Source organism: Prorops nasuta, unplaced genomic scaffold (genome assembly GCF_024137725.1).
Source record: "Prorops nasuta isolate Cenicafe-Biocafe unplaced genomic scaffold, Cenicafe_Pnas_1.2 PNAS00087, whole genome shotgun sequence".
Classification (NCBI taxonomy): domain Eukaryota; kingdom Metazoa; phylum Arthropoda; class Insecta; order Hymenoptera; family Bethylidae; genus Prorops; species Prorops nasuta.
In genome coordinates, this window is record NW_027116884.1 from 2045 (window position 1) to 74133 (window position 72089).

The window sequence follows — 72089 nt, forward strand, 5'->3', positions numbered from 1 at the left end:
AATAAGGAGAATCTGGTAAATTGCATATACTCGAGTGTAGCGGTTGATCGTCTTACTTTTGTCAAAAGTATATCATCTCGGGATAAAATGGTATAGTAAGAATTTTCTTCTTTCTCTGTCTAATAGCATAAGAGTGAGAGAGAAAGACATATGATACCCCATGTGCCCATTGATTCTGCTCGAGCACGTTTTTGGTATAGTGATAGGAATTTTGGTATACTGATAGAAGCGGTAATAATATAGTAATCAAACGACAGATCAATAAAAAGAAGAGGGCATATTCCAATGAGTGAAGTGTCAAAATGTGCAACTTAACCTCTGTAATTTGTATTAATTTATTAAAATAACTTGTAAGTGATGAACTTTTAATAAAATCATATTAAGTGTTATAAATTTGTATAAAAAATATGTATTTTAGTTTTAACCTATTATTGTGTAACATATGGTGTATAAAAATAACTGAAAATATATATTTTAAATTAAATTTATGTTGTTGATATTTTGTCAAGAATAACACATCATTAACTTTTATATTAATAATAAGGAGCTATATTCTTGAGTCGTAAAGTCCATTGGAGCTTGCAAGTCAACTATGGATCCCAAGCTTACAGCAATAAGATTCTACGAATAAAGAAGATGCAATTCATTATTAAAATAGATAATCGTTAACTCAGATTTTTTTGCAGAAACCTAATATCAATAGTGACAAGCTTTCGTATCTATTTCCAATTGATGATGCTGGAAGAGAACCTCTGAGAGCTCCTGACAGCTCAACTGCCACAGGTCCAAGAAACAGCTATTTACGTAAATCTGTCCAGTGTCATGCAATACATTATCCAGAAGCCATTCTGCTATTATCCAGCTAATGTTTCTACGCAATATAATTAATTTCTTATTAATTTTCAAATATACTAAATATGTAAAGAAGAAAAAGCCAATATATTAAAATCCATTTACTTACACTACATCTCATTACGTAACCATGAGTGAATATTGTTGAATGGTGACAGAACAGTTTATAGTTGCAGAATCAGAATACATTCCTGTTGTGGGTAATGTTGCTGGGTCCTTTTGTTCTTTCGCAGTATCCAAAAGCAGCAAATTTGCAATGATTTTACAATTATAGCCTATATTCGAAGAAAACTTTAATACTTAAACTTAAATTGAAGAATATTCAAATGATTAATAGTAACTCCTTACGGATTAAGATATCTTGCATTATTTTCAATTTCTGCTACCAGTGCGTATAGGCAAATTCAGTGGTAAATTGTTATTCTCATCACTTAGAGCTTGTTAATCCTGTAAGTTACGTAGCACTTTAAAGTGGGCAAACAAATCCTTACGCTGCATTATATTAGTCTTCTCTTCCTTCGCTAACTTTTGAAAATTCATATATTACTGTTATCCACGAGTATATTTACCCAGTGGCTGAAAAATATTAGAAAGAGTATGAAAATTCATTCTTAAAAGTAAGCATAAATTATTTCCATATTCATAAAGTTATACATACCTATTCTATTATTTAGCTGGATGTTAGCTGCCACGAAGACATCCATATGCAATGTGCCTGCCCTCCTTCCTTTTTAATCCAGTGTATTATCCTAATAGTTTGCTGCAGGACAGTCTTAAGTCAGAAATAGATTGAAGTGTGATAATTCGGTTCTACTTTCTCTTTACCCTGGCCTACCATGAGGAGATACTCTTTTTTATCTTGATTTTTCATAACGTAAATGATAAATAATTATTCCTGAAATAAAAACGTGCACACACACATATATATATATATATATATATATTATTGTCTTTTCAGATTATATACTGTATTTTTTATCTTATATAATTTATTTTTTTTTCTTTTTTTCAGTACTCCGAAAATTGATTTACGTTAAATAATATTGGTGGCCCTGAAAAGGGCCGATTTTTGGATCCGACACGTGGCAGAGCACATTCCTTTTTTATACCATGCAATCCGATCCATCTAAAAAAATACCCATTCGAAACCAACAACAGTAAAGCTCATTCAATAATCCGTCCAGTAGCCATTCCGCTCGATCACTTGATTAAGTCGATTAGGTATCGAGTTAGTCAAGTTAGCTAAGAACTCTGGGTCAGACCTAAGGCCTTCCCAGATATTCTTCGCTTGATCGAGAATCGCTGCCCTCGTCCTCGCGCCTGGCTCTATCCATCGTCTGGACATCAATGCCCAGACGTTCTCAATTAAATTGAGATCCGGTGATCGAGCGGGCCAATCCACCACTTCCAACTCCGGGTGTCGCGCAAACCACGCTCGCGTTTCGCGTGAGGTATGGATCGCTGAATTGTCCTGCACAAATCGGATCACCGGTACTTCATCCGCGGGATATACATTACGCACGCTTGGGAGAAAAATTTCTTCCAAGATGCGAATGTATTCCCGGGAATTCATACGTGGAGAAATCTCCACAAGATCACCGATATGTTCACCGGAAATCCAGCCCCATACGCCACACGATACGCGTCCAGACCGATGAGTCTGGAAGACGTGGTTTGGCTGCAACCGGGTATCGTTCGGGCGCCACACGTGCAAGGCCTGAGCCTGAGAGGGCAACGATATGAAAACCTTTTCATCGGTCCATATCGTAGCCTTCCAATTTGCACGGCTCCGCGAAAGATTCGCGAGGGCATAGCCAACTCTCTGCTCACGGTGAGCAGGAGTTAATGGGATTTTACGCGCTGGACGACGGCAGTGAATACCTGCAGAGTGTAAACGCCGCAGGCCGGTGGTCACTGAAGCTGGATAATCTATCTCCTCCACTATGTCGCTGACACTAGCGAAGGGATCTTCTTCGATCCTGCTCAGCAGCTGCTGGTCATCGATCTCCGAAGTCCTTTTCTGCCCTCTGTTCTCCGCTCTCCGGTCACGCAGTGCGTGGTCTCCGCCTTCGCGGTACCGACGTATCCAGCGCCTGACGGTGGTCTCGTGTGCCCCGCAGAGTACAGCGATCTCACTCGCGCTTTTCCCGCACTCAAAATAGCCAATGGCTCTTCCTCTGGTAGCCTCACTATGCTGTGACATCGTCGACGTATCCAATAGATATGATTGTTATAACAAATTAACGTTATTATAGATAAAAGTGAATAATGCCTCGATTATTGAATTAGAAGTATCGATAATAACGTTAATTTGTTATAACATTCATATCTAATGGATACGTCGACGATGTCACAGCATAGTGAGGCTACCAGAGGAAGAGCCATTGGCTATTTTGAGTGCGGGAAAAGCGCGAGTGAGATCGCTGTACTCTGCGGGGCACACGAGACCACCGTCAGGCGCTGGATACGTCGGTACCGCGAAGGCGGAGACCACGCACTGCGTGACCGGAGAGCGGAGAACAGAGGGCAGAAAAGGACTTCGGAGATCGATGACCAGCAGCTGCTGAGCAGGATCGAAGAAGATCCCTTCGCTAGTGTCAGCGACATAGTGGAGGAGATAGATTATCCAGCTTCAGTGACCACCGGCCTGCGGCGTTTACACTCTGCAGGTATTCACTGCCGTCGTCCAGCGCGTAAAATCCCATTAACTCCTGCTCACCGTGAGCAGAGAGTTGGCTATGCCCTCGCGAATCTTTCGCGGAGCCGTGCAAATTGGAAGGCTACGATATGGACCGATGAAAAGGTTTTCATATCGTTGCCCTCTCAGGCTCAGGCCTTGCACGTGTGGCGCCCGAACGATACCCGGTTGCAGCCAAACCACGTCTTCCAGACTCATCGGTCTGGACGCGTATCGTGTGGCGTATGGGGCTGGATTTCCGGTGAACATATCGGTGATCTTGTGGAGATTTCTCCACGTATGAATTCCCGGGAATACATTCGCATCTTGGAAGAAATTTTTCTCCCAAGCGTGCGTAATGTATATCCCGCGGATGAAGTACCGGTGATCCGATTTGTGCAGGACAATTCAGCGATCCATACCTCACGCGAAACGCGAGCGTGGTTTGCGCGACACCCGGAGTTGGAAGTGGTGGATTGGCCCGCTCGATCACCGGATCTCAATTTAATTGAGAACGTCTGGGCATTGATGTCCAGACGATGGATAGAGCCAGGCGCGAGGACGAGGGCAGCGATTCTCGATCAAGCGAAGAATATCTGGGAAGGCCTTAGGTCTGACCCAGAGTTCTTAGCTAACTTGACTAACTCGATACCTAATCGACTTAATCAAGTGATCGAGCGGAATGGCTACTGGACGGATTATTGAATGAGCTTTACTGTTGTTGGTTTCGAATGGGTATTTTTTTAGATGGATCGGATTGCATGGTATAAAAAAGGAATGTGCTCTGCCACGTGTCGGATCCAAAAATCGGCCCTTTTCAGGGCCACCAATATTATTTAACGTAAATCAATTTTCGGAGTACTGAAAAAAAGAAAAAAAAAATAAATTATATAAGATAAAAAATACAGTATATAATCTGAAAAGACAATAATATATATATATATATATATGTGTGTGTGCACGTTTTTATTTCAGGAATAATTATTTATCATTTACGTTATGAAAAATCAAGATAAAAAAGAGTATCTCCTCATGGTAGGCCAGGGTAAAGAGAAAGTAGAACCGAATTATCACACTTCAATCTATTTCTGACTTAAGACTGTCCTGCAGCAAACTATTAGGATAATACACTGGATTAAAAAGGAAGGAGGGCAGGCACATTGCATATGGATGTCTTCGTGGCAGCTAACATGCAGCTAAATAATAGAATAGGTATGTATAACTTTATGAATATGGAAATAATTTATGCTTACTTTTAAGAATGAATTTTCATACTCTTTCTAATATTTTTCAGCCACTGGGTAAATATACTCGTGGATAACAATAATATATGAATTTTCAAAAGTTAGCGAAGGAAGAGAAGACTAATATAATGCAGCGTAAGGATTTGTTTGCCCACTTTAAAGTGCTACGTAACTTACAGGATTAACAAGCTCTAAGTGATGAGAATAACAATTTACCACTGAATTTGCCTATACGCACTGGTAGCAGAAATTGAAAATAATGCAAGATATCTTAATCCGTAAGGAGTTACTATTAATCATTTGAATATTCTTCAATTTAAGTTTAAGTATTAAAGTTTTCTTTGAATATAGGCTATAATTGTAAAATCATTGCAAATTTGCTGCTTTTGGATACTGCGAAAGAACAAAAGGACCCAGCAACATTACCCACAACAGGAATGTATTCTGATTCTGCAACTATAAACTGTTCTGTCACCATTCAACAATATTCACTCATGGTTACGTAATGAGATGTAGTGTAAGTAAATGGATTTTAATATATTGGCTTTTTCTTCTTTACATATTTAGTATATTTGAAAATTAATAAGAAATTAATTATATTGCGTAGAAACATTAGCTGGATAATAGCAGAATGGCTTCTGGATAATGTATTGCATGACACTGGACAGATTTACGTAAATAGCTGTTTCTTGGACCTGTGGCAGTTGAGCTGTCAGGAGCTCTCAGAGGTTCTCTTCCAGCATCATCAATTGGAAATAGATACGAAAGCTTGTCACTATTGATATTAGGTTTCTGCAAAAAAATCTGAGTTAACGATTATCTATTTTAATAATGAATTGCATCTTCTTTATTCGTAGAATCTTATTGCTGTAAGCTTGGGATCCATAGTTGACTTGCAAGCTCCAATGGACTTTACGACTCAAGAATATAGCTCCTTATTATTAATATAAAAGTTAATGATGTGTTATTCTTGACAAAATATCAACAACATAAATTTAATTTAAAATATATATTTTCAGTTATTTTTATACACCATATGTTACACAATAATAGGTTAAAACTAAAATACATATTTTTTATACAAATTTATAACACTTAATATGATTTTATTAAAAGTTCATCACTTACAAGTTATTTTAATAAATTAATACAAATTACAGAGGTTAAGTTGCACATTTTGACACTTCACTCATTGGAATATGCCCTCTTCTTTTTATTGATCTGTCGTTTGATTACTATATTATTACCGCTTCTATCAGTATACCAAAATTCCTATCACTATACCAAAAACGTGCTCGAGCAGAATCAATGGGCACATGGGGTATCATATGTCTTTCTCTCTCACTCTTATGCTATTAGACAGAGAAAGAAGAAAATTCTTACTATACCATTTTATCCCGAGATGATATACTTTTGACAAAAGTAAGACGATCAACCGCTACACTCGAGTATATGCAATTTACCAGATTCTCCTTATTCTCCCCACCACGACTCCTATACGTCATCGTGACGTCATCTGACGTCACCGTGACGTTTTACGCTTTGGTGAGAACTAGAGACCTGAAGCTGTCCAGCTAGTTACAAATCTAGTAGGCCATTCTTCACGAGCAGATTCGATGAATGTCAGTGTACGTTTAGTTACCACAGTGACAAGCTGAAGAAAATTGTAACTGTGAATCTTGAAAGAAAGATTGATTATGTAGAGAAAACAAATGTCTCTACGATGAGAAGACCTGATGAATCCATTTTACCTCTTTCAACTTCCTTCGACAATGAAAACAATAATATTAATAATATAGGTAAAATCTAAATATATTTGTCAATTTTTGGTTTCGATTAATTATTATTACGTAATATACATATTAATAATTCTATAAAAGTTACAAAAAGGTTCATTTTTGTGGTCTATACTTTCACAATCATAATGATATATGTCCATAGAATTTTTCAGTTGTATTAGTGCTCAATAATTTTTTTTTTCTACAATTTTAGTCTACTATTCTCCTTTTTATTTAAGTGTAAGAATAGAATAACATTTTAAATATAAAGAAAATTGTTGTTTATATAGCAGTTGGGTAAAGAAGTATATATTTTATGTATACAATATTATGAGTATAAGTGAAAATGTAGACAATAAAGACAGATCTATAGAGTGTTTTCTTTCTATGTCAGTTTCATGGATTTCACTTCAACGTCTTTAAAGGGTTTTTAAATAAAATATTAAAATTTTTCCTGTATGAAAATTTAAAATATCTAACGCTATGGGATTATATTGAACTAAATAGCAAATATAATATGGACAATTTTTTTGTTTAGGTGGTATTTCTTACGATACTGATAAAATTGTGTTCGACTCTAATAATAACTGTAATTTAGAAGAATTTGCACATACATCTGTATTAATTCAAACTACGAATGAGGATACAACAGGCCACAAAACACTTGAAAAGGAAATAATACAAACTGAACACAGTATACCTCAAGTAGAAACAGAAACAAATCAGGAATCATTGTCTCAATTGTGTGAGGATGTATTAATAAACATTAGTTTGTTAGACAAATCTATTAATTTTGATGATGGGGATTGTCACTTTTCATCCTTATTATTGTCAGATAACGGTACTTATATATTATTTTGTATCATTTTTAACAATATGCTGGATACGAATTTACAAGATCGTACTGATGATATTTTTTAAATATTTGATCCTAATAGTTAAATTTTAGGTAGTATTAATTGTAATATCTTATTTAATTTCGTGTAGTAGTGGAAATAGATAATTATGGATAGTTTTTTCTGTAAATTGGCAAATATTTGATAGAAAAACAACTAGCTAATGTAACAATACCGACAGCCTATAGGTTAATTATCCTTTCCATTCATCTGTTAAGTAATGGATCCTACTTTCTTTCCATATGCGTTATATTTTTCTATAAAAGTCAATTATATTCCTTTTGTGTATCTTTGTCTATTTCCTCAATAATCCACCGCGATAGCATAAATAATATTTATAATAATGCATAACTTCCAGTATAACATAGGTTGTAAATTCATATCCTGTAAGTTGATTTATTTCTGAAGTGTATATTTAAAATATTTGAAAATATTATTTAATGATATTATTTTTTTTAAATAGAAAGGTCACTACTTCAGGCAATTGATTTAGATACTTTTAATTTGGCACCCGATAATAAAATAAGAAGCAATAGTATAAATACTCAAATAATAGATGACAGGTATATTGCATTTATATTTTAAGATTTCATTAAGAAATATGAATAAAATTGTATTTCAATGAAAACCACTTTAATGTTCAAAATACTGTGTATACTGTATATACATTATAAGAGTTGTTAAGTACTAATAAATTTTAAGTGTAGGATGAAACGGCGAAGATTTTAATATTGTTATATGATATCAGAATACACTGTTTGTGTTAATATTTAATTAATAAAAAACGTGTATTAAATAAACTGAACTGCTAATCTTAACATATAGGGTCCGTATCTTAAAACGTTCTAAAGAATCACGAAAAATGAATGTTTACTTAAATAACGTATAACTAAAAATATATTTATTTTTCAGTAGATCTCTCTAAGTGCAAAAAGTAAGTGTTTCGCGAAAAAGTCTTATACAGAAACCGTTTCTCCTATAGCTATAGATGACAGACACCACCAAATATGGCGTTCTAGTTTAGTATACCTTCTACTTTGGTAAAATATAAGCTATGCAAAAAATATCTTGAATTAAAATTTCATATTTGGTAGTGCCTGTAAACGTTTGATTGCATCTTTGCTCTGGAAATTTTTAAATAATGGAACCTGTGAAAATACTGTAAATGATAATGATTTGCTTATGAGTTTTAAAAAAGCTTCAGCTATATGCCAGTATTATTTTTTTCATATTACAATTCAATTATTTTAATATGATGTTTATTCAAATTTTATTAAAAATCTTAATCACGAGAGAACTATAGGACGATTATTTTTAAAATGTATTTGCCTATTTGCAGACAAGAATTGCCCGATGCAGAAGAAAATAATATAATCACTTGTGAAATAGATAACAGTTCCGTACAAAATTCTAAACCGGATAAACGAATTATTGTACAAAAAATGATTGAGAACGTAATGACTGGTGCGCCAGATGACAATACATTAAGTTTACCTTCACAAAAATCCAAGAAACATAATTGTTTATTTTGCAATAAATTAATTTGTAAAATAAGCCGTCATTTAGAAGATTGTCATTCAAATGAAGAGAAAGTAAAGGAGTTTTTAAAAATGCCTAAAGGCTCTAAACAACGTCAATGTGTAATAGCCGAGATTCGTAAAGAGGGCGACTACAAGCATAATACTAATGAAACAATAAATAGCGGCCAATTAATAGTTCGCAGAATGCCGAATAAAAATATCAATAAAGCTCCAAATGATTACATATCCTGTGCTAATTGCAAAGGCCATTATATGAGATCAAATATACGTCATCATTTTGCAATGTGTACCAATCAAGTTTTGAAAGGGATGCGAGCAACTACAATTCTTTGTAGAATGGCGGACGGAAAATTACATACAGCTGCAAACGCTATTGTTAAAAAAAATATTTTTCCATATATTCAAGATGGGCCTGTGAAAGAAGCTATAAGATATGACGAACTACTTTTGCTTTTTGCAAACAATCAAAGCGAAAAATATTCGCACGAAAACTACTCCATGATAAGATCAAAATTAAGGCTTTTAGGTAGATTCTTAATTACTACCAAGGAATTATGCTCCGAAATTGAAGACTTTGCATCATTGTACAGACCCAAATATTTTAAACACTGCTTAAAAGCCGCTAGTATTATAGGAGGATATAATGAAGACAATGGAAGTTTCTTATCTCCTACAAACATACTCGCAATAGGTACAGCATTAAAGCAAATCGGAAAATTTCTGGAAACCTTGTATATTCAAAGAGAGGATAAGGAAAGGCAGCGTTTAACGAAAGATTTTATCAAATGTGTGACACAAGGATTTCAGAGTATCAATCGTAAGGCCACGGAAGCACAAGTCAAGAGGAATCGACAAAAAAAAGAAATTTTACCGTCCACTGATGATATAACTAAATTAAATAAGTATTTATTTGATAAGCGTATCGCTCTTTATGATGAATTGAACAAAGGCTATTCTTATGTTACGTGGATGTCATTGAGTGAAGTATGTTTGATAGAACTATTACTTTTTAATCGTCGAAGACAAGGCGAAATTTCTAAGGCCACCATAAGTGACTTTGAAACATGTCAAGGCACTAAGGATGATTCGAACGAGAAATTGTACAGTTCTTTATCCGATAAATGCAGAAAAGCCAGTAAAATTTATGAAAGATTTCGTATACGTGGCAAATTAGGACGAAGTGTTTCAGTATTAATTCATTTAGATATCAAAAAATGCTTAAATCTGGTTTTAAAATATAGAACCGAAAGTGGTGTGTCACCGAAAAATGAATATTTATTCGCACTACCGTCGTTAGATGAAAATATGTGCCATAGACGTTTAATGGCTTGTGATGTTTTAAGGAAATTTGCTTTGCAATGTGGAGCAAAGTCACCTAACGCTCTTCGTGGTACTACACTCAGAAAACAAATAGCCACCATGGGTGCTGCTATGAAATTGGGAGAGCAAGACGTTGCTGATTTAGCAAATTATTTAGGACATGCCATTAATATCCACAAAGAATATTATAGAAAACCTTTGATTTCTAGAGAGATTTGTCAAATGTCCAAAATATTACAAGCAGCCACTCCAAAGGCAAATAATGTTTCTGTCAAAAATAATGATAGCCCTAATAATGGAAATCAAACCAATTCTGACGATGTGGATAGCCCTGCAGCAATGTTAACTTCATCGAATTTATTAGAAAATTCAGAAGGTATTTGAATATTTGTAACATAGAACTATGTACGCTATATTATATTTTAAAAACTTCAATAAAATATTTTATAAGGATAAAAGATCCAAGAAAATATTTCAGACCATCTGCAGGGTTACAAGTAGGATTATGGATGAAAATTTGAAATTAGTATTGCTTGACTTATGGAAGGAGATCGTCTTGAATTTCATGAAATAGAAATCTATATGTTTGTTGAATACAGTTGTAGTTAACTCACACACAAATTTTTCTCAATAAATCCATTTTCATTTCATTTAGCTAATTATGAAGTACACTGGTCTAATAGTTTTCGTAGGTAAATGACTATGCATGTGAATGCTTAGTGGTCACGGCTACTGCTTCAACCTGTCCAAATTTAATATACAATTTCAAATTTATATAGGTCACAAACGACTTGGTGAAATGAAAACATGTAAACAGAGTTGTAAAATATTCTGTATAAAAATTATCAGAATATGCAATAAAATAATTATAGATTTTCATTTAGAAAACAGAAAATGATCTTCGTGTGACCCTCGATAAATTGGATAATTCTGATACTTCTTTTTTATTATCTGTCTCGCTTCAAATTCTACAATTTTTGTTTGAAATATTTTCGAATGTTCTGTATACATTTCGAGATATTTGCCTTTAACTTTGAAAATAGGACATTCTTTATAATGCTCCATTCTTCCCACGTCTCTCTTATTCTTACTATTTTAGGATAGAAGTTTCCTTATTAATTAAATATATGTTTACAGTTTTAAATAATTCTACTACAAGTGAAGAAAAAATAAAAATGAGAAATAAATCAAGGAAGCGTAAGTGTGCAAGCAAGCAGATTAAGGGCATCAAACAAATCAATAGTCGAAAGCGAGTAACGGAATGTGAGTGATTTTTAATTATGTTACTAATCAAATTCTTTAACTTACTAATACTTTAGTCGCATTAAATAAAAAAGGATAATGGAAAATTTATAATATGAATATTATGATTGTTGTAGGTAAATTATGAAATAACTATATTTACTTCATATATATTATAAATCGTTTTTAGTTACATTTAAAAAGTTTATATATTCTGATTCATTTCTTGTTTCATGCGCTTATTTCATTGATTATTTCAGAATAATTCTATTGAACATTATTAATAATTATAGTTTTAACGTAGACTTGTTTTATTTTCAGCTGAAGATGATTATAGTTACAATTCCTGTTCTGATGCAGATGATAGTTTAAAAATACATAAAAATAAGAAGATAAAGTGTAAGTCTATCAAATTTATATAATGTTTATTAGCTTCGTTAAAAAAAGGTTCATTTTTAATAATAAAACGGCTATAATTTTCTTATTTATAATATTTTATCTACATTGATGTAATATTAAAAGAGAGCAACATTAAATAATATTATGATTTTTTATCTTTTTACAGTTATAGCACGCATAAGATGGTCAGATAATGAAAAAGAAGTGGTGGAAATAGCTTTTCGTAAGCACATAAAATCAGCAACATTGCCTTCTATTCAAGCATGTCAGAGTTTATTAGCTAAAAATACACATATTTTTAATAAACATCGAACTGCCTTGCAAGTTAAAGCATATGTAAATAATTTAAAAAAAAAATAAGCTTATGTGAAAAGGATAGTATATAACAATGGTTTGTTTTTACGCTGAAGGAAGCCAGAAAAACATAGTTTTACAGTGAAATTATAAACAAAATGTAAGAAAATTATCCTCAACTTACTTTACTTACTAAATTCAGTTGGTTGTTTTTTAATATATTGCTTATTGATCATATTTTATTTTATTATATTTTATATTATCTGATAACAGCTGATAAGAAGTTAATATTGTTTTGAACAGTTCAGATTTTCTTTTCATAAATCGAAATATTATCACTTATTAAAAGCTATCACATTATGAATATGGAATATATTTTATTTTATAATAAGAAAAAAACTTATTTAATTTAGATAATGAAAAATAAATAGATTGATTACATCCACATGTTGTGACTAAACAATTATTTTTAGGTATATTTCCATTGCAAGAAAACAACTTTCTGCCTTATTCTTAATATTTTAAAAATTAGTATATAGATATTAGCAAAATATTTTACGGATAATCTTATTTGCCAATTTCTCTCAAATTGATAGTATTTACTAGACGATGATCTTATTGTACAATTATTTGATATTTTGTAACAGATTATACTAGAATCTATCTGAGAAAATATACGTGCATGGAATGCTAATTAGAATATTAACATATTTCACGTTTCCGTAAAAGCCTTTCCGGTTAATAATGTACTCACAAAAACCCTACAGTCATTTGGTGCTATATGCATTTCTACGTCCACATAACAAACTCTTCAATGAAGAAAGATGCTTACAAATACTGACTAGTAGCTGAAAAACTTGCATAAAAGTTGGCTCTACAAAAAGTTATCTGAGTAGTTATTGGTAATACCAAATATTGAAGGGTATAATACTTGAATGCATTTATCCATATTTTCAGGAACTCGTAGACAGCATAAATAAAGAATCTTTTGATTGGATGCCGTGAAAGGATAAAAAGGTCTGCGTTTCGTAGAACAAATATTCTATATATTCCCCATATCGCTATTCTTCAGTATATATCAAAATCATTTTGAAACACAACTTACTATATCATTTCATTGAGAAACGTTTGCCAGATCAGACAATTCAAGAAAATTTGTATGTAGGTTTAGATTTAGCTGAAATAGCGCGTGCAATCACTGTACATGAACATATACATCCTACTCTCCATTTTGTTTTAAATACCTAAATTGAAGAATGTGCGGATTCAATATTGTTGAAAGCTCCTTCGTTAAGTTAGTAGAACATATAATGAGAAATAGAACCTTCCATTTAAGTAGCTTAAGTTGTTTCTAAAACCTTATTTTCATTTTGATCATTTCATCCAGTAGTTTACAAGATATGTCAATCTGCATGAAATTATATGTAGGCAAGCGAATATAAGCTAATACAAGCGTTTATACATACCAGTCTTGCAGCTGCTTTCGTCAAATCGACAGCTATATACAATTTCAAATTGAAATAACTTGTTACCAACTGGGTAAAGTGAAAAATCAAAAGAGTCTTTTGGAAATATCTTGTGGTTATATAACAAAATTAGTAAAATTAAAAAGAGTATTTTACTTATAAAAGCCAAGATTGTTTTCATGTAAGGTTCAATTAATATTTCAAGGTCAAACCAATGTGATTTTATTTCATCTCTCCTTCTAAGTTATATAATTTTGATTTAATAGAGTACTATATAGGACCATTAATTTGCAATATATTGGCGTGGACCGATTAAAATTGCTTATCATGTATACGCAAATATTAAGGTCAATATTTTATTTAACGAAAGTTGTGCTTGTGTCCGCTTATTTCGATATATTCTTACGCAAATGATATATTATGTGTGTGTATGTACGTAAATATTTTGTTAAATGGTAGTTATGAGTACGTTCCTATAACTACCTAACTTTACGTATACTATATATTTTATATACGCGTATATAGAGACGCACGTATTTTACTGAATGGTAGTTATGTGGTCATGTCCCCATATCTACCTATATTTACGTATATTATGTATTATATATGCGTATATACGTATATAAGTATATATATAGCGAATATAATATTTAATTTGCGTAAACATTGGTAGATATGAGGACGTACCTATAACTACCGTTTAGTAAAGAGGGAAACTTATGGGGACCGTCCTCATAAATACCCATAGATTTATTGAAGATATGAGGACGGTCCCCATTTGTACCATGAGTACCTTTAAGTACCATTTCATACTAGATTAGGTTCCCTCATCTACCCGATTAGACATATATAATCATATATAATATATACTATGTATAAGTATAGGCAGATATAGGGACGGTACCTATAACTACCGTTTAGTAAAAACTTAAATTTGTGGGGACCGTCCTCATATATACCTTCAGACTTATTGAAGTTATGGGGACCGTCCTTACTTGTACAATGACCGCCACTAATGGCCTGCAAGATTTTTTTGATGCGTTTAGGAACCATACTTCCCCATGGATTTTTCCCCGCCTGGACTGAGTGACTGGAAAGAGTATAGGATGTGTATGATAGGCTATCCTTGTTTAAATGCCTTAAAGAGAAAGAGAGAGCCTTATACCGCGTTCAACCTGGTTTCTCCAGGTCTTCGTTTCTTATTTTCCTATCTCGGACGTCGCCATTGCTCTTCTCTCTTTAACTCATAGATTTCTATCTGCGTCTTTGTCTAAAATAATTCTACGCCACTGGGTGATTTTTTGGTGAGTCTATACCACTGGACCTATCTGTGAGTCTTGTGAGAGTGTGAAAAGTGCAGAAATGTCAGTTTGGCAGCGCGGATTTTTAATCAAACGAGTGTTAGTATAAATTGTTAAAGAGTTTTAATTTGTTGGAAAATGTTAACCAGTTATAGTGAAGTTATAAAATTTTTAATGACTTTTCTGGATTATCGAAAAAAACAGGTATACAAATTTTTTATACTTCTAAAAACTTACATTACGTATTAAGGATATATATTAAGTTAATTCTTGTCAAAATTAACTTAATATATAAATGTATGAAACAAATAGATTCATGAATTTAAATAAGAAATACATAATAAAAAATATTATTATAATTTTTTAAATAATATGCAGATCCTAGTGTATTTATTATCATGTATAGTTAATTGGTAAAATTACTGCTAATTATAATGTCTCTTTTTCCTAGGCGTAAAGGTTCTATGGAAGGTCCTACCAGGAGTAAAGTGCATACGTCATAATGATTTCAACCAGAGGAATTAAGCAACGCTAAGGAATGGAACACAGTTTCAGATCACGCAGCATGCTCTCCACATCTATAATAAGCCAACCTGTTTTCTTAGATAAGTAATGTTACTGATAACCATATATAAAATGTATTCAAACATGATCCTTTGTGGTTTCCCTTATGTTTCGCAGGTCAAATGTTCTAATAAGGCTGATGAGCTGCATCCAATTGGTGAATAAAAATGAGGCCAGGCTATGTGTCAATTCTGCTGGTTCAAATTGGGAATATCCATGCAGAAGCCAAATGGAAATATTAAAAAAAGATTTGTTATTCAGGTAATATTTAAGAATGATCTAAATGCATCAATATGGCTATTACTGGTAGTCATTTTTCAAACTTGTTTGTATCTAAACTTATTTTCTTTGCTGTTTTAGGTCCAGTAAATATTAATAGATTTGGCTGTCAGTATTTGGTCTCAATAACTGTCCTGCATTATAAATGGAGACTAGTAAAGCTGATGAACTGCAACCAAGTGGCAAATAAAAATGAGGCCAGGCTATTTGTAATGCTGCTGCTTCGAATCTGGAATCTCCATGCAGAAACGAAATTGGAAAGATTAAGAAAAGATTTGTTATTCAGGTATTATTTAACAATGATCTAAATGCATCAATATGGCTATTACTGGTAGTCATTTCTCAAACTTGTTTATATCTAAACTTATTTTCTTTGCTCTTTTAGGTCCAGTAAATATTAATAGATTTGGCTGTCAGTATTTGGTCTCGATAACTGTCCTGCATTATAAATGGAGACTAGTAAAGCTGATGAACTGCAACCAAGTGGTGAATAAAAATGAGGCCAGGCTATTTGTAATGCTGCTGCTTCGAATCTGGAATCTCCATGCAGAAACGAAATTGGAAAGATTAAGAAAAGATTGGTTATTCAGGTATTATTTAACAATGATCTAAATGCATCAATATGGCTATTACTGGTAGTCATTTCTCAAAAACTTGTTTATATCTAAACTTATTTTCTTTGCTCTTTTAGGTCCAGTAAATATTAATAGATTTGGCTGTCAGTATTTGGTCTCCATAACTGTCCTGCATTATAAATGGAGACTAGTAAAGCTGATGAACTGCAACCAAGTGGTGAATAAAAATGAGGCCAGGCTATTTGTAATGCTGCTGCTTCGAATCTGGAATCTCCATGCAGAAACGAAATTGGAAAGATTAAGAAAAGATTTGTTATTCAGGTATTATTTAACAATGATCTAAATGCATCAATATGGCTATTACTGGTAGTCATTTCTCAAACTTGTTTATATCTAAACTTATTTTCTTTGCTCTTTTAGGTCCAGTAAATATTAATAGATTTGGCTGTCAGTATTTGGTCTCCATAACTGTCCTGCATTATAAATGGAGATGAAAGAAAATCTTATATATAGAAAGTAGGGTACAGGATAATGAATTAATCTTTCAAAATATTTTTCTTTTCTTTATTTAGATTACGTTTATATATTATATTGTGAATTATAAAAGATTTATTCCAATGGATTCAAGAGCAATAAACCTTTTTCTGACGATTTTAATTAGCTTCTTACTTTTTCTCCTTTTTATGTTTAAACGTCGTCATTTGTCATGAATCCCACAGATAAATCTATATTTTTACTTTCCTATGGGTAATTCTACTTTGCATATGTATTTGCATCCATGCTCAAAATAATTATAATCATAGTAAATGAATGTATTTATTGTGTTCGGGAAGTAAAGCTTTGCAGATTATGGTAAAATGTATTAGTTTATTGAAATATTATTAATTGATAAATGAAATTATTGCTATTTTATAAGGTATTAACTATATGTGGTTTTAATAAAATAAAATGCATTTTATATAAAGATTATTTCAATTTTATTTATTATAAATAATCGTAGTTTATTAGTATATATTATTAAATTGTTTTTACAAATAATATTAATTAAAAGAGACTATCCATTCAGGGAATATCAATCATTTATTTCAAATTGAAAAGTGTAAGAGAAAGAGGATAAGTTTACTTAAATTTGTAAATGAAATAAAAATTAAAATGAATATAAAAATTTTTCATTAATTTAATACTGTTAATATATAACTTTCTATTTCGCGTCGTTTTCATCGCTTTGTTTATCAATATTTTTGCTGGAATCGTGTATTTTTCTTCTTCCTTTGAATGCAAGTGCTCTATCGTTCAGAAAAAAGAGGGGCGGATGTAAACATTGCGCTATTGTTATGATTGCTGCACATAGGAGATTCACAAGTTATTTCGATTTCGTGCGGCTAACATCGCGAATCCTTTTTTTAAATTATGGCTCCCAATATTAGTGAGGTTCTGCGAAGGAGAATAATAGGCCATTACGAAAATGGCAAAAAACCTCGAGAAATTGCAGCTTTTTTGGATGTCAGTGAGCAGTGCGTAAGGCACTGGATCAAAAAGCATCGAGTTGGTGGTGATCATGCTTTGGTGGACCACAGGAGGAGAAATGCTCACCCAGTTTCCACCACTGCCCAGCAGGATGAGGATCTGGTTAATTACGTAAGGGAAAATCCATTTGGTACAGTAGACGACGCAATAGACATGACCGATTTTCCTAGATCTAATACGACCGCAAGACGCAGACTGAACGCGACGGGTATTTGTTGCTATCGTCCGGCAAGAAAAATTACATTGACTAATTCGCACCGCGAACAAAGAATTGGCTTCGCGCTACAATGTCAGACGACCACTGTTGAGGACTGGGCTACAACAATTTTTACCGACGAGAAAGTTTTCAGGTCTAATGTAGACACCAGGTACCATGTGTGGCGTCCGAAGGATACACGTTTTGATTCACAATATGTGGTTCAAAATGATAAATCTGGAAGAATCACATGTGGTGTCTGGGGATGGGTTTCGGGTCATGTTATGGGTGAATTGGTGGAAATTCCACCACGCATGTCTTCTGCAGACTACACTGCAATTTTGGAAGATGTTTTACTTCCAAGTGTTCGAGCAGTGTATTCTGCAGAAGACATGCCCATAATTCGGCTCGTGCAGGATAATTCCGGCGTGCACACTTCCCAGGAAACTCGTGCATGGTTCGAAGCTCATCCTGAAATCGAATTGGTCCAATGGCCCGCGAAAAGTCCAGACCTCAACATAATCGAAAACGTTTGGGCGCGAATGACCAATCTTTGGGTTGCACCGCGTAACCGGTCGAGAGCAGCAATACTAGATAACGCACAGACAGTTTGGGAAAACTTACGCGACGAACCGCAATTTTTGACGAACTTAGTAGAATCAATGCCACAAAGACTAGACCAAGTACTGCAACGAAACGGTTACTGGACAGATTACTAACAGACCATACAATAACACGACAATTAGACACTTACTAGACAAGGCACACGGGCGAACGAAAATTTGAGCGCGTCTACGTCATTACCAAATGGAATTTCCTGATCGTAATTAACTAGATCTTGCCTGGAAATGGAACTTCGGATGGTAAGTTGTTGTACTTTTCTGGAGCAGCTCCACAAATCTGATCATCCAGGTTTTAACAATGGGTTTGTTTTTTTGCCCTGCACTGCTGCATTAGTTCAATGAGTTAGAGTGAGAAAACAAATATGTTTATCTTATTTCAATTAATTGCACTAGTTCAATAGTGCAGGGGAAAAAACAGACCTAATGCTATAAGCATACTGAGAGGAATTCCTGTATATGATGTGTATGATGGTTATTCAATGAATGAATTCACTGCCCATTTTAAACAATGGCAAATGGATCTTAATTTTAAATTTGATAACGAAGCATATGCAATATATAGAAATTTAGAAGTTTTAATGAAACTGGTTTCAGGGGATGAAGCTATTTTATGGGAGCCTGCTAAGTATACAGAAGCTTGATTGAACTTTTGGCGCAAAACTTATTTACTCTGTACTCTGTTGCAAACTTCATGAACTTTCTAATCATGCTAAGAAAGTAGCAGAGAAATGACAGGCAAGCAGCTGCTAGCAGATATCGTTTCCCTTACACTGATGAAAAGCAATATTTACCTCAGGTCATAGAAAAGATACAAAACATGAATGAGAATGAGCGGTTTTGCAGCTCATTTGATAAAGTTAGCAAACAACTTCAAGAATCCCTTCTACTATAGTATGGCACTCCATTAATGAGCCGTCACTCATTACGGCAAGGTGGTGCTACTTCGATACATTGTGAAATGCAAGGCAAAGCAAAATTAAAGATTCTTTTGCAATCACTGCCAATGAGATATGAATTTAGAATATATAAAATAATAGATACTGTCAAGGAAAATAACATATATGAATCATGTTGGTAAGTAATTTAATTTGATTTTTTATACTGACAGTTAACAGATATTTAAGAAACTTGTATTAACTACTATATAGTATTTGCAAGACCCAAGGAATTTGGTGCATTAAACGAGGACAAATGGGAATTGTTCTTACTTATTTGGCATAGAGAGAGCAAGATAATGGATTTGTTACTTATATCGCTGATCCATTCTTGAAACGTTATGCTGATAATGGCGAATTGGAATGCCATTAATTACTCGAGAATTTAGGATCCTGTGTGTTGGCTATTGAAAGACTTACATTGTTAGGTTGGTGAATATTATACTTATAATTAGTATAACAAATGACGCAAATGAAGTATATTTTGTATTGATTTATAAAACTTATTTAATTGCAGGTAAATATTGTAAATATCATCAATAGTATGAAAACGGAGAGATCAAGGATGCAGCGAGTTTGTTGGTCAACCTTTGGTTTCTAATTTAACACCTACATAGTAAGATATTTATATATAACTGATGTTGTTGAACAATTTGTATATCGAATACGAATACTAATAAGCTTTACGTTTCGTTTTCCTAGTTTCTTGCCGATTTTCTTTTGACTGACGAAATATCATTAATCGAGGCAGAAGACGTTCTTCTTTCGTCCAACGATAGTTTTCAGCTTTACGCTGCATATTGCTATATGGTAATCATTGAAATAAAATTCGAGGAGAAGACAGATATTTTTAGATTAATGGCAACTAGAAATTTGGCGCAAGCATTAAACCTGGAAGGATATCAAGAACAGTATAAAATCATTCCTGAGTATGTTCAAATAGATATATTTGTTTTTTAACATGACTCCATTCGCGAGCCTTAATAAATTTATAAACACTGTTAACTGTACTTATAAAAGGAATATATCATGTGCCTTCGCGTATAAAGTATATATACCTATTGCAATACATCTTTTATAATTCACAATATAATATATAAACGTAATCTAAATAAAGAAAAGAAAAATATTTTGAAAGATTAATTCATTATCCTGTACCCTACTTTCTATATATAAGATTTTCTTTCATCTCCATTTATAATCTAGGACAGTTATTCAAAGCAAATACTAACAGCCAAATCTATTAATATTTACTGGACCTACAACAGCAAAGAAAATAAGTTTAGATATAAACAAGTTTGAGAAATGACTACCAGTAATAGCCATATTGATGCATTTAGATCATTGTTAAATAATACCTGAATAACAAATCTTTTCTTAATCTTTCCAATTTCGTTTCTGCATGGAGATTCCAGATTCGAAGCAGCAGCATTACAAATAGCCTGGCCTCATTTTTATTCGCCACTTGGTTGCAGTTCATCAGCATTACTAGTCACCATTTATAATGCAGGACAGTTATCGAGACCAAATACTGACAGCCAAATCTATTAATATTTACTGGACCTAAAACAGCAAAGAAAATAAGTTTAGATATAAAGAAGTTTGAGAAATAACTACCAGTAATAGCCATATTGATGCATTTAGATCATTCTTAAATATTACCTGAATAACAAATCTTTTTTTAATATTTCCATTTGGTTTCTGCATGGAGATTCCCAATTTGAACCAGCAGAATTGACACATAGCCTGGCCTCATTTTTATTCACCAATTGGATGCAGCTCATCAGCCTTATTAGAACATTTGACCTGCGAAACATAAGGGAAACCACAAAGGATCATGTTTGAATACATTTTATATATGGTTATCAGTAATATTACTTATCTAAGAAAACCGGTTGGCTTATTATAGATGTGGAGAGCATGCTGCGTGATCTGAAACTGTGTTCCATTCCTTAACGTTGCTTAATTCCTCTGGTTGAAATCATTATGACGTATGCACTTTACTCCTGGTAGGACCTTCCATAGAACCTTTACGCCTAGGAAAAAGAGACATTATAATTAGCAGTAATTTTACCAATTAACTATACAGGATAATAAATACACTAAGATCTGCATATTATTTAAAAAATTATAATAATATTTTTTATGATGTATTTCTTATTTAAATTCATGAATCTATTTGTTTCATACATTTATATATTAAGTTAATTTTGACAAGAATTAACTTAATATATATCCTTAATACGTAATGTAAGTTTTTAGAAGTATAAAAAATTTGTATACCTGTTTTTTTCGATAATCCAGAAAAGTCATTAAAAATTTTATAACTTCACTATAACTGGTTAACATTTTCCAACAAATTAAAACTCTTTAACAATTTATACTAACACTCGTTTGATTAAAAATCCGCGCTGCCAAACTGACATTTCTGCACTTTTCACACTCTCACAAGACTCACAGATAGGTCCAGTGGTATAGACTCACCAAAAAATCACCCAGTGGCGTAGAATTATTTTAGACAAAGACGCAGATAGAAATCTATGAGTTAGAGAGAGAAGAGCAATGGCGACGTCCGAGATAGGAAAATAAGAAACGAAGGCCTGGAGAAACCAGGTTGAACGCGGTATAAGGCTCTCTCTTTCTCTTTAAGGCATTTAAACAAGGATAGCCTATCATACACATCCTATACTCTTTCCAGTCACTCAGTCCAGGCGGGGAAAAATCCATGGGGAAGTATGGTTCCTAAACGCATCAAAAAAATCTTGCAGGCCATTAGTGGCGGTCATTGTACCAGATGTACCGCTAAATACCATTTTACACAAGATTTGGTCCCCTTATCTACCCGATTAGACATATATATATATATATATATATACAGGGTGTAACGAAACGACCGCCTTTTCTCGTAACTGGAGGTTCGGGGTGACCATCCAAATGCACGTGTAAAATTTTGTTCGAATCGTTCAAGGGGTTTAAAAGTTATTTCCATTTAAAACTCACCCTTTTTCTGTCCTTTTCGAACGACTTTAACTGTGCATAATAAAGTGGAGAAAGTGAAAAAACAATTGACGAACACCCCACTAGAATGTAAAAATTATCGATCTCGCGCGATAATACATTTGCTATTTATTTAATTAATTTGGCTATTAGATTAATTTTAAAAATAGCAAAATCCTTTTCATTACAATTCCAAATCAATTCAATACAAGTATCATTGACTGAATTGATGGAAAGAGGGAGAAGATAGAATGAAAAGGAAAGTATCAAAAGCTAAGATGTCACGCGACTGCACTGATAATTTAATAGGAAACACATCAAGGCATTTTCTTTCTACAAACGAAGGTAAAAAGAATGATTTAAAATCAATTCATTGATGACAGAAAAAATTAAACTTACCCATTTAACGTTCTCCAAGTTCCTTTACACCGAAGTTTTTGAAAAAGCTTCAAACTGGCTTCTCAATGATTTCCAGAATGTACACTATCATTGATTTTGCATTTAAGAACTCGCGAATTTAAGCAAATTAGGTGTTAACCTACGTTTCTTCAAAACACCGGTTAATTTGACACTTTTTGAACTGTTTGAAGTAGGCTGAAAAGAGAGACACAGAGAGATAGAATAATCAATAATTCGTTTCGACCACTCTTAATCACCCTACTTCAAACAGTTCAAAAGTGTCAAATTCACCAGTGTTTTGAAGAAACGTAGGTTAATACCTAATTTGTTTAAATTCACAAGTGTTTAAATGCAAAATCAGTGATAGTGTGCTTTCTGGAAATCATCGAGGAGCCAGTTTGAAGCTTTTTCAAAAACTTCGATTTAAAGGAACTTGCAGAACATTTAATGGGTGAGTTTAGTTTTCTCCTTCATCAATGTATTGATTTTGAATCATTCCCTTTAGCTTCGTTAGTAGAAAGAGAATGCCCTCATGCATTGTCTATTAAGTTATCATTGCGCTCGCGCGATATCTTAGCTTTTGATACTTTCCTTTACATTGCGTCAACTCGCTCTTTCCATCAAATCAGTCAATGATGCTTGTACTGAATTGAATTGAAATTGTAATGTAAAGGATTTTGTTATTTTTAAAATTAATCTAATAGCCAGATTAAAGAAATAAATAGCAAAAGTATTAACGCACGCGATCGATAATTTTTACATTCTAGCTGGGTGCTCATCAATTGTTTTTCACTTTCTCCACTTTCCATTATGCAGTTAAAGTCGTTCGAAAAGGACTGAAAAAGGGTGATTTTTAAATAGAAATAACTTTTAAACCTCTTGAACGATTCGAACGAAATTTTACACGTACACTCAGTTTGTCACCCCGAACCTCCAGTTACGAGAAAAGGCGGTCGTTTCGTTACACCCTGTATATATCAAACAAATCATCTGGAAGTCATATATTTAAATTTAAGAAGGATATTGTAATAATAATGTAGGGTATATGTATAATAATTTTATTAATTTCGTTTGTTAACAAATTAATGCTATTTTCGTGTATCTTTCTACGCTAAAATAAAAATATTTTCTTAAATTATAAAATTATCTAATGTAGATCTGTTTTACCCTATTCGAAGCTCTGCCATGTTGTTTCGCATCAGTTTCGATAGATGGCGCGAGGGCATAATCATCTGTGGTGACTAAGCCCTAACAGAAATGGCACCACTGCGACTTTGCACCATATCATTGACGCAATTTGGCATCAATGCGATCCGCACCAAATGCAGCGAGACGTGGCAACCCTGTTTTTGAACTCACCCTGCGGATTTTGGAATATTCAAACTCTCTCTCTTCTTGACTCCGGTTTGATAAGGAGTTCTTTTGGCGACAGTTTTAGTTTTTAACTTCTGCAAATACACGGGAGTTAGGATGGTTTTGTAATCCAGTATATTGTTTTATACGGTGATCAATAAAGGCTGGTTAACATTGAAAATAAAGATCTAGCGTTTAATTGTTCTTTTGACCATTTGAGTGAATATAAACCACTACAAATTAACTGGTGACCCCGACGTGATCAGAGGGACCGTTTAACGCACTGGCAGCGGCCATTTTCTTTTTCATCAGAGGAAGGAATAGCTCGACGGATTCATCCTGACAAAAGGTGGAGAATCATCGTCGAGGATTTGAGCTATATTCAACTAATGCGATGAACAGGCTTCTTGCAACGCCTCCCGGGAACCGGAATCTTCAGGAACAGCACGGCAGTTCTGCTTATGACTCAGCCAACTTGATGGATCAACCTGTGGAGGATCAGAGGCTGCCTCAAGCTACAGAGCACAGCCCGGGAATCCTTTCTCGAACTACAGAAAATCAGTATTCCACGGGATTTGAGGTTCACGCCCTGTGGAAACAAAAGCTACCGGCTTTCATGGCCGAAGCGCCGGACATATGGTTTTGCATCATTGAGGCAGAATTTGCGGCAGGTAGAATCACGAGTGATGAGACTAAGTATCTTGCGGTGTTGAGAGCATTAGATGCAAATACGCTGAAGCTTTTAACGGACGTTTTGAGAAGTCCGCCGGAGAAAGGGAAATATGGAAATCTAAAGAACACAATTTTAAACCGACTGAGCGACTCAAGGTCAAAGCAAGTTGACAAGCTCTTACGCAACCTTGCTTTGGGAGACAGGAAACCGTCAATGCTTTTGAGGGAGATGAAAGAGCTCACTAAAGGAGAGATCAGCGAGGAAATTTTGCACCAATTGTGGTTAGAGCGACTGCCGGCCCACATGAGACCCCATTTGTTTCCTTCCACTAACATGAGCTCTGAAGGAATAGCCGAAATGGCCGACAGGTTAATCGAAGCATTCAATACGTCATACATAATGGCAGCTTCCTCGTCCAATGGCCAGCAGAACAGCGATAAAATAGAACAAAAACTAATGGATATGCAGACATTGATACTTACCTGTATGCAGGATATTAAGGACCTGAAGTTACAGAGGCAGCCCTCTGAGTCGCGAGACGTTAACCGCAGTTCCTCACGAAGCCGATCCAGATCAAGAAAAGAGTCTCGGTCCAAGGACATTTGTTATTACCATGAACGTTTCGGTAGACAGGCGAAAAGGTGCGAAGAAAAATGCATGCTTAATGAACTTTACAAGAAACAACAGCAGGGAAACCAATAAGGCTGTCATCCCTAACAACACCTGATGACGGCATCCATTGCTCGGTGGTGAAAGAAAAAAGACTGCACCTACATGACAAAAAGTCAGGATTTAAATACCTGATAGATTCTGAATCTGACGGCTCGATTCTATCAGTGAGCCTAGTCAAGAATAAAGTCAAGAAAAGCGCATTGACGTTTTTTGCCGCTAATTCCTCTCCTATTGCCACATTTGGAACGAAAGAAATGTACATAGATTTAGGATTAAGAAGAGCTTTCCAATGGACTTTCCATATAGCAGACATTCCAATGTCAATCATAGGAGCAGATTTCCTCAGCTACTATAATCTTCTCATTGACCTTCGGAATGACAGACTAATTGATTCGGTCACTGGATTGACTTCGAGGGGAGGTGATGAAAACGCAGCACCACAGCGTTTCCACTCTGCATGCAGCCACCCCATATTTCGACATATTGTCGAAATTCAAAAGTATTACTAAAACAAATAACAAATTTCAGATGAGGGATTTGAACTTTGCACACCGCATTTTGACAAGTGGACCACCAGTTACGCAGAGATTTAGGAAGTTGTTTGGAGAGAAGTCAGCAGCGGGAAAAGCAGAGATACAGCTCCTACTCAACAATGGAATCTTGAGACCATCAAGTAGTCCTTGGTCCAGCCCGATTCACATGGTTTTGAAAAAGGATGGAACCTACAGATTGTGTGGTGACTACAGAAAACTGAATTCCGTCACTGTGCCGGACATGTATCCGCCGCCACTCATGCAGGACGTATTCTCCACACTTCATGGGAAAAGAATCTTCTCAACTATTGATCTTGAGAAAGCTTACCACCACATACCAATGCATCCAGACGATATCATAAAGACTGCCATCACTACTCCTTAGGGCCTTTTTGAGTACCTGACAATGCCTTTTGGCTTGAAAAATGCCACCCAAACCTTTCAACGCTTCATTAACCACATATTCAGGGACATGGATTTCACTTTTGCATATGTGGATGACATACTAGTCATGTCTAACAGCGACGAACAACACAAGGCACATTTAAAAACGGGTTTTGAACGACTACAAGCAAACGATTTAACAGTTAACCTAAACAACTGCATTTTTGGCAAAAATAAAATTGACTTTTTAGGTTATACACTCAGTGACAAGGGTTACTCACCAAACTCGGATCAGATTGATCGAATTATCAATTTCCCAAAGCCTCGAATAATCATGGAGCTCAGAAGATTCCTTGGGATGATGAATTTTTATCGCAAATCCATTCCACATGCAGCAGAATTGCAATCTCCACTCAACAAGCTTCTGACAACCTTTAAAAGAAAAGACAAAACTTCAATACCATGGGATGTTCAGACCGAAGAAGCGTTTTACCAATGTAAGGAAGCACTTTCAGCAGTCACACTTTTACATTATCCTGCACATCAAGTTCCGTTATGTTTAAAATCCGATGCATCGACCACAGCAATTGGAGCAGTTTTAGAGCAGTTTGAAGAAGACGTTTGGCACCCGATTGGTTTCTTTTCAAGGAAGCTGAGCAGCACAGAGCAAAGATACCCCACTTTCGACAGGGAACTCCTAGCAATATTTGCAGCCATAAAGCATTTTGAATACCTGCTTGAAGGAAGACATTTCACAATTAAAACGGATCACAAACCTCTCACACATGCCTTCAATCAGAAAACACATCAACTTTCCGACAGACAAGCTCGTCAATTGGAGTACATCTCCCAATTTACCACGGAAATTACCTACCTGAAAGGCAGTGATAATGTGGTCGCCGACACAATGTCTCGCATAAACACAATTCAAATGCCTACCACGCTAAACCCAGCAACCATTCAGGAAGAGCAGGCAAAGGACCAGCAACTGCAGGAGATTTTAAAAACAAGGACATCACTGGTGTTGCAGAAACTCTCGTTAGAACCAAACGTGGATGTATATTGTCAGATATCAGACAATAGAGTAAAACCATATATCCCAGCAACTCTACGGAGAGCAGCATTCCAAGTAGTCCACGAACCAGCACATCCCAGTATTCGCAGCACCTCAAGAACTCTGAGAGAAAAATACACATGGCCTGAAATTAGAAAAGATACTGTAAGATGGTCACGTGAGTGTATTCCCTGCCAAAGAGCAAAGATACACAGACACAATAAAGTATTGCCAAACCACATAGAGTTCCCTGGTAATCGTTTCAGCCACATCCATTTAGACATAATAATGCTGCCAAATATCAGAGGTTACCAATTTTGTCTAACAATAATTGACAGATTCTCTAGATGGCCAGAAGCAATCCCATTAATGGACATATCGGCTGAAACTGTCACTCAAGCACTGTTTACACATTGGATATCACGTTTCGGAACTCCAATCACTATCACGTCAGATCAGGGAACACAGTTTGAGTCCGCTTTATTTCACTCACTTTCACAAACAATTGGTGCCAAGAAAATCAGAACCACCGCCTACCATCCTCAATCAAACGGCCTGGTAGAACGGTAGCATAGGACCCTCAAGACAGCTTTAATGTGCTCAGCAAAACCTTGGATGGACTCACTCCCAGTCGTTTTACTTGGACTTCGCACCGCCTTCAAAGAAGATTTACAGGCAACCCCTACAGAGATGTTATACGGGACCTCACTTAGAATCCCTGGAGACTTTTTCCTGACCACGGAGCAGCAAGCAGATCCTCGAATGTTCATAGACAAGCATAGGGAGCTGATGCAGGCACTACGCCCAACACCCACAGCACATCACAACCAAGCCAAGATGTTTATATTGAAGGACCTCCAGACTTGTTCACACGTTTTCATCAGAGCTGACCACACAAGGCGACCACTGGAACCTCCATACATGGGACCCTACAAAATAATCAACAGACTTTCAGACAGAGTATACCAGATTCAAATAGATGGAAAATCAAAAAACATCTCAATAGAAAGAATAAAACCCGCTTATGTAAATAAAACTGATGACGATGATGACCAGGAACCTGTAGAGGCAGTTCAGCAACCAATACATAAATGGCAAAGTAACGTAGATCCGCCTAAACACACGTACAAAAAGGTTAGTTTTAAGACTTCCAAATAGAAGTCTTTTTCCAGGGGGGGGGGGGGGAGTAGCTGTGGTGACTAAGCCCTAACAGAATTGGCATCACTGCGACTTTGCACCATATCATTGACGCAATTTGGCATCAATGCGATCCGCACCAAATGCAGCGAGACGTGGCAACCCTGTTTTTGAACTCACCCTGCGGATTTTGGAATATTCAAACTCTCTCTCTTCCTGACTCCGGTTTGATAAGGAGTTCTTTTGGCGACAGTTTTAGTTTTTAACTTCTGCAAATACACGGGAGTTAGGATGGTTTTGTAATCCAGTATATTGGTTTTATACGGTGATCAATAAAGGCTGGTTAACACTGAAAATAAAGATCTAGCGTTTAATTGTTCTTTTGACCATTTGAGTGAATATAAACCACTACACATCTGGAAGCTAAACGAAACGATGGGATCGAAGCGCCGCCTACCGGCAAGGATTGCGTCGGGACACGGCATGAGCAATCTCGGTAGTGGCTATTTTGCCCGAAAAATTTCTAGGTCAAAATGGCGGTGGCGCATGGCCATCTACAATAAATGTGAATATGACTTTTTATTCGAATAAGGCACACCCTAGCGTTGAAAAGTGTAATTAAAGTTAACACAGAGGAATGAGGAAAATTATTATATTTATTTTCGGAAGTTTTGACATTTACCTGAAAGGTTATTGCCGGCAAAGAAATTAGTATTAAGAATAAACTACAGAAGTAATCATTGTAATGTAATTATACGCAAGTTATCAGGAACAAATATCAGATAAGTATTGTGTATGTCATGTAAAAGTATATAATTATTTTACTTTAAAAGAGATTGATTCTTTGTATTATATATGTTGCAGATTGTTTCCTGAATTCTAATATAAGGAGAGTGCTTGAAGACACAATGGTACGCATAAATATTGGTTATGCAAAGGAACTTTGTTATATTTACATTGTCGTTTATTCAATACCGAAGATGCATTATGGCAAGCTTTTATGAATTCTTACGAGTAAACTGAATTCAAGTTATTATTAAAAGCTATGTATCAACAGGACTAAAGGGACTATATGGTTTTCCCAATACTGTTTAGTATCACTTTCATAAAAACTTACACTTATATGTCTTATGTTTACTTTTAATTAATATTTAACAAACACAAAAGCTGTGGTTTACCAAAAATTAAAAATGGGGAGAGAGAAGAAAAATTTGGATATGCCTATGTAGTTTCTGAAGCCGGTTAGATAATTATTTTTATACATTTATTAATACAATAATTTCTTAAAATTTACCATTATAGTAATATTTCATTTTTTTGGTTTTAGTTGATATAGTAGAAAAGATGTCTGGTTCAGCTTTATACGAGCTAGTATACGAGTAGGTTATAATGAATTAATAGGAGGAGTTATTCAATTAGGTGATACAGCTACCATTTTGGAAATAATATATTCTGATTATTACGAGTTATAGTCTCTTTTAAAAACTCATAACCTATGTAAATACTTATTTACTTATTATAGATTTACAAGGAAATCAATGATGTGACTGTACGAGATCTACTACTCAGAACAGGAAAACCCTTGTCTGTTGAATTACGGCCTGAAATTCTTGGCAGCATTTTTAATGGTATTCAGCATCCACTCAGAGACATCAATGAGCTCATTACCTCCATTTATATTCCAAAGGGTGTTAATGTGTGCCTTGCTTGTCCAATACTACACATCTTGGGAATTCAACTTATAAAATGTTAAAAGTTGCAGCTACATCAATGGTGTTGATTTGTTTGAAATTATTCACAAGAGCATATTGGCAAAGCAGGGGGTGCTATCTCCTGCAGTAAATATTTAAGAGCCTTGAACAATTTCTACGACAAGAATTTCTCTGAATTTGTCCTACTGACAAGAAAAGTTTATGAGATTCTTCAGGGAGAATAAGATTTGTCTAAAATCGTGCAATAGGTTGGTAAAGCTTCTGTAGCTTAAAGAGACAAAATAACCCTGAAAGTTGCCAAGCTGTTAAAAGACGACTTTTTGTAACAAAGCAGGTAATTGCGACGATTCGAGTGTATAACGTGCAAATTATGAGTGTTTATCTCTGTAAATTCCATTTTCTTACTTCTCTCTAGCTACACTATAAATGATCGTCTCTCTCCATTTTACAAAACCGTGGGGATGTTGCGAAATATGATCACTTTTTACGATATGGCTAGGCAAGCCGTACATTGGACAGCTCAGTCAGACAATAATAAAATTACGTGGAACGTTATTTGGGATGGCATGGTAAACATTCTCTATCAACTTAGCTCTATGAAGTTTAAGATAAATTTATTACAACTATTTTCACATTATTGCCTATCGTATCCATATCTAACGATCTATCTCTTTTAGGAGCCTGTAAAAGACGTTGAAGCAAAGGTTTGATCAGACTTCTATCAACGTCACGAAGAAATCCAACAAGCTTTCAGAAATCTGGAAGATTAATTCGCTCGCATTATTTAAAAAATTAGTTGATTTTGCGGAATGATAGTCCTCGGCGATTTAAAAATGTGTCCTGGTTCATTTTAAAGATGCTAGAAAAATGGAGGAGGGTGAAAGAAAACTCACTCTACCAAGAATGTCTCATCTAATTTTAAGTTTTACTCGCTTAAGTTCAAATGCTTCTTTCAATTATACATAAAGACATAGTTTCTTATTCTTAAAATTAGTTTATAAAAAAAAAACACACAAAGGACCTATTATAACTGTTTTTATCCAATGAAGCTGGGACATCTTTGAACATTATTTCAGCTAGATTACAGTCCTATATTTCATGTTACTGGAAAATCTTGCACGTAAAGATGGAACAATCTATAAGTAGCAAAATATATGTTGGAAAACTTTAGAACTTATTTTTGCGCCATTTACCTCTTCTCCTCCTGTTAAAATATTTTTATACTCCATTTAAGCTTTCTTCAATCTTGAGTATGCAAAATACCGACATGGCGTTACGACTATTTCTGCGAAAATAGTTTTCTGTGATCTGCGTATCGACCAAATAAATATTTATGAGTGCTGATATGGACCATTTTCATTTAATGCTTGTAATCTTTAATGAAGCTGTACCATGGAACTTTGTTCACCTATCGATTGACGAGGATAAATTTATTTGAGGTGACTTGAGGAGTTCAAAAACTTTTTAGAAGACTATTTTATGTTCCAAAAATATATCGTCTTGTAAAAAGAAAAAGGTACAAAATTTTTGTCAAACCATTTTATTACCAAATCAAGGACATATGTGACAGCTTATTATCAATATACATTTCTATCAGTTCTATGAAAAGATACAGATTATATTTAACTTTATGCTATTACTTCTTCAGATTTCCATTGAGAAAGTGTAATAGTCTGTGTTTTACAGGTATCGCAAGGTGTTACAAAGTGGCAGTCAAGTTCTGCTTAGTGCTCTATAGGAATATGTCCACTGCAAAAAAATGATCGTATCAAGTTTGAAGTCAGTGCAATGATATTATTTCTGCCAAAGTTAATATACTTTGTAAAATTGTAAAGAGTAAGCTGTATATATAAATAAATATTGATTGGCTTAAAATATATAGTTATTTTATAGCTTCTAAAGAACAATTTTATTTAAAATGATAATTAACATATTTTATCGGGAAATAAGTAGTTACTTTGAATGTAAAGGGTTAATGTACCTTTACGTGAAGATACATATGCTGTAAATTAGATTAATCACTATATTTGATCACAAAATGTCCAAAGTTTTCGAGATCACTCAAGGCTTCGATCAGCTGTGGTATTGTAATCTGTATCCCATTCTTCAACAGATCAGTAATGAAAAAGTATAATAAATATTTTTACACAAGTTAAATGAAAAAGTAGTCATTATTAAGATTTTATTTAAAAATGATCGGATAGAAAGCTTTTTCAGTTTAATACATTTAGCACGGGCAATGCATTAAGCTTGCAAAGAAATGTAATATACCTTATTTCTTTACAGCTTTCTGGGGATGATTATAAAATATTAAGTTTCTCAGAAATTGATGGTTAATTATATGAAACTTTCAGCAGCTGTAGGATTAAAAACTGGAAAGAAACTTCTCAACAATTATTATTTCAAATATTACTCTTCCATATACTATAAACTACAAAAGTTGCGGCTTATCTTATATAGGTAATTATATCAGTATTATTGCAATGAATCAAAATTACTATACCTCTCTTTTCACAAGAACAGGACTTGTTTCAAAATTTAAAATAGTATATAATGTTAAAGTATTAAAATAGCTGGGAACCACATAACATCGAACCATGCACACAGATCTACTTATTACTGATGATGTTTAAACAATATCTGATCACCAACTTGAATAGTATTGCTTGAAATCCTTTATACAGGGTCTTTTCCTAACAGCGGAGCATAGGAGATTCGTGTTAGTTGACTATAGCACTCGGAATGATAGAATCTGAGAGCGCTGATTGGTCAATATTGCGTAGTACCAACATATAATAGGCCGTTACCAATAGTTGGATACAAAAAATGAGATTTATCCGCCATATTGGTGTGGAGAAATGTTTACATGCTAATCCTAGCAGAAAGAGGTGTAAAATGGAGAAATGTCAAATGGTAAGGTTACTAAAGTAAAAATTAAAAATAATAAATGGAAAGTACGAATATTCTTTATTTTCATTCAAAGTATTCAATTTTTACTTTAGTAACGACAACATTTGACATTTTTCCATTTTACACCTCTTTCTGCTACGATCAGCATGTAAACATTTCTCCACACCAAAATGGCGGATGAATCTCATTTTTCGTATCCAACTATTGGTAACGGCTTATTATATGTTGGTACTACGCAATATTGACCAATCAGCGCTCTCAGATTCCATCATTCCGAGTGCTACAGTCAACTAACACGAATCTCCTACGCTCCGCTGTTAGGAAAAGACCCTGTATAACTTTAGAGTCGAATGCAAGAGAAGCCGTAAGTATACAAGTATATACAGGATTTGTGATTAAAGGTTGCCAACCCGGAAAACCTGGAAAGAGGGTGTGATTTTAAGAAGAAAATTCAAGAAAATTTTTTTTCTATCTCCTACGGTTTTGGAGTAATTAGTAATTAAATTTTTCTTGCCGAACGACGATGTGTGTGAGTGTGTGCTGATAAACAATAGGCTAAGCGTCACCAAAACAAAGAAAACGTCAAAACGTTTAAAAAATCCGATTGAGAACTGCATTGATTGGATATTCTCATAATTATTAATAATGAAATTAACGGATTTTTATTATAAAAATAAGCCCAAACTCGACATTGATGTTACAATTTTCAGTTCGATGAAATGCACAAGTTTAACGCGAGGCTTTTTGGTTGGTTTAAAAACTATCATTTCTTCACCACCTGGCGGTAGATAGTGCGGTGCGTTGTTTTTATAGTGGTTTCCTCAGGAGGCCTAATCCACATTAACCACTTAATTCAGCAGTTGCTCAAACTGCCTACCCCGCTGTGTCACGCATATTTGCGATCTGCGGACAATGTCGCGCGTTGCTCGCTATACCATATTTGGTGTGATGGTACGAAAGGCCGCTAAAATTGAGTGCCGTACCTCTTCCTCGGTGCTTTCACGACAATTCTCGACTAAATTCTTGACGTGACGCCACAGAAAATAGTCAAGAGGGTTCAGATCCGGTGATCTCGGTGGCCATGCGATAGGACCACCTCGACCAATCCACCTACCTGGAAAGATCAGGTTTAGCGCGAAACGCACATTCGCAGAATAATGTTCCGGTGCTCCATCATGCTGGAAAAAAATTTTATTCCGCATGCTTAAGGGCACATCTTCCAGTAATGGGCCTAACTCTTCTCTTAACGGGAATCCGTATACCGACATTACAGGGCGAAAACTATTTCGCATGCAGCGTCGTCATTTGTTGACTGATTGTAAAGTTATTACAGGTTTTTGGAAATGCCAGAAGCTTATCTACTAAGTTACGTTATGACAATTAACAAAAAATGAAAAAAAAATTTTGTTTAAATAAATAAATTAACATTATTGAGAAACAACAATTAAATCGCAAAATCCCCCAACGTACTTTACTAGATAATGTTCATACGTTTCCAAAAAGTCTACATAAATGCAAATCCGTCAAGAAATGACGATGCTGCATGCGAAATAAATAATGGAAGAATTTCGTGTTCGGGAAGTCGCTAACACGAAATTCTTCCATTATTTATTTCGCATGCAGCGTCGTCATTTGTTGTCGGATTGTAAAGTTATTACAGGTTTTTGGAGATGCCAGAAGCTTATCTACTAAGTTACGATAGGAAAATTAACAAAAAATGAAAAAAAAATTTTGTTTAAATAAATAAATTAACATTATTGAGAAACAACAATTAAATCGCAAAATCCCCCAACGTACTTTACTAGATAATGTTCATACGTTTCCAAAAAGTCTACATAAATGCAAATCCGTCAAGAAATGACGATGCTGCATGCGAAATAAATAATGGAAGAATTTCGTGTTCGGGAAGTCGCTAACACGAAATTCTTCCATTATTTATTTCGCATGCAGCATCGTCATTTCTTGACGGATTTGCATTTATGTAGACTTTTTGGAAACGTATGAACATTATCTAGTAAAGTACGTTGGGGGATTTTGCGATTTAATTGTTGTTTCTCAATAATGTTAATTTATTTATTTAAACAAAATTTTTTTTTCGTTTTTTGTTAATTGTCCTAACGTAACTTAGTAGATAAGCTTCTGGCATTTCCAAAAACCTGTAATAACTTTACAATCCGTCAACAAATAACGAAGCTGCATGCGAAACAGTTTTTGTTCTGTAATGTCGGTATACGGATTCCCGTTAAAAATTCTGCGTAATGCAGACCATCGAGTCTCGGCGGAAAGAAAACGGGACCAATCTGAAATTTTTAAAAACATACAATTTTCAACTTCTCAATTTAAAAGGGTTTCCTGCTTACGATTTTATCTCCAAGGAGGCCAGCCCATACGTTTACCGACCATCGATATTGGAAGGCACACACCCGTACGGCCTGCGGATTTTCCTCACGCCATAAAACATGGTTCCTCGAGTTGAACATTCCATTCGGGGTGAATGTTGACTCGTCGCTCCACAGAATCAGGTCTGGAAAAGTCGGATCGCTTCGGCATTTAGCGAGAAATCCTATTTTTTAAATTTATTTTTCCATTTAAATAATCCGTATTTTAGGGCTATCGTAAACATTAAATTTTTTAAGTAGCAGTACCTTCACAAAAATAAATGCGACACTCGTAATCTCGGGGGAGTAATTGTTGCACACGTCGGAAATGATAAGGGCGCAAACCGTTCCTGCGTAAAACTTGACGCACCGAATATTCTGATACGCCAATTTCACGTCTAACACTGTGAATCGTACCATTTTGATTTAAAAATAGATCCAAAATGTCTTCCTCTTGTCCTACAGTGATATTTCGCGCATCACACCTCTCCTGTCTATTATGCACTAAACATCCAGTTTCATGCAAACGCAAAACAATTTTTTGAATCGTACACCGTTTTGGGTGACGTCGATTGGGAAATCGTCTAGCATATAATCTTTCCGCTTCACTAGCATTTTGATTCGCCATACCATAGGTGATAATCATATTGGACATTTCCGCACAGCTAAAATCCATTTTGGATTCACTATTTTATTGCACGACTTCTTTCTTTAACGACCAAGCTGAGTCTTATTGTTTTATGAGCCTGCACAAAAAATGTAAACATTATAAACAAAATACTGACGATTTAGTGCTACCATGCACCTGCAGAATGTTTACATTTTTTGTGCAGGCTCATAAAACAATAAGACTCAGCTTGGCCGTTGAAGAAAGAAGTCATGCAATAAAATAGTGAATCCAAAATGGATTTTAGCTGTGCGGAAATGTCCGATATGATTATCACCTATGGTATGGCGAATCAAAATGCTAGTGAAGCGGAAAGATTATATGCTAGACGATTTCCCAATCGACGTCACCCAAAACGGCGTACGATTCAAAAAATTGTTTTGCGTTTGCATGAAACTGGATGTTTAGTGCATAATAGACAGGAGAGGTGTGATGCGCGAAATATCACTGTAGGTCAAGAAGAAGACATTTTGGATCTATTTTTAAATAAAAATGGTACGACTCACAGTGTTAGACGTGAAATTGGCGTATCAGAACATTCGGTGCGTCAAGTTTTACGCAGGAATGGTTTGCGCCCTTATCATTTCCGACGTGTGCAACAATTACTCCCCCGAGATTACGAGCGTCGCATCTATTTTTGTGAAGGTACTGCTACTTAAAAAATTTAATGTTTACGATAGCCCTAAAATACGGATTATTTAAATGGAAAAATAAATTTGAAAAATAGGATTTCTCGCTAAATGCCGAAGCGATCCGACTTTTCCAGACCTGATTCTGTGGAGCGACGAGTCAACATTCACCCCGAATGGAATGTTCAACTCGAGGAACCATGTTTTATGGCGTGAGGAAAATCTGCAGGCCGTACGGGTGTGTGCCTTCCAATATCGATGGTCGGTAAACGTATGGGCTGGCCTCCTTGGAGATAAAATCGTAAGCAGAAAACCCTTTTAAATTGAGAAGTTGAAAATTGTATGTTTTTAAAAATTTCAGATTGGTCCCGTTTTCTTTCCGCCGAGACTCGATGGTCTGCATTACGCAGAATTTTTAAGAGAAGAGTTAGGCCCATTACTGGAAGATGTGCCCTTAAACATGCGGAATAAAATTTTTTTCCAGCATGATGGGAGTACCGGCACATTATTCTGCGAATGTGCGTTTCGCGCTAAACCTGATCTTTCCAGGTAGGTGGATTGGTCGAGGTGGTCCTATCGCATGGCCACCGAGATCACCGGATCTGAACCCTCTTGACCATTTTCTGTGGGGTCACGTCAAGAATTTAGTCGAGAATTGTCGTGAAAGCACCGAGGAAGAGGAACGGCACTCAATTTTAGCGGCCTTTCGTACCATCACACCAAATATGGTACAGCGAGCAACGCGCGACATTGTCCGCAGATCGCAAATATGCGTGACACAGCGGGGTAGGCAGTTTGAGCAACTGCTGAATTAAGTGGTTAATGTGGATTAGGCCTCCTGAGGAAACCACTATAAAAACAACGCACCGCACTATCTACCGCCAGGTGGTGAAGAAATGATAGTTTTTAAACCAACCAAAAAGCCTCGCGTTAAACTTGTGCATTTCATCGAACTGAAAATTGTAACATCAATGTCGAGTTTGGGCTTATTTTTATAATAAAAATCCGTTAATTTCATTATTAATAATTATGAGAATATCCAATCAATGCAGTTCTCAATCGGATTTTTTAAACGTTTTGACGTTTTCTTTGTTTTGGTGACGCTTAGCCTATTGTTTATCAGCACACACTCACACACATCGTCGTTCGGCAAGAAAAATTTAATTACTAATTACTCCAAAACCGTAGGAGATAGAAAAAAAATTTTCTTGAATTTTCTTCTTAAAATCACACCCTCTTTCCAGGTTTTCCGGGTTGGCAACCCTTAACCACAAACCCTGTATAAACATATGAAAGGTGGTTCGGTAATTAAGGATTTTCAAACAAAAGAAATAAGTAATCCTGACAAATAATGACTATCACAGTTTGAAATATAGATTCTATTTTTGGATTCAAAAAAATACTAATTGGAAAATCAAGCTACTTTCTTAACATTCTATTGAACATTGATAAATCTGTAATTCATTATTTTGATTGCTGTTACTTTTTAAATTTTTACTCAGTATTTTCTTTTTTTTTTTTTTTTTATAAGGGAAATTTAATCGACATCGCATCGCTTTAACCAAAAACGCAAAGAAGATAGAGGATGATATTATAGAAGATAAATATTTTTTCCGATTTAACAGCCTACCTTGCTCATACATGATTCTAATATTTCTTATAACGAGTAGTATTTATTTTTATACCTTTTTTACACGTAAAAACATAATGCTCTTTTCTCTTCTTGAATAGACGATAATATTGACACATTACTTAAATATAATGAGAACCACAAAATTTGTGAACTATATTTATCTTTATTATAAGTATAATATATCATGTATTATGTATATATGTATATTTTTCATGTAATCTAAATTGTTTCCAAAAGAATAGTGTCTAACGGTCCTTTTCCAGCTATTAGTAGAGTAGCTAAGGGGATTCTATGACCGGGTGACGAGGGGGTCGGGGTCCCGCGGGGGCAAGGGAAGTAGGGGAATTGCCCCCTCTCCTCGAGCGGTTGTGCGCATGCGCATCCTCCTCCCCCGACGTTAAACTCGTAGGGTACACACGTGGGCCCACTCTTACGTTAAGCAGTGGACGCAGAGAAAGAGAGAAAGAGAGAGAGAGAGAGAGAGAGATTCCATCGATGATCGTCGGTATCGCTAACTACCGATAGTTGTCGCGTGTATCCCCCCTCTTACTCCTTTGGTGGGGGGGGGGGGTACAAATGTGGCCTCCCCCTTTTACCTTAAATTCCTTAAAGAGCGGTGCCCAAGCGAATCTTCACGCTCCTGGGATGAGAGTTGGGGGGTGCCCAACCGAGTCTTTACGCTCCTGGGTGCCCGCGCGACCGACTTCTTTTAAGGCGAATAGTGTAGACGCTTTGGAGAAAGAGAGAGAGAGAGAGAGAATACTCGTAGAGAGCGATCCAGTGATCGCTCCCCCATATTTTTTTTTTTTTTTTTAATTATAATTTATTGAAGTATTAAAAAGGTTTTATTTACAATGCTTTTTTTAGAAATTTTTTTTACATTCAATTGCATGATGTATATATTTATGACAAATGCTACACCACTCTGGTAGTGAACAATTGATGCGTAGGTGACCATATTTTTTACAATTTGTACACCAGTAATGTGGTGTGAGATCTATCTGAGGCTCCATTTGCGTAGCCTCAGTTCTTGTAGCAATGGACTCCGTTTGTGTGGCCATATTTTTCACCTGGGACATATTTGAAAAACATTTTGTTATTTTTTTTTGATATTGTAATAACTATTTTAACAAAGCAAATATACTTACAAAAATCACAAACTCTTCTTCTTCTTCTTCTTCTTCTTCCTCTTCTTCCACCATCTCCTCTTCTTCCACCATCTCCTCTTCTTCCTCCCTCTCCTCTAAAGCAATGGCTGGTAAAAAATAAAAGAAAAAAATTTTTTTTTCGTAATTCTTCGTTTTGAATAATAATAAAAAAAAAAAAAAAAAAATTGGTCAAATAGTGGGATTGTTAACAGTTTTCAAATATATGTGTCGTAAAATTCTTTTATGATTCTATTTATTGAAATAAACAATCTGTATGGATGGGTAGGGTTTTTTTTCTTTAAAAGAAATTAAAATAAGTACTTACAGTTCATGTGCATATTATGATGAAGCATTGCTTCATATTCTTCAAAATAACGATTATGAGAATCGTTAATTCTTTTGATGTAATCAGACATCGATTCTGCTTGATTTTTATCCTCCTCCTCCTCTACTAGATTTATTGTCACTAAACAACGTTCACTTTCCATTTCTTTAATTTTCTACTTTACTATCCGCACTGATGAACGTTCGAGGACTGAATGCAGCCTCTGAAGAAATCCCGTCGAGAGAGAGAGAGAGTCTTTATCGTTTGTTTTCAATATGAAATTACATTAGAAGTCCATTCTTTCTTTCTTAAAGGATACACTATACCCTCCCCGTATATAGAGATATCCATAGATATTTTTCCCTATTGTGTTATACTGTGATAAACCTACAGGTCAATCACAATGGAAATTTATCGCAAGTAAGAAAAAAAAAATTACCCCTTCCATTATTTCTTTCTTAATTAAGAAGGATACACTATACCCTCTGAATAATCCCCGTATAGTGATATCCATAGATATTTTTTCCTATTGTGTTATACTGTGATAAACCTATAGGTCAATCACAATGGAAATTCATCGCAAGTAAGAAAGAAAAAAAAAAAAAAAAAAAATTACCCCTTCCAAACATTGCATACGCTTAATATATGATAATATCGTTCATATAAAAAGTCAGTCTGTTAAACGAGAGCTGCATAGTCGTACCACGCGTGCTTGAACTATTCAGAAAAAATAAGTTTGTGTGTGTGTGTGTTTGAACGCATTAAAAATAAACTTGATTCTTACATAAATAAAAAAAGGTAAGGATTTTCTTTTTCATTCGATTAGTAAATGCATTATTTAATTGATTTTTTTTTACTCTAATGAGACTAATTTTTTCATAGAGATAAAAATGAACTTCAATAAGATCAATGAATTGGGAAGTGTCATTCCAAAAAAATTCGTTAAATTAGATAGCTTAACGGAAAATGACGAATACGAAATATCTGAAGTTGAAATAATTAAGACAAAATATGGCATAAAAATTATTTTAAAGCTGCCAACAGCCGATTGGGTATTCTTGCCAGGGAGAATGGCAAAATTGGCGGAAGATATGGAGCAGTTGCAGCAGCTGCAAAAGGCTGCAGCAGCAAATAATTTAATAATGTTATATAAAGGAGGAAAATACCACAACGTGGAATTTAAGTGTAAAGTTTGATAGATATTTTGTATTAAAAATAAAAAATTAATTGATGCTTATAATTATTAATATTTATTTATTCCCTACGTTTAATCTCCCATAATGTAGAATTTAGGAATAAAACATTAAGAACTTTAAGAAAGTATTTTATTTGTTTTTTTTTTATAAACTTATATTTCTAACAATAATTTTTTTTTTTTTTTTTTAACTTACATTTCTAACAATATTCGTAAGAGGATTATATTGTACAATTTTATCGTGTATGATTAAACAATAGGCTGTAGTATTATCCGGAATGATTTCCATACACTCGATCTCGAGTTTAACGTCGACCGTGCCGGTTTTTATGGACTCGTTCTGATGCGAGCAGTCGATGACGAAGAGCGGCCCGTACGTCAAAAAGTCCGTATAGTCGAGCATGGGTCTCCCGAGTTTCTCACCAGCGTAATAGGAGGTGAAAAACTTTACATACATGTCGTAGAGGACGGAGTAGCGGGATTTCGTGAAATCAGTGTCGAGACGATCGTACGGATAGGATTCGGAATTCAGATAGAGTTTGACATCGAGGACTTTGCAATGATTAAATCTCAGCACATCCTCGTGCTGATTACTCGTCTTGTTCGTTCTGAACGCCAGAATGACGTATCGCGGCTTCTCCAATTGCGTGGACGCTTTCACGGACCACGTGTGTCGCTGCGACTTGGGCAGAAGGGGATACTCGTAAAGTTCCCAGGCGCGAAAAGCGAGTGACAGACTCTTGTCCTGCTCGACGATACCGAGAAATTGGAGTTTCGTAATTTCGTTCAGGGTCACATGGGGTATTCTCCATTGCACTCGTAGCAGCTTGATCGACGAATCGGTGATTTTCACCGCCGAGTAAATGGCGTTTGTATCGTCGCGCGCGCGAATGAGAACGAGCTCGTGACGCGCGTTAACGACGACTCGCCGATAATCCTCGCAGAATCCCAGCAGCATTTTCAGGGGCACGCAAAAGCTGAAATTCTTAACAGCCTCCTCCTTTTTGAGCCGGTCTCTGGCCGTAGCGACGAACCATCCGGAATGACGTAGACTGGCGCTCTCCTCGGTGCTCAGGGAAACGAGATTCTTCAGAGTGCTGGTAATACCGACGTTTCTGCATCGGTCGATCTCGATACCGTTCAATTCATAACGAATCTCGTCGAAGAGGAAAGCCGCGGAATTGCAGTCGAGCGTAACTGTATCATCGTTGGTGGCGCTCGCGTCACGCGTACCCTCCACCAGCTGGCCCTCGACGTAGAGATAACTCTTGCACGGCAGGAGTATCAAATCTTGCTGCTGTATGGGAATGCGAATCTCGTCGCTGTTCGCCAACGAGGCGTTCGCATACGGATTGTAGGCATGCATCTCCATTTTCGTGATGCGATTGTCGTAGGTCAGCGGTGCGGTGACGTTCAAGGGATCTGCCATTGTTCCACTATGTACTACCTTCGCCCAATCTCTTCACGGTGAATCCCAATGATTGTAAAAATTCGATATTTCTTCTCGTTAGCAGGAAGCTCCTCTTGTCGCGATTTTCACTCCGAGCCGGTGTATTCGACTCCACGTAGGACGAACGACTAGCGAACGTTTCATCCAGTTTCACCGCTTTATAACCCTCGCTACTACTTTTGTAAATTAACATTTCTTAATGTGTAATCTTATGGTAATTTCTTCACGTCCAAAGTCTACGAGACGATCGTCCTGATCGAGGATACGTAACGTGAGACGGTCGATTACTCTGACGATGACCGGTAGATAAATGACGGTTTTCGGTGCCTCCGAGATTTTATAGCCCGGTGGTACGCTGGGAAAGAACTCGTGAATAATGTGTCGTGGTCTACCGTTGGTGTACGCACCACCCGCAATGTTGCACTCGATGCGTAGAATATTTGTTTTCACAATGTCCACGGTATCGTCGGATTCAGCCTGGACGTTCGGCTCGATCACGCGATTCGACGAGAAGCCCAGTAGCGAGCCAATGTTATTCGGTTTTCCAAAGTCAATCGAATATTTACAGAATATTTCACTCTTCAGTGTATTGTTATTCTCTCGTAGAAGAATGACGCTGTCAATGTTGTCTTTAATTTCATGTCTCGCAGAAATTTCAGACTGGAAAAATTCATTTATGGCACTCAACTCGTAACAGCCTCTGGGTATCGTCAGTACCTTATCGTTATCGTAGTAAAACTTATTATTCGTCTCGTCCACATTGGCTATCGAGTTGAACGTTTGCATGTCCACGAGACCGATCTCGTAGCGATCGTCTTGCAGATTGATGGGGGGAAAGAAATCTGAATTTAATACTGATTTACGATCCGATAATGTCACGGTGAAAGACATTTTTTTTTTTTTTTTCAAAGTATCTGTTCTCGCAGGAATTTCACGCACAACTGACCGCAATTGCTTTTATCGTACGATTGATATCGATCATGATTGTAGTAGATTGTAACGTTAGGACCAAAGTAACGCACACATTCTTTCGGCGGTTTCAAATTTCCGAAGGAATCAAAATATAGGACGATGTCGTTACGCTTGACGTAGGCTACCCAGTGGGTACCAGGACCGCATTGATCGTCGAGATTCACGATCGCGCACTCGTTGCACCGCGGTCCGTCTAGCGGCAGAGATGTGCGCATAAAGACTCCACGGAAGTATGGTATGCGTCGGCAGATGAGTGCCAATTGTACGTTACTAGTAGGACCTGAATCCGGGAGAGCATCGCGACGACGACGACGAAATTTTCCCTCATTCATTTTCTTCCTCGACCGTTTTTTTGTTGTTTTTTTTTTTTTCCACGGATACCCTCTCCGACGACTCGCTTGTACGGTTTCAGATAAAGACCTCGGCCTCTCTCGCGCGACGCTTCCATCGCGCGATTGTGACGTTGCATTTCCCGCAATCGTTCTCTCTCAGCTTTTGCACGGTTTACAGCACTCGCTATACCCGATGCTCCACCTGCCAATGCTCCGACTGCACCTAGTAGTGGAAGTATAGGTATTATACCACCCCGTTTCCTCGGCATTCGAATTCTTCTCTTCCTCGTAATACCAATTTTTTTCTTGTTGTTGTTCTTTTTTTTAGCCGCTACTGCTTTCTTCATCGCAACAATATTATTATTATGTAATCCCAAGCCAAGTTTACGCTTAGCATTCATCGATGCCCATACGGCTGCGGCGACCGCGCGTTCACCCAAGGTCGCGTCTCTTGCGTTAATACGTTCACGCGCTCTCCTCGCTAGCACTTTATCGGCCTGATGACGCTCCGGTAGATCCTCGTTGTGCCAATATGCTAAGTCGTGATCGAGGCAGGCCTCGTCCAGCGGATTTATACCACGATCGCCGCGCTCCAATCTTTCGCGAAGTCGAGTGCCGGGTCCGCAATAATTGTAACCGGGCACGTGCAGCTCAAATGGCAATTTTTTCAAGACTTTATTGAAGAACGATCCAGACATTTAGAGCAACTGCTTCTCTTGCTGACAAACGTAACAGTCTTTTATCCGTCTCGGTGGTCCGTCGTGGTGAGTGGTATCAGGTAGATTGTAGTGTTGCAAACAATATTGATATTGCTGCACATCCGAGTCCGCGCGAATGTGCCGAGGTAATCTTTCCCACACACTCGCGATACTGTCTGGAAAGTACTCGAGCAATACGATCTTCGGTATGTGTTCGAGCTGATGATTCGTCAAGTTATGCAGAGAATCGACGACGACTAGCATGAACGCCATCGTAATGGCAACTGACCGAATAGTTCCGTAATTCGCGAAATATAAATGAACGATACGGCTGTTCCCGAAGGTTAATAGCGAGGATGCATTTCGTGAAGCACGTGCCGACTATTCGCGTGACAAATTTGGATGCTCACAATGCTACCGCGCAAATAAAAAAAAAACGTCACGGATCGCTATTACCATCTACGATACGCTGCATAGTTTGCGGTCCGTCGAATTGCGGTAAGACAAACGTGCTGCTGAGCCTCATAGAGAGTCCGCACGGTGTGAGATTCGAGAACCTGTACGTCTACTCGAAATCGCTCCAGCAACCGAAGTATCGATATCTGGAGCAGCTTCTGCAGGAAACGGAGGAAATCGGTTACTTTCAATTTTCCAACAATTGCGAGGTTGTGAACGTCGCGGATGCAAAGCCGAATTCCATTTTCATATTCGACGATGTGGCCAACGACAAGCAGGACAATATAAGGGACTACTTTTGCATGGGTAGACATTCCAACATCGATTGTTTCTACCTCTGTCAGACTTATGCGAAAATACCGAAGCATCTGATACGAGATAACGCAAACTTGCTAATAATATTTAAGCAGGATGGAACTAATCTGAAGCATATTTTCAACGATCACGTCAACAGTGATATGTCGTATGAGAAATTTCTCACATTGTGTTCGACCTGTTGGAGTCGCGATTACGGTTTCTTAGTAATAGACAAGGATAGCTCTCTGAGGAACGGTCGTTATCGCAAAGGTTTCAACGAGTACGCCACGATCGAGTGAACGGTCTTGTCAGGCCGGTAAGGTTTCGGCCTTGTGAATGTCGATAATCATGCCGGTAAGGTTTCACGATCACGGCCTTGAGTGTCAGTTTGATACTGGAGCGCAGGCTGTTCGGATCACCGTGTCAGGTCGGTTAAAACCCGTGTCGGTTCGGGGAGAATACAGCATCGCAACAGGTCGGTTAAAAACCGTTCAATTCGGGGGAAAGCTGTTTTATGCAGCATCGCGATGGATGAAAAATCGCTTCTGAAGAGGATCGCCAAGACGAGCGAGGTCATTCGCGACAAGCATCGTGCCTTGAAATCGGAGAAGGCGATAATGGAGAGCAGTTTGAACGAGACATTCAAGCCGATAGTCGAACCATTGAAGAAACTCGTTTCGCAAACGGAGGATAACACAAATAATAATAATAATAATAGTTCGTTTGTCAAATACAACGATAAATTGAAGAGGGGAGCCTATTTCACATCGACACCGCATAAACGAGCAAAGAATCTTAGTAGTAGTAATATTAGTGAAACTATTACGAATCCATTGGATTTCATGACCGACGACGACGACGACGAGTCTTCTATAACCGATCAACCGTCGCCCGATTCAAAAAAAAGTTTGCTAGAAAAATTAAATGTTGATGAAAAACAGGAACCAGGCTTGTTTCAACATGTCTTTCAACATATTCAATTACATCCGATCCCTGGCAAGTATATTAAATTACTTCTGACTGATAGGGATAACTTGATTGATCGTGCTTTTGGACCTCGTTATGAAGATGATCAACTGACGCTTGGTAAATGTAAATTTGAAATAAGTCATGAGGGAGATATTATTCTCGATAAGACGTTATACACCGGTACAATGGGTACTTATGAACTAATTTTCATGAGAGAACCCAATCGAGCCATTATAAAACCCGACGATTTGGAACAATACAAGAGTATTCTCAATCAAACTAAAGCGCATAAACTGTTAAACGATAGTCTAAAACAAATCACAGGTAATAGAGGTGCAAAATATACAGAAATTATGAAACCATTGCTATTGGGAAAACCTATTTTACCGCCTTATCGGTTACCATCAACATCACGCGCAAGAAAATCGTCAACTTCTGACGCGTCAACATCGGGCGCAAGTAAACCGTCGGGCGCAAGTAAACCGTCGAGCGCAAGTAAACCGTCATCAGCATCATCGAAAAAAAAGGGTAAAGGTCTTATGCGTGTCACCGAGGGACCAATCAACTACGTACATTGGAACGATCCGAATGAATTGATCGAACGTTTGAGACTTTTGATCGCGTCGGTGGCTGCCGGTAATACGAGTCATCACAACGAGATACAGTCGATAATCGAGGAGTTGCGCGACGAGGATCTCATCGTATAAAGAAAGTTGCACGTTACACTCTTACCTCAGTGTAATATCAACGTCTTTCGGTAGTACGAGGTAAATAAATGTCTGACTCCTGCTGCTGTGAAATTTGCATTTGTTTAACATACATCGTAGACTGTATACTCTCGACATTACGAGCCATCAAAAAGAGGAATAATAATAACGAGGAACAGGAGACTGATTTTTGAAATGTCGATAAATAAATTTGGAATTGGACTGGATGGTGAGAGTAGGAAACACGAACCAAATTTAGAACATTTACTGCATGAATTCAAACAATATCTGACAATGACATTGAATAAACATAATGAACAATTTGAGAAAAAGATGGACCAAATTTTTCAAACAATTTGTGAAAAATTGGATGATAAAGTGAGTAAAAGAGATCTGGAAAGAGCAATACTTAGCAACACTTTTCATTAGGAATTTCGAAGAATCTGTCTATTTTTGAAAAAATGAGCAAAGAAAAGATACAGTTGGTGGAGGAGCTCCACGCACCGGCGAGGATAAATTTTCCACGCAGAAGAGTCATCGTGCGCGGCTTCGACGATCTCTGGCAGACCGATCTTGTTGATATGCGTAATTACGTCGATGCGGGTCACCAGTACATTCTCACTGTAATCGATACCCTCTCGAAATACGCTTGGGCGGTGGCATTGAAGACCAAGAGCGGCGGAGAAGTGACGACGGCAATGACGAGAATCCTACTGAAGGACGGCAGATGTCCGAAAAATTTACAGACCGACAACGGCAAGGAGTTTTACAACAGTGACTTTCGGGCGTTGATGAAGAAACGCGGGATAAATCACTACTCGACCTACAGCGTGATGAAAGCGTCGATAGTCGAGCGCTGGAATCGTACGTTGAAGACGGAAATGTGGAAACGATTTACGTTGAACGGTAATTACAAGTGGCGCGCTATGCTGCAAGAGTTGGTGGACGCGTACAATGCGCGAAAGCATCGTACCACGGGAATGCGTCCCGTGGATGTGAAACCCGAGCATGCAGATAAGCTACTCAAGACAGTATACAGCCACATCAAGGTCGCAGGTCGTGCCAAGTTCAAAGTCGGTGATTTCGTACGAATCAGTAAATACAAGCAGATGTTCGCCAAAGGCTACACGCCTAATTGGACTACCGAAATATTCGAGGTGGCGAAAGTGCAGAGGACCAATCCCGCTACGTATCTCCTCAAGGATTCCAGGGGTACGGAACTGTTGGGTGGATTTTACGAATACGAGCTTTCGAAAACCATCAATCCCGATGTGTATCTGGTGGAGAGAGTATTGCGTAGAAAGGGCGATAAAGTGTTCGTTAAGTGGCTGGGATTCGACAGGACGCACAATTCCTGGATAAATAAGAGCAATGTTTTATAATAACTTTTATTAAGATGTATCAAAATATAGAATAAATAAATAAATAAATAAATAAATAAACAAATTATTTTAGACTATAATGTCCCCAGGGTAGAGTCGCCGCGGTGCCGGGTGTAACGAAACGCTTGTCGTCGTACGGACTGAGGGCGACCTTTCTCTGACTGATCGAGAAAACCTGGTGCAGCCTCGATCGAATCAAATTTTGACTGCGAGACTGTACGGTGAAATTATCCAAGCAATCCTTGTAGTCGTCAAATGTTATATTTCTATCGATAACGTAACCTTTGACACCTTTGGCTTTTTTGGTAATTCTCGCACAGTCCTGCACCATGAAAGTATACATTTTTGCCCTCAGTCCTACGAACTCGGTCATGACACGACCATTGTTCTCGTCCTTCATCAGACCGGGTATCTTTTTGTTGACGCGTGGCAAGTCATACCGATTATCGTCAGGATAATCGCTGGTGTCGAATCGCGCGAGATCGCGTTTCATGACCGAGTAAACGTCGTCGCACTCGACACTGTATATCAGACTGTCCGTGTCGGTATACATCGCTCTACATTTACCGCCGAATGTAGGAAGCATATAGTCATAGTGGAATTCATACAAGCAAATTTTTGAAATATCTAAAATACTCATTCCCACGTAAATGGGTTTATCAAATTTCGCGGACAATTTCGACAATTGAATCGCGACCAAATTCTCGTTGAAAATCGCGAGACTGTGAAAATTCGGTTTGGAAATCAGGCTTTCCGCCCCGTATCTTCCCTCCCACTTGGTTGCGAGCCTCACGTCAACTCTATTCCTCACGTTCTCCATTGTTTTACCGAAAACCGCGTTGTTCATCAACTTGAAGAGATTCCTCTCAAATTCGTTGGTGGACGCGGTGCGCAAACGCGTGTTCAGCTCGATGTAATCGCGTAGCCAGGTGGACTGCTGAAACTTTAAACCGCGATGTATACGCTTCAGTACGAGTCCATTACGCATACATTGTTGCAGAGCGCGATAATGTATTACGTAACGGGTCTTATCGTTTAAAGTGGCCAGCAGCTTCTCCTGGCTCGCGCCCGGCGGCTTCTCGCGCACCATGCAGAACGGTAGGTCCGCGTGTTTGTCGTGAAGCTCGCGCGGATACTCCAAATCGACCTCCAAAATATAACCCTCGGGATGATCCGTGGGTATAGCGGAGACATCGAGATTGGCAGCGTCCTCGATCCATTGGAATCCATGGGTGGGCAGCGGCTGACACATTGCCCACCCATACAGATTGTTTACGTCGTAATACATGAGATATTTCGACGGTTCCGCCGGATCGTAGTCCCGCATATACCGATTGTTGGCCCTCTCGTAACGATGGGAGCACTGACTCAAACCACCGCGTATACCGCGCTCCACGAACAGCAACATATCCACGTCCGTGAAAAGCTCCAGCCTGATTCCCGTATGCTTCAACATCGCGTCCCAGGTGAAGCCCGGTAGCGTATAATAATGGGCTGGATCCAACTCATAATTTAGCATGCAACTATCGCGAAAACTTTCGAAAACATCGGTCAACAATAGGACATCGGTCTTCAGGTACAGGTCACTGTACTCCCCAAGTGTGCGCATGTGGAATTTGGTCCATACCTCTACGGCATGATTGTATGCTTCCTCGCTGATATCGCTGTCGGTCAGTCTGTTGCGAAACGACTGTCGCGGTGGTAAAGCCGTCTCTTCCAATCTAGCCGCGCTATCTATATAGTCGTAAGGAAAAATACCTTTCCTCGTAAGCAAATTCAACTGTTCGACGCTCAATTCCGAAAATTGTGACCTCAAATTTGTCAGCTGAGATTCCGCCAAGTACGAGCTCAATTTGTCCAAACTGGAGGCCATGAATTTGAACGAATCGATAAATCTCAGCCGTATATTATAATTTCGCAGATATTTGGTGAATGAAATGTATTTTTCCTTATGCACAGGCAGCAGATATACCGATCCCTCGTACAAATTAGCGATCGTCTCGAAAATGAAATGTGAATCATAGCCGGAAAAATTGTGGAAAATGACTGGAATGACATGCGAATCTTTGAAATTTAAATTACAATTATTGTGAGCCGGTCCTCTGTATCTGCCGGTCAGATGATCGTGATCGCGAATTCGTAGTTGATTCGGAAGAAACGGCTTTTTGCATATATGACAATTGGGATCATTATAGTGACGCGATCGTTCGCTAATACTAAGATTATGCATGGGCACGACAGTCCCCAGTTTCTCGCTCGCGATGCGCGCAATGACCTCGAGCTCGCGTACGAACCATTCGATGCAGTCGGCACCCCGATGAGCATCGTATTTCGAGAGTGACGCATCGCGAGCACTTTTTAAATAATAGCCTACACTCATAGGTTCATGCTTCTGATAAATATCACTACTGTTCGATTGTTCAACTTTTGATAATATGCACTCCAGATCCGCGTATACGACGAATGGCACTCGTTCCCCATTTTTGATGTTCTTGAAGGAAACCCAGCGATCCTCGGACTCTCTCGGTAACATCAATCGGAGATTATCGTTGAGCTGCGAGCAATCCTGCTCATGCGACTCCAGCCTCTCCACTGTGCGAAAGTAGTGGAGACATCTAAAAAAAAAAAAAAAAAAAAAAAAAAATAAATAAATAAATAAATAAAACATATGCAGTTATATTTGTATCATTATTAATACATACCGATCGCATATATAATGTGCATTTTTGCTCTTGGTGAATTGACTTCGCACCAATCTCGACAGATTCCTTATGCACATGAAATGTCCTGCCCCCTGTTCATCGTTGACGAGAAGAAGATTAGCATGCCTCGATCTCTTCTTCTTCGTCACCTGAAGCGGTACGATTTTTGCGTCGATATTTGGCTCTTCATTCTCCAAGGTAAAGATGTTAACCGACACGTCATTATCCGTCTCGAATTTCGGAATCTGTTTTAGCGTAGTCGGAAAGGTTAGGCTACCGACGTCTAAAACCGTCCGAAAATGTGGATAAGAGGACGTGCGCTTTGGATTAGCCGTAGGTTTTGCCGGATAGAGTGCCGCCGTCACGGACCACGCGAAACATGCATTATCACTGGTTTCTAAATTTATCAGAGCTTTCCTACTCGTGATAGCGGATGGTATATTAATTCTACAACCCGCGTGCAACGGGTTAAAACGATTAATGTTAACTATTAAATAATGAATTTTGTGCAAAGCCCATCCACTATCACGCTCTTGAAATTCACTTAATTTTTTCATTATAACGTCTAAAATGTTTTTCCTATACCAATCACTAAAATTATCAGTCTTATACAATGTAGCATTAGTCGTACTAATGTTTTTATCATCACTCTGGTCCTTAGAGATGAATTGTCCGTTAAATACACAATTAACCTTAACACTATTTGCACTAACAAATACCTTATCTATACGCATACGCACTAATACTTCCGCGTCTACTAAAAAATCCTTAGGCTCTATATAATTACTATTAACTACCATGCCGCTGCATATTCGACTTCGAAACGCCGAATCAAGCTCCTCCCAGATAAGTTCTTGAACGTCATTGCTATAACCAGCGCCTGATTTAATATGATTCAGTTCTCTCTGCGCTCGTAGCAATAGACACTTTATAGACTCGATTTCGGCGAAATTATTTTGACGCGTTCCAACGGGCAAAGCTCGATCCGCGTTGCTCAATCGTCGAATATGCTCGTGACATTCCAGTACCCACGCATCGTATTCGTTCGCGCTATTGATTGTAAAAAATTTTCTTCGCAATTCAGTCGACATTTTATGTTTTTTCTTAAAGAAATGACTCTGTCATACGGTGAACAACAACAATAAATTAATAATTGCGAATGCGTCTCTCCCGAAGAGTAACGCTTATATATATCGAATAGAGAATGGAAGTAGGGGTATCTACACATCCCATTGTTTCGTCCGAGATGCATACTGACATTGATATACATTGTTTTTTTTTTTCAGAAGTCTTTTATTCCTTTATATATTGATCATATACAGATTTCATAAAGTAAACATTTTGCAGTGAACATATACCATAATGATTCATACACTTGGGTAACGGTGGTTCGAAATTTTTACTCCATCCAAGACTAAATTTACCCCACTCACACTCCTTCGCATTGTATATATTTTCTAAGTTGCAAATTTTTCTCAACCAATCATATTTCTCCCGTCCTTTCACGAAAATCCAATCTTCATCGTACGACGTTACATACTTTCTTATTACATCTTTATGCTTGTAATAAGGTGAATGACCGTCGGTCCAATTGAATCCATGTCGATTAAAATAAAGCCAACTTTAAAAAAAAAATAAAATTATATACAAAACATTACATTTAAAAAAAAAAAAAATACTTACTCATTCTGTTCTCTCTCGAGATCGCTCAACCAAGCTTCTTGAAATGGTGGTGAAAATACATTGTGATACACTTCATTATCACGCAACACCGCAAATTCTTTAACTATAAAACTCTTGTCGGTCAATACAAAACCTTGAAAATCAACGAATGTCGGTGTCATTATCGTCGTCGTCAGTCGCTCGATGCAATACTGAACGATCTTTTTTTTTGTCGCATTTAAGAAAATATTAAAATTTAATGTTTTTTTTTAGGAGGGGATATTTTCTAAGAATTTTTTCCCATTGTTAGTTTCTTCGGAAAAAAAATATCTTCCAGAGATTAAGAAAGAATGGACTCCTTATCGAATGTAACTTTATATTTTTAAAAAATCTTTCTCTCTCTACGGAGATATTTCTTCGGAGATGCTTCATTTCAGTTTTTATCTTCGTCGAGAATAGCGCAACAATGCATAGAATAACTCACATAATGGATATAGAAGGTTTCTTAGTTTATAAAAAAGAACTTAAATATAAAGATATAGCTATAATTGATTTAAAAAGTAACCAAATTTCTTACGCATCTTTTCGTTTGCGTGACAGTATGAAAAACCTTAGTGAAAAAGACAAAAAAACTGTGTGGTTTTTGCTAAATATGGTGCATGGTATAAAATACAGTGATACGGGATTCGAGAAATACGAGCAGGAGGATGTGGAAGATTTTATTAGAGGTTGCCTAACGTGCGAGAATCCCGTAGTAGCCTACAAGGGAGGGAACATTGAAAAAAATCTATTGAATAGGATGAATGTGGATAATATTAATTTAGAAGTGTATGGTTGCCCTAAGTTTAAGGATTTAATTGAATTATATGATTTTGAAAAAACACCGTGCAATTTACACGTTCGAGAGAAGAACTTGAACAATGAACGTATCCACTGTCCGTACGAGGAGGTATCAGTTTTTGCCAAATGGATAAAAGCAAAAATGTGATTCTTTAAAAATCATAGAGAAATAAAGAGGGGAAAACAAGTCCTCGCAGCCTCATTCAATGTTACAACATCGTCGGTGACAGTAAGAAAATATGAGCTGCGAAAAGTGTAAATTAATCATGATTCAAGAGGATATTGTTCCTCTTTCACCCACTCCTCCCAGAGAATTGACAGAGGAATACGTGAATCGAATTAACGATTTCTTCAATCGTTACTTCGAAGAGTATGAACGGAAACTGCATCATTATTTGCATAAAAACTGTAAGTATTTATTTTATAATATTTTTACATTTCCATAATTATTATTTGTTTGTAAAATTTTTTTCTTCAAAAAAATAAAGTGAAGAAAGACGAAGAGACTGAGGAAAAAGATATTGAGTCAAAGGAGACGAAGAAGGAAGAAGATAAAGAGGAGAAAAAAATAGAGGAGAAGGAGGAGGAGGAGGAGGAGGAGGAGGAGGAGGAGAAAATAGAGGAGGAAGAATGTAAGTATTTACTTTATTTTTTTACCTTCTCATAATTATTACCTATTTGTATTTTTAAATTAAAGTGAAGAAAGACGAAGAGAAACAGACCGGGGAAGATATTGAGCCAAAGGAGATGAAGAAGGAAGAAGAAGAAGAGAAAAAAATAGAGGAGGGGGAGGAGGAGGAAAAAGATAATGCGTCAAAGCAGACTAAGAAGGAAGATGAATCACCACATTTCTTTTTCTTTTATTATTAAATTTTTATAGAATAGTTTAAAAATTATTGTAGAAATATTATTGTAAATATTCCCCTTCCTATTTCATCAGGGGTAAACGGAAAGAAATCTAATACGTTTTGATTAAGAGATGTAACTCAATCTAGAGTAGAGATAGATAAGGATTATTCGTACTGGAGAGCAATGTCGACTTCAGTAGTGTTTCTGACAGTAGACAAAATGAATTCGAACCAAAAAAAAATCAGTTTACCAGACAAAAAAATGACATTGTTGGATTATCAACAAACAGGAAAGCCTGTAGCTATAGTAAAGCCAACACCGCGGTTAGTAGTAGGACGAAATACATGGAGGCTTCTGCAGCAGCAGCATCAACCACTTCGAAGACCTGCACCGCTTCAGCCTAATGCTGCTGCTGCTGCTGCTGCTGGTGCTGGTGATTCTGATAATGTCAATAATCAACCTATACCACGTCTTTAGCCACCAATCGGTAAGAAAAGTTTTAACTCTTCTAACATTAAGTACTTCATGAAATTAAAATTTAAGACTAATAATAATAATAAATCATTTTCAATTTTTTAATCGCAGATTCTGCTGCTGCTGCTGCTGCTGCTCCAGTTTAAGACCAATATTATCATTACTATTATTGTTATTGTGTGTATATAATATTATTATTAAAAATATATATTAAAAACTACAACGATTGTTCAACTAGCAAACCCCTGCTCCTCAACCTTGAATTCACGTGAAAAAAGATAAAACGATATCATCCAAAGTATGGACGAGGTAGTAGAAGAGGAGGATAATAACCTGTTAATAGTTATTGTGAAGTGGAGAAATCTAATACGTATTGATAGAGAAAATAATAATAATAATTATACATTTCGTATTGAGCTTACATCTCTACCATTCTCAGTCTACCGAGTTTGCTTGACGTGATAGTTTCTACAAAAAAAAATGGGTGTAATTAAATTGTACAGATTATCTACTGAACAAAATATTGAAAACATTCTAAATATGGATGAATTAGTGGAGGAAGAAGAAGAAGAAGTAGATTTGGAAGGAGATTGGGGTGAAATAGAAGACGTGAATAACAACGCGTTGACCGCGATTGTGAGAATGTTGAGGAAGAAGCTTCAGCGGCAACAATCCACATCAAATATCCAGTCTGATGGGGATAATGACGATGATGATGATGATGATGATGATGATGATGAGGTTCATCTATCAGATTTTAGTAGTGAAATGGAGTGGGAGGGTATTGATATGGAGCAAGAAATTTCTCCAGAAAATATATTACGGTTCGATGAGGATAATGACGTTCTCCAGCTACTGGAAACCATCAACAATCGGTAAGAATCAATGAAAAAAAAATTTTATCAAGTGCTTGGATAAGTAGTATAATAAATATTTTTTCTCGTAGATGATACCGCTCCTACTGCTACTCTCACTACCACTTCATTTTTATAATATTTTATTATTAAATTCAATTATAACTTTTTTTTTATGTGTGTTATTAAAAATATATTTATAAATTTTAATTAAAAAAACAAAAAAAAAATATCGTTCATTTCACAACCTCAAAATTCTATTTCTCCTTCTCCTTCTCTTTGACTGCGTTCCGCTTTTCGGATAGGAGGCTAATACGTTTTGATAAAGAGTAGACTAATATGTATGTATTGATAAAGAAGAAAGAAAGGTATCAGATTAACTACAAAATACGTGTCTAATCAGTAAGTTCATATTTCATTGGAAGATCGTTTTGCATCTGAGCGACTAGTGACGAAAAATCTTGAGATCATTTTAACGCTAGCAACGACAGTGACAATGTTCTGTGATACACCTAAAAAACGAGACATTTTTGAGAATAATCCTGATTTTGATGCCTTGATTGAAGACCTTGTGGGGATAATAAGTGAAATAGAGGAACAAATAGAGGAAGAGGACGAAGATTTGTTGAGGAATCCGGAGGATAATCCTGAATTTAGCGCCTTGGTTAAAGAACTTGTGGAAATAATGGGTAAAATGGAGGAAGAAGTGCAAGAGGACGAAGATTTGTTGGGTGACGATCCTGATTTGATAGTACTAGTTGAAAAACTAGTGGAGCTCAGAAATCGAATACAAGAAGGGCTACAGCAAGCGGAGCAAGAGCAGGTGGAATAAGAGGAAGAAGAAGAAGAAGAAGAGCATGAGGAGGAGGAGGAGGAGGAGGAGGAGGAAAACGAAGGAGAAGCAGCGAAAGCCTAAAAATCTTTTTGTGATTTTTGTAAGTATATTTGCTTTGTTAAAATAGTTATTACAATATCAAAAAAAAAAAAAAAAAAAAAAAAATAACAAAATGTTTCTCAAATATGTCCCAGGTGAAAAATATGGCCACACAAACGGAGTCCATTGCTACAAGAACTGAGGCTACGCAAATGGAGCCTCAGATAGATCTCACACCACATTACTGGTGTACAAATTGTACAAAATATGGTCACCTACGCATCAATTGTTCACTACCAGAGTGGTGTAGCATTTGTCATAAATATATACATCATGCAATTGAATGTAAAAAAAATTTCTAAAAAAAAGCATTGTAAATAAAACCTTTTTAATACTTCAATAATTTATAATTAAAAAAAAAAAAAAAAAAAGATTCCCTTTTTTCTAACTTACGAAAAAAAAAAAAAAAAAAATATGGGGGAGCGATCACTGGATCGCTCTCTACGAGTATTCTCTCTCTCTCTCTCTCTTTCTCCAAAGCGTCTACACTATTCGCCTTAAAAGAAGTCGGTCGCGCGGGCACCCAGGAGCGTAAAGACTCGGTTGGGCACCCCCCAACTCTCATCCCAGGAGCGTCAAGATTCGCTTGGGCACCGCTCTTTAAGGAATTTAAGGTAAAAGGGGGAGGCCACATTTGTACCCCCCCACCAAAGGAGTAAGAGGGGGGATACACGCGACAACTATCGGTAGTTAGCGATACCGACAATCATCGATGGAATCTCTCTCTCTCTCTCTCTCTCTCTTTCTCTCTTTCTCTGCGTCCACTGCTTAACGTAAGAGTGGGCCCACGTGTGTACCCTACGAGTTTAACGTCGGGGGAGGAGGATGCGCATGCGCACAACCGCTCGAGGAGAGGGGGCAATTCCCCTACTTCCCTTGCCCCCGCGGGACCCCGACCCCCTCGTCACCCGGTCATAGAATCCCCTTAGCTACTCTACTGCTATTCGCTTGTTGACGGGCAGTTTTGGAATGTGGTGCACTGTTAATGAAAAGAAAAAATTATAATATATTCGATGTAAACATATCTTTATTACACAAAAAGTCAATATTTGAAATGGATATGTCGAAAAATAATTATTTTTGTATCGAAGAAATAATGTTTTTCTAAACAATACTTCCAAATTGTAACTAGAAATCTAGAATAAAATTTATATACAGGGTTTTCACTCGAATGAATCTAAAGTATGAATGTAATGCTCGCAATTTCAAAGAGAGGTTCAATAAATTTTCCTACATTAAATCTCACTGATTGTAACATCACAGGAGGTTTTAAATGGTTCTACGCAAAGCACTGGTATATATTGTAACGTGGTAGAATACACGTTACAGAAATGCATAGGTCTTTTAGTTTCCCCTGTCCCCCTTAGCGCCTCCTGCGATCCCCCCGGTATGAATGTGTATGTGTGTGTGTAGCCTGATGAACCTTCCGTGGAGCGACGATGTAGTTTTCCGATGTAGGAATATTGTAAGTGTCGACCACGGAAGGAGAGTAGATGTTTTTAGGAAATGGTATGATTGGGAATTGGGCGAATGTTTGCAGCATTAGGTGTAAATAGTATTATAGAAATTAAGAATATTTTATTTCAGGCTAAAACTAGTATTCATAAGTCTCCTCTGCTCCAACATGAGCTTGAAAACTGTTGTTCTCCTATCCTCTACTCTCCTATGCCCGAATGCCTATATTGCCCTCTCACTCTCACCTTCCCGCTGAGCGCGACTGTTTACGCGACGCTACTACCGTCCCCTCACCGCAAGTCCCCGCCGAGCGCTCCACCCATTCCTTTCCTCTACCGCGCCTCGCCGCTAGCGCGCCGAGCCGCGATCTCCCTTGCCCGCGCTATCCACGCGCCACGGCTACCGCTTCCCCGACATCCCGATTCCCCGACCACTACTCGCCGACCCCGCGCCGCAGAGCCCCGCCCGGACATCACCAAGCTACGAAGCAGACGACACGGATAGCCGAGACGCTACGAAACCCAGGGAACAGTGCGAATGCGGATCCCAGTCAATTTGATAGGTGATAATTGACTGATAGATCGAGAGCATGCGCTATTGCCCTGAAGAATAATGAAATCCTAGGAATTAGGAAAAGGACCCGGGGCCCAGGACGAACGAGGAAACTGAGGACCGGGCCACTTCTGTTCTACAGTTAGAACTGCCCGCCGTGCCGAGCTTCTCGCACACATTGTGTAAGAGAAACAGAAGGGTCGTCGCCGTAATTTGAAAGGAACTTTGTCTATTGAATACGGGCCCCTTCTTCGGAGTATTAAGTGGTCCCGACGTGGGATTTGTGGAGTTCGGAAATCGTGGTCGAAGTGGTCGCTGCCGTGTTTTCCCCCCCGAGTTTTCCCTGTCCCAGTTCTCCCTCACGTTCTTCCCCGTCTACCCCCGCTCACCCTTTCCCCCTTTTTAGTCCGCCCCCGAGTAACTCCCTCCCCGTGTTAAAATTGAGAACCCGAAAAATAGTGTACGCGCGTATAATAAGTGTGCGTGAGCATCGCGGGAGGCCCCCCCTCCTTGAGTTTAGTGGAATAAAGACCGATTCCAGGACAAACTTTTAGTGTTTTTTTGTTATTTGCAACCTGCAGGTTACAATATATATATATATATTTATCCTGTTAAATTTTCAGGAATCCCTACACGTCCTTGCGCGCAGCTGCATCGCAATTAGGTGGGCTTTAAACAAGTGTTGCAAAGTTAAGAATGGGCATCCTTTAAGCAATTAATAGATTACTTTTGAATTTACATATTAAAAAATCTAATGACTTTTTTTTTATTGTTTACTATTGTCATTTTAATTCTTGTCTCTTTAGTAAACTAGCGAACTCAATGAAGCAACAGTGTCAACTCCATGACTGAGTACTATTTCTCTAATTTACCTTTCAATTAGCTTTATTTGCTGATACTGCATAATTTAATAATGCAACAATAGTGTACGATAGAATCAAATTTACATTTACACTAATTTACTTTAAATTATTTAAATATGAAACTATTGTTCATTAAAGGATGTCCATCTCGTTCAAGTAATTCATTAGAGAGTGAAGTAAAATATATCAATATATACTCACGATTGTTACTTCGTATCAATCTTTTAATTTTATTTAATGTTTCTACTTTTTTATATGACGTAATGGTTAGAAAATGTGCTATAGCCCTCTCTTCGTTCTGCATAATGTCTGATTGCAACATGTTCCAAGCTATTTTTATGTATCGTTGAAAAATTGTATTTTCCTTCCGTGTATGGATAATTCTAATATTTTTATTTTTCTCCAGCTGTTTTCTCTCTCTTTCCGTCTCTCTTATTAATTTCATTAATTTAACTATGGAGAAAGTCATAAATTGAAAAAGGGTTCCTCATATTGAATAAGATGAATAAATAAATTTTATATAGTTTTATCATACAGCAAAATTGAGAAAATATTGGTCGACGTCCAAACAAGTCGTTTACTTTTCTGTGGTATCGCTCTTGCGCATTGTTTGTTGTATCCGATTTTTCAAATATACTTAAAGTATTTGGATTTGTCCTTACAATCCATTGCGTGTTTATATATTTTAATAGATCCGTAAATAATATTTTAAGCTCCTTGTGCTTTTCTATTTCACTTTTTATCATTAAGAATCCAGTTTTTATATTATTGGGTGGCAGATAAGGTAGATTATAAAGTTTTCTTATATTTAAATAGAATCTTGAACCTACGGTGATATCTCGCTTTTTAATATACTTCCGAATATTCTGAAAAAAATGGAATATGTGTTATTTTCCTATCTTTATCAAGATAAAAAATAATTTTTTATAAATGTATATTATACTTACATATATACAGGGTCTTTTCCTAACAGCGGAGCATAGGAGATTCGTGTTAGTTGACTATAGCACTCGGAATGATCGAATCTGAGAGCGCTGATTGGTCAATATTACGTAGTACCAACAGATAATAAGCCGTTACCAATAGTTGGATACAAAAAATGAGATTCATCCGCCATATTGGTGTGGAGAAATGTTTACATGCTGATCGTAGCAGAAAGAGTTGTAAAATGGAAAAATGTCAAATTTTGTCGTTACTAAAGTAAAAATTGAATACTTAGAATGAAAAGGAAGAATATTCGTACTTTCCATTCATTATTTTCAATTTTTACTTTAGTAACCTTACCATTTGACATTTCTCCATTTTACACCTCTTTCTGCTAGGATTAGCATGTAAACATTCTCCACACTAATATGGCGGATGAATCTCATTTTTTGTATCCAACTATTAGTAACGGCCTATTATATGTTGGTACTACGCAATATTGACCAATCAGCGCTCTCAGATTCGATCATTCTGAGTGCTATAGTCAATTAACACGAATCTCCTATGCTCCGCTGTTAGGAAAAGACCCTGTATAATGGAAATAGCAGACTTGTATCTGTATTGATGGAAATACTGCCAATACTGCGTTTTGTAAACCTCTTTCAAAATCAGTAATACATATTTCTGGTGCGAACTCCGGAGGAATAATTTCAGTTTTTATAAAATGAAACGTATTGGTATAAAATGTTTCATTTTTATTATTTAATAAAATCCAGATGAAAGGAAAAAACTGTATGAAAATTATAATCATTATAAATTTTGCTATATTTTATACAACTTTGTAAATGAAAAAATGTAAAGGCTATTTCATAAGTTATAATGACGACCCTGAGCGCTTCGACAGAAAAGGATCTATTATGAGTTAAAAATTAATAATTATAATATTTTTTTCCTGCAGCCCTTATTTTAGAAATTATTATAAATGTAAATGTATTCTACTCATGTCTCTTAATTGCGATGCAGGGTGTTCGCTAGGGAATTTTGTCAAGTGCAATTAATTTGATCTATGTTATAATAAATTTAACGTTTAATTAATGGGCTAAGCCGTAATAAATATAAAAATTTGTGCACACTGATAAGTTTTTTATGAAAATGTTGCGGAAATTGTCATTTATAGCTTTCCGCCTTGTGACTAATTTTCGATATTCTGTGTAAAAGAACTATAACATTATTTATAAATTGCATGCAATTTTTACGACTATAGATTACGAAAAAAATACGCCATCAGTGGTAGCTTCACTGAAATTGGCTTCTTCAAATAATTGAAAAACCTAATGAAGAGGCTAACTAAGCATTCCCTAGCACACGATGCCAATAAGGAAATAATGGTTTCAAAAATTTCTAGCAATATAAACGTTTTCAATAAAGGCTTTATGAAGAATATTTTAAGCAGTTTCTTATAGAATTGGCTATTTTTCCAAAATTTCACAAGTCATCACCAATAACTTATGGAATATCTTACATTAAATTATATCAACTATTAAATATAAATATATGTATATATTGATTAATACCTTATCATTAAATTTACCCATAATAGTAATTAATTGGGTCGCATTCTTTATTCGTGGTACAATCATAAATGTACCGTCGATGCTAATAATTTTACTATTTTTTAGAAGACAACATAATTTTTTTTCAAAAATTGTAACAGCTAAGAAATTGCCTTCCTCATATTTTGCTACATTTATTTCATACGTCTCTTCTCCTTCCCTAAATGATAAAAAATTCTTCCATTTTTCATCGTTCAAAATTTGATCAATATCTTGCAGTTTTTTAGGTGCTGTTGGAAAAATTTTTGATTTCCATCTTGTGACGCTACTGGCTATCCTTGGGGATAGTATAGAAGGGGAGGGAGGAGTGATCCCTCACCGATCGCGTTCGCGTCCCAATAGGCGACTTCCTACTAGACCCGGGCGCCTTCGATGTACTTCTGATAATACCCGAATATTTATTTATGCAGAGGGGGTTCTAACCCTCGTACGCGACTATCGGGGATGGGGTGCTAATACAATGAATCGCTAATTTCGGTTAAACTCTCTTTATTACAATATCCGGTTCGCGTTACACGGTATTGGGGAGTTGCGTTAGGTCCTACGTGTGGACGCGGCCTAAGTGGTGCGAACGCGGCTGGAGTCCCGATGACGTACTAGCTAGCCTCGCGCTCGAGCCACTAGTTGGCGTTCGCGGCGGCCCCACCGAGTCGCGCGGTACTCGCGCGCCACCGGCGGATCCCTAGGCTAACTACTCCTCGACGCTACGCGGATAAGTCCCTCTTTCCGCGCGTGCGCGTCCCGCGACGGTTACCCGCACTCGCTCCGTTCCCGCGTACTTAAACACAACAACGACCCGGAGTGTTTACTTCTGTAAGCCTGAGGTCGCGAGTCCTCACGATAATGATACTAAGTCCGCGGCCTTGAAATGACTGAAGGGAACGTCCCCGTCAACGGTCGAACTCAAAACGAGTCAATGTAATCGCGGACACTTTGGCTAATTCGCGATTCTACACAATATGACATGCGTTACAGGTCCAACGGAATGACCACTCCGCTAAGTTGCCCGCTTACCCGTGACAGGTGAGCAGGGCCAGCGGTTCCCTATAAAACCGTTCGGTGCTACGAGCCCTAAAGCCCTAGCACACCCCGGGACGTCACAGGACTTATTCACAGAAAGAATAATCACCCTACTGTCTGCTTACTCTAGGCTGGCTCTCTTCTCTCGCTTTCTCTCTCTCCCTTTCTCTCGCTTTCGCCTCTCTCTCTCTCTCTCTCTCTCTCTCGTTCTCGCTCTCGCTCTCGCCTCTCTCTTTCGTCCTCTTGCCCTTGACACTGGCCCAAAGGGCTGGTATTCTCCGCTGTCCGGTATGGGTTCGCGGCCGGGCTGCAGTCGCTGCAAAATCACTGGCACCTTTTTTGTACTAGGCAGCGGCTGTAGCCTTGGTCGCGGAGTTATCGGCGGCGGGGAAGGATCCGGGCACTGTGTGTCACCTCTGACATCTAAACTACGTGTGTCGGGGCAGTCCGCGGGAGCAGGTAAGGCCCTGCGCCTGTCCCGCCGCTGCCCCGCTACACCCATCGCGCGGCACTAGGGAGCCGAGAAGTTATCGATCCTAGATCAATACTTATCGGTTGATGACTCCCTAGTTCGTACGCGACCCGCCTATCTAGCGCTTGAGATTAGCAAAGCGCTAGATGGCAGCTATAGTAACGTTGCGAGAACGCAACGTTACAATCTGTTTATGGATATTTTTATTTCTGGAAATGAAATTTCCTCTGCTGCTGCAGGATACCTAAAAAATCATCCCTTTACTTATAATTTTAGACTAATTAGTTGAGAAATTAAGACATGAATAGATGAAGGTGTGTTACTGCCTACATTTTTATAAAAAGCAATTTATAAATTTTTATAAAAGTAACCATAGCCGTTATGTACAAATATTTCTACAGTAGACATGCTAGGCCGGTTCTGGCCCCCCCCCCACTCCTGTCCACTCGGCTGAGCCTGGTTGCGAGGTAGTGGGGGGAGCCAAGAAGTGCTAAGCGGTGGTGGTGGGGGAAATCGGAGGCTCCACGTGAGCTCGCAGCAAGTATGGGCGAGAGGGTTGCGGGGGTGCGGGAGGATACTTGCAGCATTTTGACATCACACCCCCACTCCTCTGACGTCAGGTCTCAGTTAGTAAAAGCAATTTCCTAGATGGTAAAACAGATTCTCCCTGCGTTTTTTTTTGCTCGCGTAACCTTGAATCTTTGCAGCATGCTACTACCCCGTTGAACCCCCTTTACCCTAAATGTAGCTGAGTATGTTACTTTTTTCCATAGCTCAGCAATTTTTGAACTAATATATAATAGCATGCACAAACACAATTTTATAAATCAACAAAACAAAAATAAACCTTATTATATATGTTTTTATTGTAATAACAGTTAATTATAAAATGGTATTATTGAAATATACATTGATTAAAATGTTGATAATATAAATGTACAATGTTACATTTTTTTAAGTTATATATTTTCAGAAGATAATAGTTCAACAATTACATCTCGTTTTTCTTGACCCAATCTTCTCCTTTCAGTGCTTGAAGCCACGGTAATAAAGCTGCTGGTTCACACATATAACATGCTTTTTTTTAAAAAGACTACTCTATTTTAAAATGATATTTTTAATTCGAAACTTCGTAACTATGAGATAGTAATTCCTGCTATAAGACCTTTTTAAAGCGTTCTTGACAGATGTCAGTGTTAACTGAAAAGTACATACAATCATCATATGCATTCAATATTACTACGTAAAGGCTAGAATGCTATAAATATACACCTATTCGTTTACTTCATCTTCAGTTATCATGACATTCTCGCTGTCGATTATTCCAGTAACTTTATTATTTTCAAAAATCGAGAAATTGTCCTCAATATCATCACTATTATCACTGTCAATTATTTCAATTACAGTATCAGCATCATCAGAATCATCTACATTGAATACTTCGTTTACTTCATCTTCAATTATCATGTCATTCTCGCTGTCGATTATTCCAGTAACTTTATTATTTTCATAAATCGAAAAATTGTCCTCAATATCATCACTATTATCACTATTAATTATTTGAATTACAGTATTAGCATCATCAAAATCATCTGCGGTCAATACTTCAGTTACTTTATCTTCAACCATTGTCTCGTTCTCACCGTTGATCATTTCAATAACATCAATACATTCCTCGCTACAATCATCACTATTATCACTATTATCACTGTCAATTATTTCAATTACAGTATTAGCATCATTAGAATCATCTACATTGAATACTTCGTTTACTTCATCTTCAATTATCATGTCATTCTCTCTGTTGATTATTCCAGTAACTTTATTATTTGCAAAAATCGAAAAATTGTGCTCAATATCATCACTATTATCACTGTCAATTATTTGAATTACAGTATTAACATCATCAGAATCATCTGCGGTCAATACTTCAGTTACTTCATCTTCAATCATTGTCTCGTTCTCACCGTCGATTATTTCAATAACATCAATATATTCCTCGCTACAATCATCACTTATAATTTCCTCACAACGTTGCATATTTGTATTAATTTGAAATAGTAATTCAAATAATAAGTTCATATCCCTTTCAATTTCATTTAATATATTGTCACTACAATTGTATATAACTTTAATATTAACCATTGAAATAGTTTTTCTTCAAAATGTCTCCTTTACTTTAAACTGTTAAAACAGAGGATGAAACAAAAATCTAATGAACTGTTTAGAGCTACTCAAGTATTTAAAACATTTCCACCACCAACTACCTTAATAAAAGACACCCTTTCAACAGAAACGTTGGAGGTGTGTGTACTTATCATTCATATTTTATTTCGTTTGATGGAATTACACCCTACTTTAGATAAGCAAACACATATCATCATCTTGCTAAGCGATGAAACCAAAATCATCGTGAGAATCAACGTAATAGAGTTTCAAGGCAGAAACGTTTAAGGTATAACACATACACATGCTTTTAATAAAAGAAGAAGAATAATTTTATTAATAAGCCTATGTCGTTTAATTCTTAAATATGATATATATTAGAAAGATTTGTATGAACGATGTATGTTTCGGATGTGCAAATACTTTTGATGCTTCAGATATACAATCATACGCATGCTTTTAATAGAAGAATGATTTTATTAATAAGCCTAGGTCGTTTAATTCTTAAATATAATACATATTAGAAAGATTTGTATGAACGATGTATGTTTTGGATGTACAAATACTTTTGATGCATCAAATTTCAGCGAGAGAGAAGCGTGCTTCAGATATACAAATATCTTTGTCGTATTAAATATCAGCACGTGATGAAAATTAAGTACCTCTTAGACGCTCCACGCTGGACCTTACCGTATAACGATATGTCATACGTGTGGGGGGTGAAATTGAGATCTTCAGCGAGATCATATTTTTTTACGAAATTTTAATATATATTTTATCCAGATGATAGATCTTTACAAATATGTTGATCGCTAACACATTGAAGATCATCAAAATGTGCTTGAATGATTCATGCATATTCTTTTAATAGAATCATAATTTGATTAATCAGCAGTATATCATCTTACTAATCAGTGTTAATGACATGTTAAAAATCTGCACACGTTTTCAACAAAAAATTATTTACCCCTTCCATCAATGAATTTTACCCCCTCCATCAACAATTTTTTCTATATAAATGGATTCGAATAATACTGAACCAGCTTCAATCTGTTCAAACTTTAGCTAGTGCATCGACCGCACAACCAGCAAGAATCTTCCGATCAGTACTTTAGTTAGTGCATCAACCACAACCAGTAAGAAAACTCAGATCAGTTTATACCTCAGTCTCAATTGCTAAAGAAAGGTAGGAATATATTATTCAAATATTGTTTTAATTTTTCAATAATAATAATAATAATAGTTTTCTCTAATATAGTGTCTACATAAAATGGCATTTTTAACTGGAGTTAATGCATTCGCTTTCATCCCTGAGAAGACATTTGTTAAATTAAACAGTCTCGAGGAAAATAAAGAATATGAAATAATTGAAATGATGAAAATAAAGACTAAATATGGAATGAGGATAATAGCGAAACTATCAACGGAGGATTGGTTTTATCTCCCTGCCCGGATGGTTGCCTTACTCGAATCGCAGGATCAGTTTACGGAGCTGATAAATGCAGCATCACAAAATATTTTAATCATGAAATACTTAGGCGGGAATTATAATAATTTAGAATTTAAGATTAAACAATAAGTGTTTTGCATAATAAATGAGTGAATAAAATGCTTTATATATATTTATTAAAAAGTGCTTTATTTTTTTCTAACCTTACATATCTAACTTACATTTCTAACAATATTCGTAAGCGGATTATAGTCTATAATTTTATCATGTATAATTAAACAATAGGCTGTAGTATTACTCGGAATATTTTTCCAACACTCGATTTCAATCTTAACATCGACCGTGCCGGTTTTCACTGACTCGTTCTGATGTGAACAATCAATTACAAAGAGCGGACCGTATTGCAAGAAGTTTAGGTAATCGAGCATTGGTTTCGACAGTTTTTCACCAGCATAATATGAGTGGAAAAATTTTACATACATATCATAGAGTACGGAGTAGCGAGATTTCGTGAAATCAGTATCGAGACGATCGTACGGATAAAATTCAGAATTTAAATAGACTTTAACATCACGTACATCGCAATCGCTAAATTTAAGTACATTCGAATATTGATCGTTCTTCTTATTCTTTCTAAACGCCAGTATCACGTATCGAGGCTTCTCCAATTGTGTAGCTGCTTTAACAGCCCATGTATGTCGCTGTGTTTGTGGTAAAAGGGGATATTCGTAGAGCTCCCAGGAACGAAAAGCCATGGTGAGATTTTTATTCTGCTCGATAATGCGTAGAAATTGTAGTTTGGTAAATTCATTTAAAGTTACGTGAGGCATTCTCCATTGCACTCGATGCAGTTCAATCCCAGAATCGGTAAACTGATTCGAAGAAAATATTGAATTTATATCATTACGCGCTCGTATCAGAACGAGCTCATGGCGTGCATTGATAACGACACGTTTGTAATCTTCGCAGAATCCCAACAGCATATGCAGGGGTACGCAAAAGCTGAATGTGTCAGCAACATTTTCACGCTCTTGAGTGGCAACGAACCAGCCAGAATGACGTAGACTCATACTCTCTTCACTGCTTAAAGATACGAGATTCTTCATACTGGTGGTGATACCAACGTTTTTGCACCGATCAATCTCAATACCGTTCAATTCATAACGAATTTCATCAAACAGAAATGCCATGGAATTAGCGTCGAGCATAACTTTATCCGTCAAAGGTGTAGTAGCAGCACGAGTACCTTCAATCAGCTTCCCCTCTATGTAGAGGTAACTACCACTGGGCAAAAGAATCAAATCTTGCTGTTGTATTGGGATACGAATTTCATCGCTATTTCCCAATGATGCATTCGCATACGGATTGTAAGCATGTATTTCCAATTTAGTGATGCGGTTGTCGTACGCAGGCTGTGCGGTAACGTTCAATGGATCCATTATTTCTTTTCTTCACAGTCAGACCCAATGAGTGTAAAAAATTTATATTTTTTCTTGTCAAAACTTTTTTGTCACCGATCACGTTTTTCCCTATTTCACTCTGAACTGATGTATTCAGCTCTGATGCAGCTAATTGACTGATTGGTTCATCGAGTAATGTTGGTTTATAATCGTCGGTATTCTTATAAATCAACATCTTCTAATGTGTAATCGTATGGTGATTTCCTCCTTTCCAAAATTTACAGGACGATTGTCTTGATCGAGAATACGTAATGTGAGACGATCGATTACCCTTGCAATGACTGGCAAGTAAATGACGTTCTTCGGTGTTTCCGAGATTTTATAGCCTGGTGGAACGCTTGGAAAAAATTCGTGGATGACATGTCGTGGTCTACCGTTCGTATATGCACCAGCGGTAATGTTACATTCGATACGTAGAATATTTACTTTTAAAATGTTCACAGGCTCGTCTGATTCAGCCCAAGTGTTTGGTAGGATTACGCGGTCTGACGAAAATCCTAGCAGAGAACCAATATTATTAATTTTTGTAAAATCAATAGAATATTTACACATTATTTCACTTTTCAGTGTGTTATTGTTGGCGCGCAGAATAATAACATTATCATCATAAGGTAACTCCATCCGCATACGCAAGTATTCATTTATCGCACTCAACTCATAACAGCCTGTAGGTATGGTTATTAGTTTATTTTTACCAAAGTAAAAATTATTATTCGTCTCATCTACATTGGCGATCGAGTAGAAACTTTGAAAATCTACGAGCCCCAGTTCATAGTGACCGTCGTCTAGATTAATCGGAGGGAAAAAATTTGATTCCAACACATGACCGTGTCCTGATAGCGTAAATGTTAAAGACATTTTGTCTGTTCTCTTAGAAATTTAACACACAACTGACCACAAATGCTCGTATCATACGACTGATATTGGTCATGATTGTAATAAATTGTACTAAGCGGACCGAAGTACCGAACAAGTTCAGTCGGTGGTTTCAGATTACCGAAAGAATCGAAATACTTTACAAGATTATTGCATTTAACGTAGGCAACCCAGTGAGTGCCTGGACCATTAGAATCGTCAAGGTTAACGATTGCACATTCATTAGACCATGGACCGTTTCGTGGTAGACTTGTACGCATAAAGACTCCACGGAAATTTGGCATATCATGACATACGTGAGATAATTGAATATTACTTGTAGCACCAGATCTTGGTAGACCGTGTACAGTTACTTTTTTGTTCGCTTCTTTGACATTGATTTTTTTGCTACGCCTCCTCCGCTTCGTTTGTACGGTGCGAGATACAGCCCCCGTCCGTCTCTTGCAGTTGCTTCTATCATACGATTGTGACGCTGCATTTCTTCCAACTGTTTTTTCGCAGCTTTGGCATCGTTTACAGCTTTCGCTATACCTGATGCTCCACCTGCTAGTGCTCCCACCGCACCTAGCAGTGGGAGCAGAGGCAACAAGCCGCCCCGTTTTTTAGGCACTCGAATTTTACGTTTTTTTACAGCACTATTTCCAGTTTTTCTCACTGCTGCTTTCCTCACCATATCTGTTTGTAATCCTAAACCAAGTTTACGCTTTGCGTTCATAGACGCCCAGACAGCTGTTGCTGCAGCACGCTCACCCAAGGTTGCGTCACCAGCTGTGATACGTCTACGTGCACGTTTTGCGAGCACTTTATCAGCTTGATGACGCTGCGATAGGTCTTTGTATTGCGAATATGCGATATCGTGTTCCAGACAGGCTTCGTCCAGCTGGTTCACACCTCGATCACCGCGTGCTAATCGTTCTTGAAGTCGAGTTCCTGGTCCACAGTAATTGTATCCCGGTAAATGAAGCTCAATCGGTAGTTTGTTTATTGTTTTATTGAGAAATGATCCACATCCAATGCACGACATGTATAACAATCTTTTATCAACGGTGGTAGTCCATCCGCATGAGTAGTATTAGGTAGATTGAAATGTTGTAAACAATAGCGATATTTTTGAACCTCAGGATCTGCACGAATATGCTTGGGTAATTTATTCCAATATCTGTCAATACTGTGTGAAAAGTATTTTAAAAGTACAATTTTCGGTACGTATTCCAATTGATCACTGCTTAACTCCTCCAAACTTGTAACATCCAACACAAATGCAGGCATAATGAAAACTGATTCAATTCTCTGATTTCATGCCTATAAATAGCTCTAGCAATTAAGATTTAACCTCACAGTCGTTCGAGAATGCATTTCGTAAAGCAACCATTAAGTATCAATATCTCTAATACCGATTATCACATTGCCACCGTTAGTGATATGAAACGTCATGGAACTTTGCTACCGTCAACTATACGCTGTATAGTTTGCGGACCCTCAAATTGTGGGAAAACAAACGTATTGCTAAGTCTTATTGAGAGTCCTCACGGTGTAAGATTTGACAACCTGTACGTTTACTCGAAATTGTTACAGCAACCGAAGTACCGTTACTTGGAACAGCTATTGACAGATATGGAGGAAATTGGTTATCATCAATTTTCAAATAATAGTGAGGTTATAAGTGTGACAGATGCATTACCAAATTCAATCTTTATATTTGATGATGTGGCAAGCGATAAGCAGGACAATATAAGAGACTACTTTTCAATGGGTCGGCACTCGAGCATCGATTGCTTCTATCTTTGTCAGACCTATGCCAAGATCCCAAAACATCTGATTCGTGACAATGCAAATATGATAATCATTTTTAAGCAGGATGGGACTAACTTGAAGCATGTTTACAAAGATCATGTAAACACTGATATGACATTTGAAAAATTTTGCGAATTGTGTTCAAAGTGTTGGCAGGAAGATTATGGATTTTTAGTAATTGATAAGGACAGTGGTATGCAAAATGGTCGATATCGGAAGGGTTTCGATGAATATGCAACCATCGAATAGCATAAAGCATCATATCAGTGCTGAAAAGTGTTAGTCTAACGTAGAGCATTGAACAGTGTAAATACATTATTAAGCAAATCAGTTATAGAGATAAACGGGTTAATTGAAT

General features: G+C 36.9%; 3 protein-coding genes, 2 long non-coding RNA genes and 1 pseudogene across 5 annotated transcripts; 4 read left to right on the forward strand and 2 right to left on the reverse strand.

Annotated features, from left to right (window-relative positions):
• Positions 1 to 505: 505 nt before the first annotated feature.
• On the reverse strand, positions 506 to 1069 carry LOC136784866 (uncharacterized). The gene is made up of 3 exons (XR_010824507.1): positions 962 to 1069; positions 691 to 871; positions 506 to 621 (listed from the first exon to the last, which is right to left on the reverse strand). It is a non-coding gene; the product is annotated as an uncharacterized lncRNA (long non-coding RNA).
• Positions 1070 to 5182: 4113 nt separating this feature from the next.
• Positions 5183 to 5746, forward strand: LOC136784865 (uncharacterized). Its single transcript, XR_010824506.1, has 3 exons — positions 5183 to 5290; positions 5381 to 5561; positions 5631 to 5746. It is a non-coding gene; the product is annotated as an uncharacterized lncRNA (long non-coding RNA).
• A 19106-nt stretch (positions 5747 to 24852) lies between these two features.
• Positions 24853 to 26721, forward strand: LOC136784867 (uncharacterized). Its single transcript, XM_066745781.1, has 3 exons — positions 24853 to 25756; positions 25810 to 26258; positions 26332 to 26721. The coding sequence occupies exons 1-3, from the start codon at positions 24853 to 24855 to the stop codon at positions 26719 to 26721; spliced, it is 1743 nt and encodes a 580-aa protein (XP_066601878.1).
• Positions 26722 to 28368: 1647 nt separating this feature from the next.
• Positions 28369 to 29502, forward strand: LOC136784868 (uncharacterized). The gene is made up of 2 exons (XM_066745782.1): positions 28369 to 28908; positions 29335 to 29502. The coding sequence occupies exons 1-2, from the start codon at positions 28369 to 28371 to the stop codon at positions 29500 to 29502; spliced, it is 708 nt and encodes a 235-aa protein (XP_066601879.1).
• Positions 29503 to 30064: 562 nt separating this feature from the next.
• LOC136784869 (V-type proton ATPase catalytic subunit A-like) lies at positions 30065 to 31393 on the forward strand (annotated as a pseudogene).
• Positions 31394 to 65083: 33690 nt separating this feature from the next.
• LOC136784870 (homeobox-like protein HDP1) lies at positions 65084 to 66369 on the reverse strand. Its single transcript, XM_066745783.1, has 4 exons — positions 66336 to 66369; positions 66164 to 66215; positions 65270 to 66098; positions 65084 to 65185 (listed from the first exon to the last, which is right to left on the reverse strand). Exons 1-4 carry the CDS (start codon positions 66367 to 66369, stop codon positions 65084 to 65086), a joined length of 1017 nt encoding a protein of 338 aa, XP_066601880.1.
• Between the last annotated feature and the right edge of the window lie 5720 nt (positions 66370 to 72089).

Bases quoted from the DNA above. Each gene is read 5' to 3' on its own strand.
- LOC136784867 (XM_066745781.1), top strand. From the start codon at position 24,853: ATGAACAGGCTTCTTGCAACGCCTCCCGGGAACCGGAATCTTCAGGAA. The intron at 25,757-25,809 runs GTAGACAGGCGA...GAACTTTACAAG, and splicing joins TTATTACCATGAACGTTTCG to AAACAACAGCAGGGAAACCA. The intron at 26,259-26,331 runs GCATGCAGCCAC...AACAAATTTCAG, and splicing joins CACCACAGCGTTTCCACTCT to ATGAGGGATTTGAACTTTGC.
- LOC136784868 (XM_066745782.1), top strand. From the start codon at position 28,369: ATGTGCTCAGCAAAACCTTGGATGGACTCACTCCCAGTCGTTTTACTT. The intron at 28,909-29,334 runs GTTAGTTTTAAG...CACATCTGGAAG, and splicing joins CTAAACACACGTACAAAAAG to CTAAACGAAACGATGGGATC.
- LOC136784870 (XM_066745783.1), bottom strand. From the start codon at position 66,369: ATGATGATATGTGTTTGCTTATCTAAAGTAGGGT. The intron at 66,099-66,163 runs GTAAAGGAGACA...ATACAATTGTAG, and splicing joins CTCTGTTTTAACAGTTTAAA to TGACAATATATTAAATGAAA. The intron at 65,186-65,269 runs GTAAACGAATAG...TGTACTTTTCAG, and splicing joins TCATGATAACTGAAGATGAA to TTAACACTGACATCTGTCAA.